This window comes from Anser anser, assembly GCF_964211835.1.
Source record: "Anser anser genome assembly, chromosome: Z".
NCBI classification, from domain to species: Eukaryota; Metazoa; Chordata; class Aves; order Anseriformes; family Anatidae; genus Anser; species Anser anser.
The window spans coordinates 6,012,803-6,084,891 of NC_139723.1; the positions used below are offsets into that span (position 1 = coordinate 6,012,803).

General features: G+C 40.1%; 2 protein-coding genes and 2 long non-coding RNA genes across 4 annotated transcripts; 2 read left to right on the forward strand and 2 right to left on the reverse strand.

Annotated features, from left to right (window-relative positions):
• Positions 1-4,054: 4,054 nt before the first annotated feature.
• On the reverse strand, positions 4,055-15,436 carry LOC310889573. Its single transcript, XR_014576627.1, has 3 exons — positions 15,397-15,436; positions 6,279-14,333; positions 4,055-4,904 (listed from the first exon to the last, which is right to left on the reverse strand). It is a non-coding gene; the product is annotated as an uncharacterized lncRNA (long non-coding RNA).
• Positions 15,437-16,483: 1,047 nt separating this feature from the next.
• LOC310889571 (uncharacterized protein) lies at positions 16,484-37,124 on the forward strand. Its single transcript, XM_083817187.1, has 3 exons — positions 16,484-16,830; positions 29,404-29,458; positions 33,471-37,124. Exons 1-3 carry the CDS (start codon positions 16,672-16,674, stop codon positions 33,686-33,688), a joined length of 432 nt encoding a protein of 143 aa, XP_083673313.1. The 5' UTR covers positions 16,484-16,671; the 3' UTR covers positions 33,689-37,124.
• On the reverse strand, positions 16,884-29,393 carry LOC310889572. The gene is made up of 3 exons (XR_014576626.1): positions 28,590-29,393; positions 21,942-22,021; positions 16,884-20,324 (listed from the first exon to the last, which is right to left on the reverse strand). It is a non-coding gene; the product is annotated as an uncharacterized lncRNA (long non-coding RNA).
• Positions 37,125-55,968: 18,844 nt separating the features above from the next.
• Positions 55,969-57,295, forward strand: LOC310888985 (phosphatidylserine decarboxylase proenzyme, mitochondrial-like; the record flags this gene model as incomplete). The annotated part of the gene is given in 2 exon segments (XM_083815938.1): positions 55,969-56,850; positions 56,853-57,295. Coding segments are annotated over 2 exon segments (1,311 nt in total), but the record flags the coding sequence as incomplete, so codon positions are not given.
• Between the last annotated feature and the right edge of the window lie 14,794 nt (positions 57,296-72,089).

Genomic DNA, 72,089 nt, shown 5'->3' on the forward strand with positions numbered 1-72,089 from the left:
TTTTTTTCCTAAGTGATTGTCAGTTTCATAACTTCTAATTTTTGGGAATATATCTTTGCATGCCCTGCACATAGAGTTGGTGTTCCCAAAGTGGATTGGCAGGCTTTTTCTGAGAAAAAAAAAAAAAAAAGGACCCATCTGAACCACTTCAGATTGAAGATTCACAACTGAATACCTTGGATCACCAACAATTTAGAAAATACAAGCCAGAATAAGGAGATCCACTCTGCTGCTTTATTTTTGCATTCCTCTGGTGACTGTAGAGAGCCTAATTCAGTAACAGTTAATGTCATAACATCTAAACTGTAGAGAAAGCACAGTGGAGATTCACCTCCTTGTGAAGGTGAATGGGAGAGTGAGGAGAATTACCTGGGAGAAAATTAGGTCCAAATTTCCCTTTCCTTTCCTTTCATGCTTTCCCTTGCCTTTCCTTGCCTTTCCTTGCCTTCCCCTTCCTCTCCTTTCCTCTCCTTTTCCTCTCCTTTTCTCTCCTTTCCTCTCCTTCCCTTTTCTTCCCTCTCCTTTCCCTTTTTATTTCCATCTGGTGGGTGGACAAAGACCCTTCTGGCAGTTTTATTTCTGTTGCCAATGTGGGCCTTTCTAGCCTTAACTTAGCATCTCTCATCCGGCAGTGCCTTCCACTTTCTCATCCTCACTGAGATAGTTTCAACTGTTTTTCTTTCCCTCTGTAAACTTACCTTGAGTTGTCTTGTATTTCCGTTTTGTCAGTAACTTTTCAAAGGTCACTGATTTCTAAGGGAGACCAAAGGTTTTATTTAGTAATCTTAACTGAAAATTGCTGGGCAGGTTTGTGAAAGGAATGTTTTCAGTTGCTGACATATTGTATTTTTCTTCTCCTATAATTTCATGAAACCTTCAAGAATTTGTATCTGACAGTAATGCCATTTTCAAAAGCAGAATCTCTGGTTGTTTTCTCTCCTGCATGTCCTGATTTAGAGGGTGTTCATATGGCTGCTCGAGGGGGATCCACATTTAGTTGGAGAAAGCACCAGTACGGGGTCTCCACCCATCAGAGGGAGCTTTTATACCGAATGTGGAGACCCAAGTTTAGTTTTTAGTGATCTCCTGTAGCTTATTGAGAGCATGCTTTGCTCAAGTTTACTGATGAGATTGTTCTCTCAATACCACCTGCTGGAGCAACATGACTTTTCAAGGATTGTTTAGCATCTGCTGCACCGGAAGGATGGTTTGGGCATTTTACTAGGAGAGAAGAGACCTGAGTTTGTGTTGTAATAAATATAAAACACAAATTGTATACAACTGTACTTAAACTTTGAGGGGGGCAACCACCCCCCTCAAGTCCTCTTGCAGATAATATTAGGTTGATCATCAAGTTAGGGGCTTTTTATAATTAAATGGAAACTGAACCACTAAAAGCTGTTGGACATGTCCACTACCTTAGGCATGGCTCCCACCTTGCTACTACAAGGGAGGCACCCAGATCAACTCAGACAAATGGGAGATCTGAGCCCCATCCTTGTGCTTGATAGCATACTGCTGCTTTGCTCGGACTTCTGGGTTTTGCACATCCCATTCTTACAGTTGCCTCCACTGCAATATCTGGAAAATTAACTTGAATGAAATTCTCAAAAAAATGAACTAGTTAAAGTTTTACTAGTTACTTTTTTTTTTTTTTTTTCTCTGACATACTTAGAACTAAGAGTAACTAGAATTTACATTGGTTTATGTAAGTTCATTTTATAGGTAAATTTAAATTAAACTGATGTAGGGCTGCTCTAAGGTGAAAGCAATGTCAAAGCAGGAATTAAATAAAGTTGAAGTAATTCTGAAGTTGCACCTTCAGTTTGTTAATTACCCTACAGATAATCTTCAAAGGGCCCTTTTGCATTACATGCTGGGCAGAGGTGCTTAGAGTGGGAGTGACAGTGATGACAAGCTAAATGATGTTGTATCTAAATGCTTTTACAAAACACCTCTCCCTTTGTCCTGCCACTTCAGAGGGAGAAAAGGAAGAGATTACATAGGGGTCACCAGCCTTTTTACCCCATCCTCGCCAAAAAAAAACCCTGGCACCCCCCCGCTTTGGAAAGCTCGCACTGAAATACTGCCAGCCGGGCTCTGGAGAGGCATTCAGAGCTCCTGACGGCAGGCTGAGATAATAGTGAGTTAATAGCATAACTGCTGCTGGCTGGCTGGAAACAGTTTTCTGCAGTATTGGATTCAGAGGACAGCACCGCGTCTGGAAAAACAAACAGGGAAAAAAAAAAAAAGGGATGGCCGTGGTGTGAGGGAGCAGGTGCACTGCCCGCACAGTGCTGGAGCGTGGGGACGAGCATGTCTCCGGGAAAAGTTTCCAATTAGCTGTCCCTAAATCTGAAGCAGCAGTGTTTGAGGCTGTCAGAAAATAGCTCCGACAGACAACGACTTAAAGAGATGGATCTTCTTTAGCGAGACAGATCTTTAGCTTTCACTTTCAATTATCTGGATGGCTCGTGAACACATGCAAAAAGAATTGCTCATTCATATTAATGAACTGCATATATATGTTTGCTTATTTTCTTCTCCTATCCTGCCGCTGCTTCAGGCAAGATATAATAGTTTTGGTTAGCTGCAAAGCCCAATTTAGGCAAATATCAGTGCTGAATTATGCAGCAGGCTAGCGGCTACTGGCTTTTCCTTCCCAAAGGATGAAATCTTTCCTTTTGTAGTTACAAAAGTATATTTAGTCCAGAATTATGGAGCACTTTTTCAGCTAAGCTTAGTCTAAAGAACCCTTGAGCAATTCTGATTGCAGTCAAAATTGTGGAAAAAAGAAACAAAACCTCAAATCACACTCTTCCCCCCCTCTCCTCCGCTTCCACCACCGATCACAATTTTTACAAGTTTTTCTTTTTTTTTTCATTGGCAATGTACATGCAAGGTACATTTCCACATTTTGTTGCTGGCTCTTAGAGGTTTAATTAGGTTCTCAGCAACGCTATTTATACACCGACATTTTTCAAAGAGCTGCATGCTCTACATAGCTAATGAAAAAGGTGGTACAACCACGGAAAAAAAATTAATATTATTCATGGGATGTTGCAAGAGAAAATGGAGCAGTGGATCACATTAATTCCAGCAAATACTATTATTTTAAACTCATTTAAATGCAAGTCAAACTTACTGAACATATCATCCTAGACAGCGACTAACATTTATCTTCTTGCTATAATCAGAGCAAACAGTCTTGGGTTAGGAAATTGGTCATAGGCTGACATTCACAGTTTGCAGGAACAGGCCATTAGCACAGCTGGCTCTGATAAAACCTACGGATACCACAGAGGAGGGGCAATTCTACCTTTATGTTTTATTTAATTGGAACAATGATTAATTGCATGCATTCCCATCTGCAGAGAGAATCCTACGCTCACTGTCACTTCAGAAATACATTCCAGATCTGCTGTAAACTAGTAAATGCTACCCTGAAGTCTGTGTTTCCAAAACCATATGCCCACTAAACCTGCAGTCTTCACATTTTTCTACCTATGTCTTTTAGTGGTAATTGGAGGCATAATTACAATGTCTATAAAAATAAATTGTGTTATCATGTTCCTTTGATATCCACTGCAATTTCAATGTAGAGAATTAAGCTGTTTTGCCCCACTCTAAATATTTTGACACATGAAAATCATGATCACATGTAGTACTTATGGCTATTTAACATGTCCCGATGAGGTGGGAACAGGCAGGAATATCTCTATAGCACTGGACAGGCTGCATTATATCCCAGCTCTTTTATGACTCGGTGAATTATTTGACCCTTCTATAACTGTATTTTTTTTTCATGAAATTGAAAAAAAAATCATTGCCTTTAGATGGTAGCAACAAAATTAATTTTCTCTTTCTTTCTTTCTTTCTTTCTTTTTCTTTCTTTCTTTCTTTCTCTCTCTCTCTCTCTCTTGCTGTCTTGCTCTTTCTCTCTCTCTCTCTTGCTCTTTCTCTCTTTCTCTCTTGCTCTTTCACTCTTTCCCCTTCCCTTCCCTTCCCTTCCCTTCCCTTCCCTTCCCTTCCCTTCCCTTCCCTTCCCTTCCCTTCCCTTCCCTTCCCTTCCCTTCCCTTCCCTTCCTCTTTCTCTCTTTCTCTCTCTCTCTCTCTCTCTTTCTTTCTCTCTTTCTCTCTCTTTTCTTCTTAGTTGTAGTTATTTTTTTAAATAATATCCAATGATATCACTACATTGAGACTCTGGAAGCCAGCCAAGACAATGAAATACATTGTATACATGACCTTTATCTTTGAAGAACAAAAATAATTTTCATGTGTTGGCCAGTACAATACTGTCCGAGCGCTCATCCACTGCTTATGTTCAACAAGAACGGCTGCTAATTTGGTTGTCATGACAACCACATCTCTACTTCCATATTTTCTTCCTCAAGCGCAATCTCTTTATGTACCTCAAAATTGTTTCAGTTTCCTACGTTAACCTCAGTAACCTAAATAAACTTTTTGTGACCAGAGGAGTGGAAAAAAAAAAAAGGAAAAATAAAAAGGAAGAAAAAAAAAGGAAAAAAAAAAAAGAAAGGAAAGGAAAGGAATAGCAACTTAAATTAGAAAAGATTTTGATTTTTTACTTAACTATCTAATTGGTAGTTAAAAGATCACTGCTTTGTAATTCATGCTCCAATTATTATATAGGGTAATGTATCACTTCAAATGGCTGTCAGTATCTTAAAAGTTCAAATTGTAAATTTTAGAGCAAGAAAAAGTAGCCTTAGCCTAGATTTCTCTTGTACTTATATGCAGATCTACTATGTAAGGGTTGTGCACAATGGTTCAAGTGTGTAGGTCATCAAATCCAGTATCCTATCTCCAACGTAAGCTAATACCAGGTTCTTTCAGGCATAGATGAACACAACTTGGAATTACTGTTCTTTATCTAATCTAATCTGTTCACAGATTCACAGATTTCTCTAGGTTGGAAGAGACCTCAAGATCATCGAGTCCAACCTCCGACCTAACACTAAGTACTCCACTAAACCATATCCCTAAGCTCTACATCTAAACGTCTTTTAAAGACCTCCAGGGATGGTGACTCCACCACCTCCCTGGGCAGCCCGTTCCAATGCTTAATAACCCTTTCGGTAAAGAAGTTCTTCCTAACATCCAACCTAAAACTCCCCTGTCGCAACTTTAGCCCATTCCCCCTCGTCCTGTCACTAGGCACGTGGGAGAATAGACCAACCCCCACCTCTCTACAGCCTCCTTTCAGGTAACTGTAGAGAGCGATGAGGTCGCCCCTGAGCCTCCTCTTCTCCAGGCTGAACAAGCCCAGCTCCCTCAGCCGCTCCTCGTAAGACTTGTTCTCCAGACCCCTCACCAGCTTGGTCGCCCTTCTCTGGACTCGCTCGAGCACGTCCATGTCCTTCCTGTAGCGAGGGGCCCAAAACTGAACACAGTACTCGAGGTGCGGCCTCACCAGAGCCGAGTACAGGGGCACAATCACTTCCCTCGACCTGCTGGCCACACTGCTTCTTATACAGGCCAGGATGCTGTTGGCCTTCTTGGCCACCTGAGCACACTGCTGGCTCATATTCAGCCGACTATCCACCAATACTCCCAGGTCCTTCTCGGCCAGGCAGCTTTCCAGCCACTCATCTCCCAGCCTGTAGCTCTGCTTGGGGTTGTTGCGCCCCAGGTGCAGGACCCGGCACTTGGCCTTGTTGAACTTCATGCAGTTGACCTCAGCCCATCGCTCCAGCCTATCCAGATCCTCCTGCAGAGCCTTCCTGCCCTCGAGCAGATCGACACACGCACTTAGCTTGGTGTCGTCTGCAAACTTACTGAGGGTGCACTGGACGCCCTCATCCAGATCATCAATAAAGATATTAAAGAGGACTGGCCCCAGTACCGAGCCCTGGGGGACTCCACTAGTGACCGGCCTCCAACCAGATTTGACTCCATTCACCACAACTCTCTGGGCCCGGCCATCCAGCCAGTTTCTAACCCAGCGAAGCGTACGCCAGTCCAAGCCCCGAGCAGCCAGTTTCTCGAGGAGAATGTTGTGAGGAACGGTGTCAAAAGCCTTACTGAGGTCAAGGTAGACCACGTCCACAGCCTTTCCCTCATCCACCAAGCGCGTCACTTGGTCATAGAAGGAGATCAGGTTCGTCAAGCAGGACCTGCCTTTCATAAACCCATGCTGACTGGGCCTGATCGCCTGCTTGCCCTGCAAGTGCCGCGTGATGACCCTCAAGATAATCTGCTCCATGAGCTTCCCCGGCACTGAGGTCAAACTGACAGGCCTAGACAGGCTGTCAGGCCTGTTCTTTATCTAATGCCCATTCTTCTCTGAAAATTGGATCTGAAAAAGATATGTTGTGAGGTTAATTGCTGAATAGGAAATCCAGGAAGATTTGAACTGGAAAACCAATATATATATATATATTTTTTTACCATATAAAAATATTTACCCTGTTTTATATAACTGAACACAAGTCCTTCATTCCTCCCTCCCATTCAATACTAAATTTCCTTACCGTACGTAAGTGTATTGCTTACTGATGTAGCAGTAAGTTGATGCTCTATCTGCTCTGCCCTCCAAATAAACAAACAAAATCTTTTTGTCCCTTACCCTCCATGGAAATCACGCCTTGGAGCTGTGAGCTGTGAATTCTCCTTATTGGAAATAGTAATATTTTTAAGATGTGGATGAGTTAGAGAAGATATCATTTTCCTAACATCTTTTGCTAAACTAAAGAGCTCTAATAGTTTTATCCTCCTTCAGCTTGGAACCTTTCCATGTCTGAAACTATTAGATTTTTTTTTTCCCCGTCAAACAATATCTGGGTAGAATAAGAACATTCCACATGGTGTTCAAGAAATGGCACGCCGCTTACACATACAATATCACTGGGATACCTGCAATTATGTTTATCATCCCTTTCTTTGTAAGAGCTTTACACCGTCCTTGCCTTTTTGATTACCACTGTACACAACAGATGTTTTCATGCTTGAGTAATCATGACTCTTTCACAATACATCACCACCACAAGGACTTTAAATTACTTCATTATCACTGTCCAGTTGTCAAAACTGAATTTCATCTGCTATCATATTAAGAATCGGCTACCTCTATACACCTCTGAGATAGATAATATAAACTCATCAGGCAAATATATTTGGGAGATTGCTTCACTATCCTGTAGCTGTTTTCACTATTTTCTACCTCTAAACATTTCTGACCTCTGAAACACTTCCTCTCCCCATCTAAATGCTTGATTTGGCAGCTGCAGAGCACTTGTTATAAAGACTTTATGAAAATTCAGCTATGTTTATGGGAATGAGAAAAAGTAATGTTCCAGAGTACGCCAGAAAGACCTTCAAGCTGGAAAGACTCCAAGTATTAAAATATGAAGACATCTAAATTGTATCTTCTTGCATTTAAGTTCAAGCAGTTTTTAAGACTACTGGTAACTAACATCATTAAAATGCCGAAGTGTGAACATCTCTGGAAACAAAAGTGAAATTCCTGAGTTTGAGCCAAAATAGACTTTGTGAAATGGAAAATTATGACAAGAAAATTGAAAAAAAAATAATCAGAGAATGCAAAGGATTTTTTTTTCACATCTAGCAAGCCAAAAATGTTACCATTCACACAGATGTCCTTTAACCACAGTCTAGTTTCCTCTGTACAATTTTAATGACAGAAAAGCACTATTTACATACTACTTTTTGCCTGCAACATCAAGCCTGTTTTATTTTCCCACCTCATTTCTTTCATTTGTTTTATATTCTAACAAGTCAAGTTTTTAAAAATAAGTATTTCATTATGTGTATACTCAAGCTATTGTATAACTGAGCATGATGGAACACTATTTTTGGGTTATTATTATTATTATTATTGTTATTAACAGCATTGCTTCCTGATCCCAGCACAGAGAGCTTTTCCATTGGTTATCACTTGGTCTGCCCTAGCATTTTGCTGTGATGGAGGGGCTTTCTACCCCGTGAAGCTAGGAATGAAAGGACATAGTGGAAAGATGCAACGGAGTGGTTAGTAGTACAAATATTTCAAAGACCTACTTGATTTTCATAGAATGGGTGGATAAGATTTAGGCCAGAATCACTTTAGGAGTAGCAGTTAAAAAAAAAAAAAGAAGGTTCAAGGAGGAGCGTGTTCTACGGACTGAATATGCTCCTAAAATCAAGCTAGAATATAAACAAAGATATTCATATAACAGCAGAAAATAAAGAATCAAATGAAAACAAACAAACCAAAACCAAATACAATCTGGAATTTTGTCTCTGTGAAATTAGAGTCAGGTGTCTAATATTAAGGATAGGAACCATAGGAGCCTTGTATCTCTGTATGACAACCAGTATTTTCCAGCCAAGCAACCAAATGAAGTGTTTTATACTTTGCTTTACTGAACAGTGACGAGACTGTACATAATCTGGTAGTAAAAAATGTGTTGTGGTAAAAGGCAGAATGCTTCAGTTTGTATAAATATTTGGGTCAAAACAGATCTGTTAATGTTTCTATTACAGAAGCAAAAGGTCTGAAAACCTAAGGGAACCAGTTGCCAAGTCAGAGAGAGAACTTACAGACTTGATAATTGATGGGACTTGGAAATTACTGCAAAATGCCCGAGCAAGTCATATAGAGAAATAGATCAAATCTAGGGGGACTAATTATGGCTTTTAAGGCATGTAAAAATAAATGGAGTTTACAATGAATGGAGAATATGGCGGCTCATTTTGAAACTTACAACGAGCAGATTTCTATTAAAAATACAAATTAAAAACTGGAGAACTGCACGGATCAAAATCAGCAAGTATACTTAACATTCAAGAAAGCTTGAGAAAATTAACTGAGCAGATTAAAAAGACTACAGTTTTACTAAACTTTCTGCTTAAATGAAAGATCAGTTAATAACGGGACAACATGAACATGGGTTTATCAAGCAATAGTTTATCAAGTGATTTAGTCAGCTTATTCAAAGCAGGAATGATGTGGCTTAGTTTTTGTATCATTCTTACCAGCACACCATGAGTAGTAAAAGTATGCGAAAGTGGACAACAACCATCAACACAGTGGAAGCTCATATCATTCCCCCAGGGAATGCCTTACACAAATTATATATAAAAATGGCAGGATATGTAAGGTTATGGCTACTGTGCTTCATATTGGTAATTTTTGCAAGTTGGTAACAGGGTTGGAAAAAGGGTCCTAGTTTGAAAATTCATTAACTAGCACCTCTTAGACCTTTTTGTTCATAAATGACTATGATCCATCAATGTAACACTACTATGAAAAAAAAAAAAAGATTAGAGCTTTAGAATACATTACAGAAGAAGACTAAAAATATTATCTAAAATTATAATAAAAATAATCCACCCAGATCAAATAAATATTTAAAGAGAAAAAGTATAGGGTAAATTAAAAAACATCAATCAGGACTTCAGAGCTCTGGGCATAGTGATCAAGGGTCTGGGAGCTCAGGTCATTTTTTTCTCAATATTTCCAGTGAGGGGGAAGGATGGGAGGAAGAGGAGCTGGATATTCCAAGCTAATGACTGGATGTACTGCTGTTGGTGTCAACAGTTTTGGTTTCTATGACCAGAGAACCCTGTCTGAAGATCAAGAATTGATGAATAGAGATGGGGTCCACCTCACTAGGAGGGGCATGCATGTCTTTGCTAACAGGATGGCCAACCTGGTAAGGAGGGCTTTAGACTGGGAAAGATGAAGGAAGGGGAAAGTTACATGGATGGGGTAGATAGTAAAAAACGCCTCAAGTCAGGATGCCTCCAGTGGGTGCATACAGCCAGGGAAGTGAGTGCAGGACATGAATACAAAGGATCCTCTTCCACCCCTCCCAGGAAACCTGTAGGGTTGATCACCTCCCTGAAATGCTTGTATAGCAATGCTCGTAGCATGGGGAATAAACAGGATGAACTGGAGACCTGTGTGAGGTCACAAGGCTACGATCTCATCTCAATTACGGAAACATGGTGGGATAGCTCACATGACTGGAATGCTGTCATGGAGGGCTACATGCTTTTTAGGAAAGACTGGCCAGGAAGGCGAGGTGGTGGAGTTGCACTTTATGTGAGAAGGCAACTGGAGTGCATCAAGCTCTGCACAGGGGTGGATGAAGAGTGACTTGAGAGCTTATGGGTAAGGATTAAAGGGCAGGCTACCATGGCTGACACTGTTATGGGAGTTTGCTACAGGCCACCTGATCCGGAGGAGGAGATAGATGGAGCCTTCTACAGACAGCTGGAAGTAGCTTCTCAGTCACAGGCCCTGGTTCTCATGGGGGATTTAAACCACCCTCATGTCTGCAGGGAAGCCCACAAAGCTAGGCACAAAGACTCCACGAGGTTCCTGCAGAACACTGATGATAACTTCTTGACACAGGTGGTGGAGGAGCCAACAAGGAGAGGTGTGCTGCTGGACCTTACACTTACAATGAAGGGCTGGTTGGAGATGTGAAGGCTGGGGGCAGCCTTGGCTGCAGTGACCATGAGATGGTGGAGTTCAGGATCTCACGAGGAGGAAGCAGGACAAAAAGTAGGATCATAACACTGGACTTCAGGAGAGCAAACTGTGGGCTCTTCAGGGACCTACTTGGAAGAATCCCATGGATTGGGGCCCTAGAAGGAAGAGGGGTCCAAGACAGCTGGTCAGTATTCAAGTTTCACTTCCTCCCAGCTCAAGATCAGTATACTCTTGTAAGAAAGAAGGCAAGGAAGGGGGGCAGGAGACCTGCATGGATGAGCAAGGTGCTCCTGGCAAAACTAAAACAGAAGAAGGAATTATACAGCATGTGGAAAAAAGGACAGGCCACTTGGGAGGAATATCAGGACACTGTCAGAGTATGCAGGGATGTGACCAGGAAGGCCAAGGCCCATTGCAAGGGAGAGTGATTGCAAGGACAACAAGAAGGGCTTCTTCAAATACATTAGTAGAAAACGGAAGACAAGGGCCCACTGCTAAATCCGTTCAGGTGCCCTGGTGATGAAAGATACAGAGAAGGCAGAGTTGCTGAGTCCCTTCTTTGCTTCAGTCTTCACTGCTAAGACCAGCCCTCCGGAGTCTCAGACCCTATAGACAAGAGAGGAAGTCTGGAGAAGGGGGGACTTTCCCTTGGCTGAGGAGGACCAGGCTAGATATCATTTAGGCAATCCTTACACCCACAAATCCATGGGCCCCACCAGGATGCAACCATGCATGCTGAGGGAGCTGGCCAATGTTATTGCTAGGCCACTCTCCATCATCTCTGAAAGGTCACGGAGAACAGGAGAGGTGCCTGAGGACCGGAAGAAAGCCAGTGTTGCCCCAGCCTTCAAAAAGGGCAAGAAGAAGGACCCAGGAAACTACAGGCTAGTCAGCCTCACCTCTGTCCCTGGAAAGGTGATGGAACAGCTCATCCTGAAGGTCATCTCCAAGCATGTGGAGGATAAAAAGGTGATCAGTAGTAGTCAGCATGGATTCACCAAGGGGAAATCATGCTTAATCAATCTGATAGCCTTCTGTGATGGGATGACTGGTTGGGTAGATGAGCGGAGAGTGGTGGATGTGGTCTACCTTGACTGCAGCAAGGCTGCGGTGACACTGTCTCTCATAACATCCTCATAGGCAAGCTCAGGAAGCGCAACCTAGTGAGTGGACGGTGGATTGAGAACTGTCTGGATGGCAGAGCTCAGAGGGTTGTGGTCAGTGGTGCAGGGTCTAGATGGAAGCCTGTAGCTAGCAGTGTCACCCACAGGTCAGCATCAGGTCCAGTCCTGTTCAACTCATTCATCAACAACCTGGACGATGGAATCAAGTGCACCCTCAGCAATTTTGCAGATGACACAAAGCTGTGAGGAGTGGCTGATAACCCAGAGGGCTATGCTGCCATTCAGAGGTACCTGGACAGGCTGGGGAGTTGGGCAGAGGAACCTCATGAAGTTCAACAAGGGCAAGTTCAGGTTCCAGCACCTAGGAAGGAATAACCCCAAGGACCAGTACAGGCTGGGGGCTGACCTGCTGGAGCGCAGCTCTGCAGAGCAGGACCTGGGAGTCCGGGAGGACAGCAGGCTGACCATGAGCCCTCATGGCCAAGCAGGCCATTGGTATTCTGGGGTGCGTGAGGAAGAGAGTTGCCAGCAGGTCAAGGGAGGTGATCCTTCCCCTCTACTCAGCCCTGGTGAGGCCTCACCTGGAGTGTTGTGTCCAGGCCTGGGCTCCCCAGTACAAGATTACAAGAAAGGGTTAGACCAGATCATCTCCAGAGGTGCCTTCCAGCCTCAGCCATTCTATGATTCTTTGGTTGAGGAGGTGAAGAAGGGAGACCTTGTTTTAAGCAGATTAAAGGCACTGGTTTGCCCAGCCCACAAAACGAACTTTCCCAGAAGACGCTGGATCTCTTCAAATGCATCAAGGACTTGGGAGTTGAGGGGAAAATTAAGACAAAAAGCTATTTAACTTAAGAATAGATTCAATGATAGGTGTGAATAGATTTCTCTTGCAGATACAAAGTGTGTGATTCTGCAGCAGGCTTCTATTATTAACTTGCCTTGCACAGACAAAAACAGGTTCATCATGGAAATCATCCAGCTACAAGTACATTCAACTTCCTCATCTGCAATAGGAAGCAAGTTACTTTGTCATTTAGGAGCTCCCTTTTGATTTTTGCATAAAAAGGCTATTTTTGTAGCACCTAAGTTCTTGTAAGAAGTCCTGACATTCGACCAACACATGGTCAACTTTTCAAGATTCCTGGTGTCACATCATTCTGTTACCAATGCAAATAAATACACTGGTTGCTCTTTTGAGATGCAGGGGCATACTCAGCAAGAAATAAGCTATACCATATACCATTACACCTCACTATACCTCAGCTGTGGCCATACAGCATTCTTACCGAATCCTATATAGCTGCTTGGGATCTTTCCTCTGAGACTTTTCTTCAGTCCCTTCTTTGCAGCCTTTGCTATTTTTTTCCAATCAAAATCACCATGCTTCATAAAGCTTCCTTTTAGGTATACTGATAAATTTGGCAACAGATAGTATCATTTTCTTTTGTTCCCAGCTCAATCACTTCAAATATTAGGTGGTGTTTAATTGCTGTTATATACACTTCTACTGGTAGTATCTGATAACACACTATTATTAGTACAGATTTGAACTGTATCATCAGAACCTGAACTATTAAAATGCAATCATCCAGTCGAATGGCTGACATGTTGCAAGCTATATTGAATACACTACTGGAACAGATGGGACTTGTTTCAGGGGAAAAAGTAAACCAGAAAGCATCACTTAATGAAAGCAACTCAGAATAGTTACCATTTAACATTATTATAAATAATTAATATTATCAGGAGTTGGACTCAATGATCCTTATGGGTCTCTTCCAACTTGGGATATTCAATGATTACAGTCACAGTAACAATTACTGGGTTACATTAGTGCTTTTCAGTTACTATTTAGCCAATGAGGTAGCCATAAGGAAAGTGGAGATTAAAACAACTTTCTACCCATGCTGTCAACAGGACTCTTAATTTAAACATATACTCCACTTGGAAGAGGTATCCTGACAGCATTCTTCAATATTTTGATTGATCTCCACTACACAGGCCCAATGTTAGGCATGACTTTGCATGTAGAGACTACAGCTTCAACTGTAAAGCTATCAATTCTTTCCAAACAGCTACTAATTTGAAGTAATATCAACATCTTGGTAAGATATTGACTAGAAAATGTTGGCAGCAAAGATTCAATGTTGTAGTTACTGTTGCCGTACTTGTTTTCAAGGCTACTGCATCATCTTAGTGTGAAGGCTAATGAGATCTGAAGGGCACACAGCAACAGTAATGCAGCACAGGAAGGAGCTACAGTAAACACAAGCTCTTCAGAATGACTTTGTAAAAGCAAAGTCAAATAAAATGTTCTCAACTAATCAGCCCAAAATACAGAAAACACATGCGGCATGGATTATGGTGACAGTATACCCATATTGTCAGGTATATAGGCTATAATCTATCCCAAACAGTTATTCTCCGATTAGTCCAAAGACTATCGGAGAAGACCACATAGCTTAGTAAAACTACTTAAACATTCAGCCAGCTACTTTAAGCCCAACTTCAATTTTGAGACTGGATGTTTCCATGTCCCTAGAATACTAGAGTTTAACTTAATGTCAATAGACTGCAATTTGAAAGGCTTTGCACTGTAAACCAGTTGTAAAAAGCACTGCAAGAATTTCACAAAATACACAGCCCGGGACCTTCAGATTTGACATTTATTTAGACACCTCCAGCATGGTACACAATTGCAGATATCCTTTTTTCCATTTAAAGTTGCCGTATAGAAGACTTCGACTCTGCAAGAAAATGTAGAAGAATTAACAAGTTTAAGGACTCTTAAACCTCTGCATCTAGAACAAGCTATAGGAATAATTTAATCTTGATGATATATTTTAATTTTAACATGCTTTAATTTATCCACCACAAGTTTCTGCAGTAAAGGCCTTTACGTATATGAACATGTACATTCCTAAATACTTCAATACTGCACAGGTCCCCTCTTTATTTAAGTTTAAAGAGACAAAACCATCAGGTTGGCAAAAGCATTATACAGGTGACTTTACAATTTGTGCCAATTCTGACATTCCAGCAATCACTGTATTTCCTTCCAAAAACTAACATAGTCATCCCTGCTCTTCAAAAATACTGTTTCTCAGATTAGAGAATTAACAACATCAGGTATTTCCAAAGTGGTATCAGTTTAAGATAAACAGAAGTGGACTTCCGAATGAAAGTAGCATACTTCCAGAGGCTGGAACAATGGCTGAGGCTTGTTCTGTCTTCAAAAATATCATCAGCATCAGTTAACAGCATCTGCTGTTAATGATCTTATGTTAAGTGCAGTTTACAAATAAATAGGAATGTTTTATGTTGGTGTTGTGGTTGTTTTGACATTGTCGAACTGGAACTAAAGAGATTTTGTTTTGAGTTTTAACTGGCATATCAGAAAGCGTTTACAGTATCACAGATTCTCATACTGTTTTGTTTACATCACATATGCCAGATATCCATACACATTTTATGAGGTATAGGTTTGTTTTCTCAAAAGTATTTCTTTTATAGTTATTATCCAATTTAGTACCACTCCACTGCCAGTTAAACCAGTTTAAGACTATCAAGAAGCTGCACTCAGAGAGGTGTGGCTTTGGGGCAGGCAAAGTTCACAAATCAATGAGTTCCGCAGCCCAGCAGAGCAAACTTAAGCCTGCTCATCATTTAAGTTTAGAGGGAACTCCAAGCCACAAACTGTAAGCAACTGGTCTGGGAGGTATTAAAAGTTACAAAGCTTGTAAATGAAGTTTAGGTTCTCTCAAGCTCAGTTTTGATCACTCTGCTAGAATAACAAACAAAATCAGTTACCCAGTTAGTGCGATTACAGTCTGTCCCCTTCATTTCTTAAGAAGCTGGTGTCTGACTATAAAGAAAGGGGCAGCAAACCCACTTCCAAAGAATGCACACATTACTGCAAGTAATCGCCATTTGTTGTCCACAGAGAATGGAAGGTTCTAGAAAAGAAAAAATGAATTTTAGTTCTGCAATCAATATAGTACATTTTAATTACTTCCTCATTTGCTTGACAGCAGTGAGAGGCCCAGAGTGCTAACAGGTAGATTACAACTGACTGCAAATATTCATTCTCAGAACATTTTCCCTTCCTTTCAGGCCAACTGACCCTGTCCTTGCAATAGTTTGGAAGTGACCTCTGGAAGTCATTTTGTCCAATACCCCTCCCATCACCAATTCACATTAAGGAATAAAGAAACCAGTTTGGTCAAGGGCTTGTCCAGTCAACTGTAAATGTCTTGATGCCCCTGAGGGCACAGACCCCACAGCCTCCAGGCAACTCTTTCCACTGCTTAATTATTTTTATTACAAAGAACGTTTTCATCATGTAAAGTATATGAAATTAAGCTTTAGATGTAGATTTTAAAAGCACACTAAGCACAAAGGTACATCAGAAAGCGTTTACAGTATCACTGTTTCTCCTCATACTGCAAAAGCTCATCATCTGTACCACAGAACCAAAAGGCTGCAGGGAAGGACACCAAAGTCATCTGCATCACCTTGCTTGCTGCGGCCGTAACAGCACTATCTCCAGACTCTAAATCCCGTTGGTTACCAGCTGCAGAAGTGGCAGCAGAGCACTCATTCTGCTCCTCACAAGGGCATCCAGCTCCCCGGAACCTTAAAACCTGATTAAATGCCAACACCTTCCCGGAGATGACTGAGGGACGAGCTCACCTTGAGCAAACCCAAGGCAGCGCAGGCCCCCCTTCGGCTCTCGGGGTCAGTCCCAGGCTTGCCTCCAGCCACAACCCTCACAACCCTCCCTCAGCCGAGCACCCCCATCCCCATCCACGGGCCGAGGCCTGCCCCACGACCTTCGTGCCGCGCCGCAGCGGGCCGGGGCCTCCTCCATTGCCCTCACGGTACCTTCCCGGGCCCGTCCTCGTAGTGGCTCCTGCGGAGGGCGGAGGTGGCGAACCTGCGGACGCCGGCAGCCAGCATGATAGCGACACAGAGCGCTAACCGCCTCCCCCCTGCTCGACCTTCCCGCAGCGCGGCCCGGCGCCCTCTGGGAAATGGCGGCACTGCAGGGAGGAGGGGAAGGAAACAGGAGCAGCGCTAGGCGCGATGGGAGTTGTAGTCCTGGCGGTGATCACGTGGTCAGAACGACGGTGTGTGATTGGTCGCGAGGGGTCACCGGGCGGTTCGCCGGTGATGGAGGCCGGCCGCCATTTTGTGGCTGCTGTGCCGCGCCCCGTGCGGGAAGGGGAGTGGCGGCGGCCCCAGGTGAGGGGCGGGAAATGGAGGCGGGCTGTGAGGGACGGGCACCGAGGGACGGGCACCACGGTACGCCACTCCGCTCACAGGAGTAGGCGTGACAGACACATAGAACCTCAGTGTTACCTCAGGATAATCCTGCAAGTAGTCGGGGGACAGATTTTAAAGTAGATCCCGAGTCCTTTCAGTCGCTTGTAGAGCGGTAGAAACGGCAGAGACGCCTCAAAATCCGTGCTTGGTCTCTGCAGGGCCACTTTCACAGGTCGCTGGGCATCGGTTTAACCGGTGGCCATGGGTTTGGAAACGATAAAAGGCAAGGGAATGTAGGCGAGGTAAATAATAACAAGTATTTTTTGTATTGCCAACTTTCAAGAATATATTCAGGCATATTCTTTGAAGGTTACACTTAAAGTTGGACAATACAAGAGAAAATCAACACCATTCATGTTTGGAAAAGGAATAACAAACCCTGCAAAATAATTTCTAAAACGATTGTATCCGTCTTTTCTTCTTTGTATGTGTTGTTCCAAAGGCATGCTTTTTTTTTTTTTTTTTTTTCTCTCCCCCTCTCTCTCTCCCCAGTACAGTTTGATGCTCCAATTTCTTTACTTGTTGCAGGGACGCAACCTTTTTTTTTTTTTTTTTTCCGAAAGTTTTTCTACATAATTACATAGTATCTAAGGAAAAATCCTAAAACCAGGATTTTTTTTTTTGCTTGTTAACATGACACGTTTGTATAGGTGGGTTAACTGAACTGCAAATTTGAGCAGTGAGACGTAGTTATGTTAGTTTCTATTTAGAAAATCTGTTTTGGAAGATAGGGTAATTAAGGAACAATAAGGAGCTGTTATTACAGGTTGTACTGAGAGGCAAAATCTATTCAAGCAGAAGACACAGAAAAGCAACATAAAAAGTTTTTTGAATACTTAAAGTGTGTCAGGATGTGTCTGTGACTTTTTTGGAATGTAGCTCTTGAATTATCTGTAATATAATTTAGCTGTGTAGTTATAATTGAGTGTTTTGCAAAAATAGGAATTATCACCAACTTTTTTTTTTAACCAGAAATTTTTTGCTTTGTTGTTCTGTTGACTGTATAGGGACTCTGTGGAAATCCATTTGGAAATTGGAATTTTGAGCCCAGTCATCCTCATCTATATGCTTATTGGTGTTGTCATAGAGCTTCAAGAGATCTGCAATGCAGGGCTTCTCATTATGGAAGTGATATCGCTAGTCACCTCCTCCTACTGTGGCCATGATCTTATTTATTCAGACACCTGCTTGCTCTAGAATTGTTATGTATCTACTAAAATGTACTGTACAGCTTAGAGCCTCACAATCATGTAGTTCTTCTTGGAAACTTTTGGAATAAATGTGTATTGTAGTTGCCACTCAAGGAACTTTTTAATGGGGAGCTTAACGTAATCATTAGTCATTCAGCTGGTTTTCATAATTTCTCTTAGGGGTTGTGTGAGCATGTAATTTGGTCTTGGTTATCTGTTAGTGCTTATTTTGCCCACAGATCTACCATAGGCTTTTCATGCAGATGCTGTGCTGCGTCTTTCACAAAAGCAGACTGTAAAGTGTCCAGATTTCAACTGGGATAGAGTTAATTTTCCTCCTAGTAGCTGGTATGGTGCTGTGTTTGGGATTTAGGATGAGAACAATGTTGATAACACACTGATATTTTAGTTGTTGCAGAGCAGTGCTTACACAGAGCCAAGGACTTCCAGCTTCTCACACTGCCCCACCAGCAAGGAGGTTGTGGGCACTCCAGGAGCTGGGGGGCACCCAACCAGGACAGGAGACCCAAACTGGCCAAAAGGATGCCCCATACCATAAGGTGTCATGCTCAGCAATAAATCTGCGTGTGTGCGCGCATGCACGTGTGCACTTTCTGCTCAGGATATGGCTGGGCATCGATCAGCGTGTGCTGAGCAATTGCATTGTGCATCACTTGCTTTGTTTATTATTTGATCATTACTATTATTTACCCTTCATTTTCTGTCCTATTAAATTGTCTTTATCTCAACACATAAGTTTTTACCCTGTGTTTCAGCTTTTCTCCCCCACTTCACAGTGAGGGTGGGGGGGATGCGAATGGCTGGGTGGTGCTTAGCTGCCTGCCAGATCAAACCACAACATACAACCTAAACATTTTTTTCTTTTCTGCAGTGAGTAATAGTACAAAGGATACAGTTAAGCTTATTTTTAGTGGACTTGTCTTTTGTGAGTGCTTCTTTATTCCTTGACCATTAATAGGCAATACAGAACTCTAACACACCATTTTCCAGTTGGTAGATGTAGTTGTGGTTTAGCTAGTTGTGTTTCAGCTGTTTTCCTCTCTCTTGTTCTGTTTTTAATTTTATGTGTCAGAGTTTACAATTCTTTTTCTTCATTTTTCAAAAATGCTTTCCTGTTTCTGCTAGCTTCCCTTGCTGATTAGCCCAGCCAGGCCTCTTTCTACCCATTCTCAAGCCATTCCTAATTGAAATTAATACTGCGATGGTGCTCTGCTTCTTACATGGTAGTCTGCTTACCTTCTGTGGTCACCATGACACCTACAAGGATATAATTCCTGGATTTTTTCCCCTTTTACCTTTTTTTTTTTTCTCTCTTCCTGTAGTGGATTCTATGTTGTTTGTTGCTGCTGAAAAGATGCTGAGTATAGGTGTAGATCAGTGTTGCTCAGTGGCACCTCACTGGTGAAATTTTTCAACCAGACCAAGATCCTTCCAATTGCTTAGGACCAGGTAAACAGTTCCTTATTTTAGTTTGTTCTCCAAGGCAGCAAATGCACAAAGCAATCATTGACATGGTTTAAAATTTATTCTGTGCTTAACATGACTGTGTAGTTTTTGCTCAAGGGTATTTCATTCACTGAGTTCGATTGCAGTTCTTGTTCTAATGCTATTGTTATTATTATTTTTACTATTTGGCATACTGCAGCTGGTGTAGCCATCCTGGTGGGAAGAGTGGTGACACGATACTATATTGCTGTTACTGGACTTTGACCTTTCATACATACAGATTTTGTTTTACTCATAAAGGCCATTAGTTAGGAAGAAACATGCTAAGCAGCCTGTAGTAGAAAATATTACTCCATCACTGTCAGAGTTTAGTCACCCTCCCTCCTATGCATATTGAATCCTGATACTACAGTGTTTTGCTGATCGGCTTAATTCTGAGAAGTCTGTGATAGGTTGAGGTGTCATCATTTTCTTTTAGGGTTATGTTGCATATATCCACACAGATTAATGTTAGAAGGGACAAAAGCAGTAGATTTGGTATCCTGACTTCCAGATAATCCAGAAATCTTCTGGATGACTCCTACAGTGATACGGTTACAGGCTTTTATTAGAAATAGTAGTTTACTCCAATAGCTGATGGTTTGCAGATCTTTTCTATGTAGATGTAAACAGAGATGCATTTTCAGGTGTAGCTGTTTCACTACTGGTGAAGAAATTCATATGACGACTCACATCTGTTTGCTTTCAAAATATGAACTAGGAAATGAAGTACATCAGCCTATTAGCAGGCTACAGTAATGCCATCCAGTCCGGGGTTTGAGAAAATCATGCAGGTAGAGTTTAGAGAAATAGACTCATTTGCCTTTTTGGCAAAGAAAACGAAAGATACTACCTTTCAAATTATTAGAAATGTGATTTATAAATTATTATAAATGTGATATATATACTATAATGAGGGATATATATACTACATATTTGTGAGTGATATATATACTACATATAGGTGAGTGATATATATACTATAGAGGGTAATCAGCTGTCAGAATGGATTGTTGTAGGAGATAGTAATTTTTCCAATGGGTGCCCTTGTAAAAATACTGTCTAACACACAGACCAGTTGTGGGGTTTGCAAATGGACTTACTGGGTAAAATTCTCTGGCCTGTGCTATGTAGAGGGCCAGAACAGATTATTACAATGGAACGTTCTGGCATTTAAACTTAGAGATATTTGAATCTAGCCTTTTAATTTATATCCAGCTTTTTATATGTACAATTCTTTTTTCTTTAAAAAAATAAATTATTAGTTTAGATTTCTCAGGTTATCTTTTTTATCTTCAATTATATATTATGTTTTTCTGCTTGTGAATATGACTTTCTTATAAATTCAGGTACTGCTTCTCATTGGTGCTCACTTTTCACTACAAAAAAAAAAAGCTTTTCTTGAACTATAAGGAAAAATACTAGTGAGGAAGAAGAACAGGTAACTAAAGTAGATAATTTTGGATGTCTAACTTTTGTGATCTTGATGAAAGAAGCATAGAAAGCTTAGGGACATCTTAGCAGGGCCATCTGTTTCTAAGCTCCTTGTGCCAGTCACAGATAAAATGGTACCAAGATACAGGTCATATTGATCTTTCGGTCCTGTTTTATGAGTGAAGTAAATGGGTATTTTTCAATACTGAAATTGTATGTGGTTAAGTTCGGCTGTGTGCATTTCATGAAAATATTTTAGTAGCATATATTCCCAACATTTTTAGTAGTATCATGGACAGTGGCCTTAGGACACAAAACAACTATTATGTAAGACATATAGGAAAATGTGTTTTCTTTAGAAATTATCCCACATATTTGTTGGCAAGATAAACTATTTTGTGTAACAGTTAAAATTAGAAGTTCCCTCCCTCTGGTTGTAAGGTCAGGGTGAATCACCTGTAACTGACTTATTAACCATAAGCTCAAGCAATTATTAAATTTCAAATAATGAAAGGGAAAGGTTGAAAGTAAGCTATAAGAGGTGGTATATAATTGATATTAGTTACATATTCGTCGCAAAGGTGTAGGCTAACAGAAATATCCGTGATGGAAATAGGATAATTTACCAGTGTCTCACTCTAATTTCACAACTGTAGAAGAGTTTCTTTCATAACAGTAATTTAGCTTACGTTATATATGACAGGTCTATTTTTTAGCAAAGTGAATATTCTGAACTTTAAAAATATATTAAGAACATGAAGAAAGAATAGTATTAAAATGATATGGGGATCATCAACTGAAAAAAGAAGTGATAGCTTGTGAAGCATCTGTATTTAACACAATGAAAGGCTGAAAAACTGGAAATGAAAAGAAAGACTGATAGTTTAATATAATTCTTACTTTAAGAAGTTACTTTCTTTGCTTCCAAAGATCCCCTGTAAGTCACTGGAAAGTAAAATCAACTAGTAAGAGGAGTTGTCCTGTGGAAACAGTTACAATACAGTTGTAGACATTGTTAGTATAAGGATGCTTGTGACAGAATGTCACTGCAAGGGGTGAGATCTTTTAATATTTTATTTTGGTTATAGCTGTTAAAAACTGCTAAGCTTTCAGATGTGCAAGCCTTTTGTCAGGTCTGAAACTGATGCAGTAACTTCTGAAGATATATACAGACTGAAAGTAACTTATGTAAGTCCTAGTTCAAAGGATGATGGTTGTTTTGCCAGGTCTTTTTTTTTTTTTTTTTGGAGTGGACCATTTCACAGATCCAGTTCACTATGTAGCTGTACAAAATCTTATGCTGGTCCACAGAAAGGTGTAGAATAGTTGTAGCAATTTAAAGCTGGAAATGGGAGGGGATAGAATTTGTGCTTTTCTTGGTAGCTGCATCACTTTATTTAGGCAAAAAGTTTGTACAACTGTACTTTCAGTAATGAATACATGTAGTCACCTAAGGAGAATTGAGAGATTATTTGGGATTAAGACATGAGAATATTATTACATGCACAAATTAATTATCTACTGAGTTGCAGATTCTTAATGTTCAGTGCAATTATAAATTTTATTTCCCAGGATCATCCTTGATGATATTCAAGCTAAGATACTACTCTGATAGATGTTACAGTATGTTGTGATTCTATATGCAGGTTTCAATTTATCCTGACATGTTACAATCAAGAGGATAAAATCATTGGGATATCTTTTTGTACTGGAATATCTTTACATGCAAAAGTCTACCTCACACTTCTGTGTGAGCCATCTGCCTTTTTGTTTTGTTTTTATCAATTGCTGCTCCACATATACAGCTCAAGATTTGTTTAGAATTGTGTAATTAACATTAATGACATTTTACAATTATTGTATCAGACATAAACGTTAAAGAACATTAAACAGAAATAAGCAGTTAGATTTTCTATTTTCAACCTGAATTGAAATGCTATGGTTTCTCTGTTTGAAACCTGAAAGAGGGTCTGTGTGTTCAAATTTGGTCTGTTTGCTCTAGTTTGTTTACTATTTGTACCAGTTTGTTTACTGTTAGGATTGCAATTAGAAGTAACATAGTACCAGTGTAATTCATATTCTTAAATCACAACTATGAAAGTCATAGGAACTTCTTTGTGGCATTCCTGAATATTAGGCAGACAAGTCACTTGTAAAGACTGTAGCATCAAATCTTTCTGAAGAATACAGGTATTATAAGAAGTTGGGCATACATTTATGGATTAAATGTTGCTTATGAAAGCAGGTTGAACGTAGATCTAGCTGGTAGTGCTTAGTGACATTATTTCAATGTACCTAGATAAATTATCTTAACACAATGGGGGATTTTTCAAAAATTGCTTCTTCATATAAATGATTCCTTATGGATGTGAAGTCTCATTTGTATATGCAAAAACATGGTTCACAGGCAAAAATGAGCGTCTGACAATAATGTTTTACCCTAACAGACTTTTTCATTAACCTCAAAGCCCTTTCACCCCTTAAATTGACAGCCTCTTACAGCCCTTTAATTGTATCTCACAGAAGTTCACATAAAATAGGTATTGGAATGTTTGTTATATGGAATCTATTTTAGAGGCTTTGCAAGAATCTGTCATGTAAAGGGTAAGTCAGAGCTCCTTTACAGTATTCATCCAGTTTTGAGGTCTTCCTGTAAAATGATGTATGTAAAGCTCCCTTTTTGTTGTCAGAGACACCAAGACAGAAATGGTTTATAATTACAGTGAGAACCATTGTAATTGCTTGCATTTTGAACTATCTCATTGTAACAGTCTTGGCTTGGTTGCTAAAACTTTTTCTGGCTATTGGAAAATCTGTGAGCCCTGCAATCATCATGTTTATCCTAAATATATTTGCAGGTGCAATGCTCAATTTACGTAGCTAATAATAACCCCAAATGCCCTTAATTTTTCTGCCTCATTTGTACTCTCCCTCTCTCTCTCTTTTTTTTGTGTATAGAATTTAACAAAGGATTTATGGATAATTTTTTTTTTTGTTCTCTCTTTTTTTTTTTTTTTTTTTCCCTGTCAGAGGGATTAGAAGTTGTCTTACTGTTTCTTCCAGTATTGTGTCAAGGCAGTATATATTATAGTAGGCTAAAGTCTGTGATAGTCTGGGGTTCTGGGTTAACTGAAAAGCCTGGTGTAATGCATAAATGCTGTTGAGTTTTGAAGCAGGTCTTGACCTACCTAGGAAGACCTTTTTTTTTTTTTAATTATTATTTTTATTTTTTTTCCTGTGCATAGTTAAGAGACCAAATTATACTCAAAATTCCAAATCAAGAGGTTGATGTACAGTGAATTGAAAAGGGCTTATTAGTGTACCAAACCTGACCTACTTTATACGTGGTAAAGTGGTATCACATACATAGCGTGAATACAAATGCTATTGGTAGGAAGAGGTGCTTTACATCAATACAGGCATTCCTGTCAAGCATACTGAATTATGTCAACTGTCAGTTTCACTCGCATGTTTAGACACCTATGTGCAGATTACAGCTTGTTCCAGTATATGTACTTTAATTAAAAAAACAACAACAACAAAAACTTCCACCACACTTTAAAGCAGATTAGTGATACCTATTTATTTACTATGCCTAAAGTAAGTATTGATAAATCTGAGTAAAAGATCATAAGGGAATATATCTTAAACTCCAGACATTTGGAGATCTTAGCTTAAAAGTAACACTTTAGTACTCGATGGTGAAGTATGGTACGAAGAGGGAGCTGGGCTTAAGGATAACCTTCAAAATTTTACCTAGCTTCCTGAGTTTTTCATGTTATGTATTTTTTTTGTCATGTTTACAGCCTAAGTGAAGCTAATGTTATTATGCTATGTGTGAATATTTATATGCCTCCTTGGATAAAATCTGAACCCTCTGGTCACTTTCAAATATATTTGACAAAGGATACTACAAAGTTCCTGTAATCACCATGAAAAAGAAATTACAATGTATGGGAAAGAAAGATTGAGAAACATTTGAAAACTGTGATTAATGGTTGTTTTTTTCCTTCCTTCCTTTTTTTTTTTTTTTTAATCATGGTAGCTCTGTGTTCTGTGTGATTACCTCTGGATTTAATTGGGCAAATTAGGCTGCCCTTGAACATTAGGTTGAGCGTAACAAGGGGAATGAAGTTTGCCCAGGCTAAAGAGACTGCAAAAGTAATAGTTAAAATGTGTGGAGTAGTTTGCAGTGAGAATTTGTGTTGGTGGAAGTATGATTATCATTAGCGTGGACTGTTTGTCCTTTGCTCTTCATTTATTTATTTTTGTGTATTTTAAGTAGTCTAATAAAAAATGAAAAAAAAAAAGAATCTAAACTGTTAAAAGCTTTGAAAATATGTGTGTGGCATTCTGACTGTTACTCAGAATAAAATCTTGATGGCTGCTGAGCTTACTCCACAGTATGGGATGTGAATAATCACCTGCCAAAGTTTTTTATGTGTACCTGGTGAAAAGTGGTTCTGGCAATAAAAGGGTATGTTTGTTCACCTGAAGTGAAACTAACTGGATTTAAAACAGTGTGAAGAAATGCAGAGGCTCATGGTTGAGGTTGACAGGGATGTAGCATCTTTCCTCATTATGAAGACCGATACAGTGTGAGGATGATGTAAGCCTTGTGGAAGGAGCACGGCCTGCTGAGAAGCGATCAAGTCCTTTAGATGTTATGCGTGCTCCAGCCGATGACAGCACATCCTTGCACCAAGAATGTGTCAGGACTGCTTAAGGGTAGAGGAGGCAGATGGTCAGAGCTGGAAGCTGTTAGACAGGAGGCTGAGGGGGCTGCCTGTAAGCTTGCCTGCTACAGAGGACACACACTTAATCTGTTTTGCTTGTGTTTGTAGGGGGAGCTGAGCGGTCATGCACCGTGCAGGTGCCAATGACTCAAGGAAGACGAGTGCCTGGGAGACTAAACTTGTGCCACGAGGCAGGAGTCCCACTGACCAGTGTCTTCACGATGGTGTCTGAAATAGTGCTTCTGCTGTGACCAGCCTGGCAGGCAGTAGAGCTCTGGCAGTGTTACGCAAAGATCAGATAACAGAGTGCAGAGGAGGCGTGAAAGCAAGTGGTTATTGTACAGGGACTGCAGCATAGACGTAACCTGCAAGTGGGATATCTAGGGAATGATGTGGCAGCTGAAGTGCCATTTGCTTAAACTTCTGTTCACCTCTGAATTTAGACCAATGTTATTGTGTTATTGCATAATGTTTTGGGGAATAAGGGAAAAGAGAGCTGCAATTAATTTGAGTGGGACTTATGAAAACCTGAGCTGATTGCAGGCTCATTGTCCCGTGATATTTAAACTGATTAGCTGGTTAGTATTTCTGTGAGAACACTCAGTTTCAAAGAAAACAAAACAACAACAACAAAACCACAAACACCTGGTTTCAAAAAAAAAAAAAACAACAACAAAAAAGAAATGAAACCAACAAAAAATTGCAGTTAAAATAAATGGAAATGAAGGTGGAAAAAGGAAGATTTTTATATTCTTTATGAAAAAAAATGCCAAACTGAATCTGCCTGCAATTTATTAGACCAATGCAGTTACATCTCTAGTTACTGTTGTTTTAAATACATTCAGCATGCACTTTCTGGTTCGACGTGTTCAGAAACTTGTAGTTAGTCATAAGCAATAGCTCTCTGTATTATTAAATTTCTCTCCTTAATAGCAGTAGATTGTTCATCGGTTAAGCAAGTATTACTCTCATTTTTCTTGTTTCTGTGTTGTCAGACTATAAATTCACTTGTGACAGTCCATACACAACAGCTTTTAACTGTGTGTTTTACAAGGATGCTGCCAATGGAATTACTTCAGAATTACATTGATAAAAGAGTAGTAGCTGGTGTTTCTAAAAAGTATTTTTGAGATACCCTAAGCAGACATGTCAGTGTTGACAGGAGGTGAAATTATGTGATTTCAGTTTTGACATTGCTGAGGATTTAAAAAGAATTTAATATCTTAGTTCTCAGGGCTCAGAGCTGGATCTTCCATCAAAGCCTACTTCTAAAATACATTCTCTTGATCTGCAGCGTTTTTTTTGAGGAAGATGGTTTGTCCATCTACTGACAGTCGTAAGGAGAAATAGTGAGCTGCTCTGCTTTCCCTTGGGGCAAGTGGAGCTCCTCTGACAATGTGTTGAAATACTCATTGATTCTGTGGTAGTGATGATACCGATTGGGTGGTTTGCTTATTGTTAACCTCTGTACTGAGGGTTCTTTAGAGGACAAGGCTAACGTGGCTCTATTGCTTCACAGTGATCTTATTGTTACATATATAGCTATAAACCTATATATACGTGTGTGTGTGTGTATCTGCAATGTATATATATATACTAATATATATATTAAAGAAAAGAGAAGCAGCATTTACAGTTATACTGCACCATTTAATATGAAGTCCCAGGAGTCTCCTTTTTGTTTTCCAGAAGCAGTATTTCTCCCTCCTGTAAATATGGCACCTTAAACTATGTGTATTTCTTATCTTACTTTGATTCAGTTACTAACATCTCAGTTCAGTCAAGATATTTTGTTTACTGGAGAGCAATTCGCTCTCTCCACTGACCTGTCTGCTTTTGATCTCTGCTCTAAACTTTGGTTTTTAAGAATGTTTTTGTAATATGTTGGCTAAATTGAATGTATCATCTATACATAATCATTATCTTGAAATATCAACTGTTCAAAATGTTGAATGCAAAATAGACCGATGGTCTCTACTTTATGCTGTGTGTCAACATCACTAGGTCACTTTACACCTTTGCTTATGAGGTCAACAAAGAGCTATTGTCTGCCAAAACACAGATTTTTTTTTTTATATTTGTTTACGAACTGGCTGTATTCAGTCAGCAGTCAGGCATGTTGAAGAGATAGTGAGTTGAATTTTGGACTTATTTGTGAATTTGCTGTGTAATTCAGGCAGTAATGATTCATTAAAAATCAGGTAAAAAAAAAAAAAGGTAAAAAAAATCAGGCAGTAATGATTTGCCCAGAGAAGCTGTGGCTGCCCCATCCCTGGCAGCGCCCAAGGCCAGGCTGGATGGGGCTGGGGGCAGCCTGGGTTGGTGGGAAGTGTCCCTGCCCGTGGCAGGGGTTGGCTCTGGGTGGACTTTAAGGTCCCTTCCAGCCCAAACCATTCTGTGATTAAATATGAAGTTCAAATGGAGTGATAAAGAAGATGCTTTGCATCACTACAAGCACTAACAGGATAATTTATTTAGTACAAACGTATTTTCAAAATGTTTTCAGCTATCGCCTAACCATAGTTTCCTGGATTTCCACAACAAAGGCTGTGCATTGCTGCAAACACAGCCCAAGAACCCTGCTGGAGTCAGCTGGAATTGGGCTCTGAACTCTCACAATGCTGCAGCCCTCCATTCCTGAAAACTTGCCATATAAACTCAACATAGGATACAGTTGTTCCTTTGTACCTTAGTGTGAACAAAGTAAACATTGCCTTCTTCTAGAAAGATATCTCCATATTTTTGTGGGGGAGAAAAAACATGCACAGTGCATTCCAGAGTAGAGTTCACACAGAAACAAAATCCAGTTTACCTTCCAGGAAGTCACCTGAATACGTCACAAGAACAGATTGCTGCCACAGGCTGTGGCAAATGATGTGCTTAACATTCCCATTAGGAAAAAAAAAATCAGTTACTTGGCTCTTGAGCTGTGTTTGCAGCTTTGCACAAACTTTGTTGTGGAAACTGTTCTGTTGTTGGTCTGTTGTAGAAGGCTAAGCACTCAGGAGGGTCATTCTTTAAGGCTTCTGACGAATAGGCTCTTGGACACCAGTCTGTGCTAGAACCTGGTTTGTCCATGTCTGGATGTCAGTACATCTTTTACCTAACGCTGCAGGAGTCCAAAGGGATTGATCTTCAGAGAGCCTTAGAGCTCAGACCCTTCTGCTTGAACTATTTGCTGTGTAAGGAAGTTGTGTATTGCTAAAAGACCGTGGCAGTCTCTCTGCTTAAATTTAATGCAGATCCCTATTAAGGATGGCACTACCTTGGGTCCTGAAACAGGCACCTGGTGTTATGAAAATGCAGATTTGCCTTTCTTATCTAAGAATGCTTAAACTAAACTCTCTGTACGCTCATTTGACACTGATCAATCGTCTGACAGAATGCCTAGAAATGCTCTCTAGAAGTGAAAAGACTTTTTGTACTCCTCAGGGTATGGGTTTAATAATAGAATGCTAAATCTGGGAGAGACAGGACAGCTTGATAATGAGACAGACTGCAAGCCCAGCAGGAAGAGAAATGAGGCTAGAACATGTGTGTTGGTTTCCTTTGACGTGGCCTGACTGTGAGAAGGAGTGGTGTTACGGCTCTAGCCATACAGTCTTTCTCCCCCTTTCTTTTCACAGTCTGGAAGCCAGTGGGTTCTCCCAGTCAAGCTTGTGAACCAGCACGCAGACGAAGGTGAGTTTGGATGCAAGTGGAGATTGACGCCTGAGCATTCATGACAGTATGGAGATACTAACGTTTGAGTATTAGGCCCTGAGGATGCATCCAGTACCTTGCATGAAGGCTGTGTAGAACCTGAAACTCCAAAATCTCTATTCAGAGCTTTACTTAAACATTTACTTTTTTTTTTCTTTAATCAACCCAATATTTACTCACAAAATTAAAAAAAAAAATCCTCTTAAATTTCTGAAGAAATACACCCTGGAATTGATTTTCAGTGAATTTACTGACATTTTTCATCCTATATGGCTCTAAATTATCAAATGTTCGGTGTATTTATTTATCAAGCACCGTGAAAAATTTCTGTTGCTTGAAAGGTACTTTTTTTTTTTTTTTTTTTTTTTTATGTGTCATCTTCATCTTACTCTGTGTCTTGAAGAAATCTGTGCAAAGCTTCTCTGAAGAATTTGATAGTTTCAGCAGCTTGTTGCTAGGGTCCAGCTCTCTCCTTTGAAACAATTAATTTTGTGAATGAGAATTCAATACATTTTATATAAGGGAATTATTACAGGCTAGACATGGGGATAGCATTATTATTATTATTATTATTATTATTTTTCTACTGCACATACTCAATTGCTTCACGGAATTTCATTTCACAGCTGGAAACTTGACTCCTGACTGGAGTTGTATGATACTTGCAGTTTTTGCTTTGACTACTCAAGTGTAAAAATGGCTAACTTTGCAAGAATACAGTGTATTTAATCCAGCTCAAGAATGTCATATTACTGTTGAGCAAGTAGTTCTTGTCTGCAAAAATAACCGGACTTGAAATCGAGGAAATCTGAAGCAGAAAAATCTCATTTTCCTTATCTATAGGCAGTCAGATTGAATCAAAGGTTATTTATGCCCTGTCTTGATCAGAATACAAGATGAATAAAGTTTTATTCTTATTTAAAACTACACAAACCCAAGCAGATTGTTAGTCTGTTATACTCACCTGATTCCTACTATTCCGGCAGCACTTAAACGTAGTTAATTCTGGCTAAACTGGTTGCCTCAGAATGGGGAGCAGGGCCTGGAGACCCTTGCTACCAGAAGCGCTTCCTATTAAGTTATGTCTGAAGTGTGAGATGAAGGAACTTTTTGTCTCTTGAGACTGAGGATGTATACCAAAAACTATTTCTGCCAGTCACATGACCAGAATTAAAATATATTCTGTGTTTTATCTTTTTCCCAAATCCAAAGTCTGTTTCAAGTCCTAGTCACTTGGGCCCATTTCATCTTTTGGTGTTTTCGATGTCCATAAGCAGTTGTCCAGTATCAGTGAACACGTAACCTTCTGGCTGTTGTAGGACCCGTCTCAACATACTCATATGAAGAAACAAGGCCAAGGCTTGACATTATCCCAGCTGTAGTCCAGCGGGGAGTCTTTCATTGGGTTTCTAGCTTCCCATTAATGGAACTGTGCTTACAGTCTGAGTGTTGTTGAAAGGAAAGACTTGGCAATTCTGCTGTAGCAGACGTTTATATTCTGTATCAGTCTGCAGGATAGCTCCATATTGTCCTTTTGTGGGTGATGAGACCTTCTTCTCTTTGTGAAGGTGTCTCAGTCTATATAACTCTTTTTTACACGCCAAAGAGGAGCCATTTGCTAGTTTATTTTCCAGTAAATATGCTTCTTTACCCGTGCTTGTACAGATATATTTATGTGTATATACATACATATCTACAGCATAACTGAGATTATTTTCTCTTTAAATAAGCAAAGAACACTAAATCGCTGTCCCTTCCTTAAAACCATTCCCTTCAAAAAATCAGTGTGATTGGTAAATGCTGTATGCCAGTTTGAATGTAAAAAGGTCTGTTTACTTGTGCGGATAGACTATAAACACCAAACAAAATATGAAATGTAGGAAGTAAAGTCTCCTGTTTAGTAATAAGACTTAAGAAGGTTTTGTGCAGAGCGCAGGCCCTGTAAGAGAAGAACTCAAAACCGAAAAAGTTCACAGCAGTGCCTTAAACTACAGTATTCAACTCTAGCTCTGGAGTACTTGATGCTGGCTGGAGGGTCAGGCCCAGAGAGTGGTGGTGAATGGAATTAAATCCAGCTGGTGACCGGTAACCAGTGGTGTTCCCCAGGGGTCGGTGTTGGGATCCATCCTCTTAAATATTTTATTGATGATTTGGATAAGGGAATTGCGTGCACCCTCTGTAAGTTTGCAGATGACACTAAGCTGGGGGGAAACGTCGATCTGCCGGAGGGTAGGAAGGCCCTGCAGAGGGACCTGGAGAGAATGGGTCAGTGGCAGAGGCCAATGGGATGAGGTTCAACATGGCTAAGTGCCGGGTCCTGCACTTTGGCCACAACAACCCCATGCAGCGCTACAGGCTTGGGGCAGAGTGGCTGGAAAGCTGTGCAGAGGAAAACGATCTGGGGGTGTTGACTGATGCTCATCTGAACATGAGCCGGCAGTGTGCCCAGGTGGCCAAGAAGGCCAACAGCATCCTGGCTTGTAGAAGAAGCAGTGTGGCCAGCAGGACCAGGGAGGTGGTCGTCGCCCTGTACTCGGCTCTGGTGAGGCCACACCTCGAGTGCTGTGTTCAGTTTTGGGCCCTTCACTACACGAAGGACATCGAGGTGCTCGAGCGTGTCCAGAGAAGGGCAACAAAACTGGTGAGGTGTCTGGAATGCAGGTCTTGTGAGGAGTGGCTGAGGGCGCTGGGGGTGTTTAGTCTGGAGAAGAGGAGGCTCAGGGGAGACCTCATTGTACTCTACAACTTCCTGAAGGGAGCTTGTGATGAGGAGGGGGGTCTCGTTTTCTCTCAGATAACTAATGATAGGACTTGAGGAAATGGCCACAAGTTGTGACTGGGGAGGTTAAGATTAGATATCAGGAAAAACTTTTTCTCGCAAAGAGTGGTCAGGCACTGGAACGGCCTGCCCAGGGAGATGGTGGAGTCACCATCCCTTGCGGTGTTCAAGAAAAGCCTGGACAAGGCGCTATGAGATATGATGTAGTAGCTTAGTGGGTAGTATTGGTGATAGGAGGACGGTTGGATTAGATGATCTTGTAGGTCCTTTCCAACCTTGTGTTTCTATGATTCTATGAATGTTGATAACACACTGCTGTTTGAATTGTTGCAGAGCAGTGCTTACACTGAGTCAAGGACTTTTCAGCTTCTCACACTGCCCTGCCAGCGAGGAGGCTGGGCGTGCAGGAGGACCTGGGAGGGGACAGAAGCAGGACAGGTGACCCCAATTGGCCAGAGGGATATTCCGTACCGTGTGCTGTGGTGTGTCCTGGTTTTGGCTAGGATAGAGCTAATTTTCCTCCTAGTATCTGGTAGGGTGCTGTGCTTTGGATTTAGGATGAGAATAATGTTGATAACACACTGCTGTTTGACTGGTTGGGTTGCAGAGCAGTGCTTACAGTGAATCAAGGACTTTTCAGCTTCTCGCTCTGTCCTGCCAGACAGAGTGCAGCAGGAGCTGGGAGGGGACAGACCCAGGACAGCTGACCCCAACTGGCCAAAGGGGTATTCCGTACCATCTGGCGTCATGCTGGACAAGTACTGTGGGGTGGCAGGCTGGGGGACGGCAGGGGTACCGGCTGCTCGGGGCAGGCTGGGCATCGGTCGGCGGGTGGTGAGCAATTGCATTGGGCCAAGCCCCAGCACGTTGCAGTGATTTGTGTCTCTCTGGAATTGCCAGGGTGATGACACACCTTTTTCATTCTGCCATTTTGTTAAGATTTTGCACCTGTTCAGAGGTGAGCTTCCAAAGCGCTGGAGGTGTCCACTGCTCTAGATGCCTGCTCATATCCTCCCACACTGCCTGCCACTCGTAACTCTCCTGCTTCAGAACAGATCTCTGGATGGTATCTGGATGGTATTCCTAAGTAGGTGGTTAACTTTGTTAACCAACTACTTAACCATTCCCAGTTAGGCTTAGGCTGGTAGAGGCCTCGGATAGTTCTTGATGCCCTTATGATATCTTCCTCTTCGTCTTCCTGTTCCTCCAAAGGATGTTTGGATGGAAGTGGATCCACCTCGTCCAGAACAGACCTGGGACTCCCGTGGCATGTCTTTGCTCTCTGCTCTCCAAGCGCACAAAGAGCGTCGCAGGAGTGTCCGGCCAGCCCCTTACTCGTCATCACGCAGGCTCCATCCCAAGCATTAGCTTGGAGCCCCCAAACACCATGGACGTGCCGCAGGCTTACCTGCAAGACATCCTGGCAATAAACCACTCTGTTGCCAACTCTCAGGGGTTGTGTGAGTGCTTCTTTCCCATCCCCCAGCCCTTGTGCCGGAGGTGGCATCCCTTCTGTACAGGGCCTCGAGGAACAGCACAAGAGAGGACCCAGCTTCCTTCGGGCTGCTACACTGGGGTGACAGGAGGAGTCCCCGAGGGCCACCATGCACCTCTAACATTTGTGAAAATAGACTGAGGGGTGAAAATAAGAGTGTGTAAGCAATTAGAGGTGGCTAATTTCTTATCCTAGGAGTGAGCTTCTCTAGCTGAGTACTTGGTGAAGACAGACATGGAGACGGCTCAGGTACTCAACAACTTCTTTGCCTCCGTCTGCACTGGTAGGCAGGCTTCCCAAGTCTTTCATTTCCCTGAACCCGTAGATGGAGGCTGGGGGAGCAAAGTCCCACCCACTGTAAGCGAAGAGCAGGTTCGAGACCACCTGATGAATCTAAACAACAGGTACAGGTCTGTGGGACCTGATGACACGAATCCCAGGGTGCGGAGGGAACTGGCTGATGTAGTGGCCAAGCCTCTCTCCATCGTAGTTGAAAAGTCCTGGCAGTCGGGCAATGTCCCTGGTGAGTGGAGAAAGGGAAACATCACGCCGCTTTTTAAAAAGGGATGAGAAAGTCAGGTTGTTTAGAAAGCAGAGGAACTCCTACTCGGTGTGGGGAGGGAGAAGAAGACGAGATAGGCTACTCCAAAGTGGCTGGGCCATCAGAGGAACAGGAAGATGAAGAGAAAAATATCATAAGGGCATCAGGAAATCCCTGAGGCCTATACCAGCCTGAGCCTAACTGGGAATGAGTGGCAAAAGCACCTTATTGGGACTGGCCCGGATGGTCCATGTATCCTTGGCATAGGCTACCTCAGGAGAGGATATTTTGAGGACCCTTTTTCTTCAGGGAGCCAATCTGTGAAGGGGACAGGCAGAGATGGTCTTTCCCCCTTGTTCACTCCCCCCTTCTCCTTCACTCGCCTCTTCTCCTCCAGGCTAGTTACGATAGCTAATGTTTCTATGATTCTATGATACGTGGACAGTGGTTTCATGGAAGTAGGAGTAGTGAAGCAGAGGACTGTGGCTGCAGGTAAATACATCATGGAAGTCTGTTTGGGAAAAAATAGATGAGAAAGAGACTAAGGACATAAATTATATAGTTAGTGGAGTGGTTATTGAATATCCATGGGATCAACAGCTTCAGATTGAGTTTTGTGTTACTATTCAAGCCTGGATTCAGGAAGGCTTTTTGCTGTACGAATGTGTGGTATTCAAGTATTTGCTGAAGTGCTTTTCAAACTGAGAATGGCCTTATAGGTGAACCCATGTTTATGGGTGTATCTGAACTGGTGTCTTGATAAAAGTAAAATAGCAATACATACTTCTGTCAATTAATCTCCAAAGTGCACACAAATATTTTATCTGTTAAAACGCTTGGAATGGGAAGTGACAATATAATGAACGCTTTCAGGTTTTATTTATTGTGCTTTGTGTGGTGTTTATTCTTTCGCCTCCCACTAAGAAAAATATATTCGTTGAGAGTATAAATATTTTTTCACCTCTCTTGCTCTTTTGGTTAAACATTTCATTAGTAAGACAATGTCTGGGTGTTGTATGGAGGCAAACCTTGGTTGGTGCTACATGAGATTATGATAAAATTTATTTATGTTAGTTTGTAGTTTTTAATTTCTTTGACACTGTTGAAAGATTCATCCAACAATTCACTTTTGCACTGTGAATATAAAAAACATATTTTACAGTTAGATACCAACTGCCTCTGGTTGTTTATATTTTTATATTCCCATTACATGAAAAAAATAATTTTATCATATGGTAAGCTTATATATATGCACATATATTCTACTTAAAGTTTTCTCTTTCTCATCTAATTATAGATATGTACTGATATGAAATAAATTTAAAAATCCATAGCCATCCACAATTTGGAGCTATATAGATGCTTTTATCCCAAACAATTATCAGAACAATAACTTTTGAACTGGAAAGGGATTTTAATTTTGATTCCTATTTAAAAAGTCACTGAATATGCACTTTTTCTCCTTCCCTAGGTTTCCAAGAGTAAAGCAAGAATGAAATAACCACTTGCTCTATTTGTCTTATTTTCTTCTGTTAGCATTCTGTGCCTGCTCTTATGAATCCACTTATTATGTTTCTAAGAACCTTTTTGTGCTATTTTTTTTCTCTTCTTGAAATCTTGACCTGCTAACTGTTCTTTTCATAACTATTTTGCCGTTATCTAATTCTACCTTTCTCATCTTTCATGCCTGTAGTTTATGGGCTTTTTCATAGCTTTTTTTCTGACAACTGAGCAAATTTATCAGAAGTTTGAGCTGTGATTATACAACTGTTCTCTCAGAACTAAGCCTTGGATCATAGTGTAAGAATTAAAGTTGTGTTTTTGCAGTGGAAAAATTCCACTAACCTTGTATATTCAAAAGTGATTGAGCAGTTGTAACAGTGGGGGGTACGGTAAGCAGATAAGGGGACAGGGGAAGGTCCCACTGTCACAAAATAAGGAGGATGGCTAAGAAAAACAAGACAAAGAGGTGTGGAATCAGCAAGAACAAGAAGCTACAAAATCACGGGCCCCTCCAGTTCCAAGAAATGGGGAAAACAAAGGCTGGTCAAATAAAACTGTACATACAGGGCACAGTAACAAGTGTCAGGTAGGTTGTGAAGCTGTAGTACTCAGCCAGTGAGGAGACAGGAGGAATCAAGAGTTGGGTAGTAGGGGATATAGGGCAATGCTACACTTCCATTGCATGCTCCTGCTTGCAGGACACCCACCGTCGCAACTGCAAACAAATTAGCTTCACAAGAGAGCCTGTCTTAGAAAATTATTGGGATATTTCTCACAATTTCTCAGCTGATCACCTATGAAGGTTACCTAGCTCTTTACTTCAAAGGAAATTTCAGGTCACTTGCTCAGGTGTCCTGTAGCCTCGAGGCCTCTTTCATTTTGAGGCATCTTCATTCCATATGTAAGGCACAAGTACAGATCAGCTTTCAGTTTATGCTTGAATTTATGGTAAGCAAAAAAAGATGACCTCATTAAACAAAGTCTGGATCTGAATTCCTCCTTAATCTGTGATTTAGATTTGAAAGGGTCAGCAGCAGCTGCTGACTTTATGGATTTATGCTCTTTGATGCACATAAAGAATGAGCTTATTTTATTTCTTCATCTTGTGCCTGATGCTATATGATCTTTGGGGGTAGTCTTGTCAAGTCTCAGACTGAGTGGAGCAGTAATTCAGGTCCTGAGTAGGACTTGGCCATGAGACTGCTTCAGAAAACACAGGTGCGGAGAGTGTTCTGCTGATGTATAGTGCTTTTCTGTGCCGTTCTTTCCATGTATTAATATTTTCCCTGACTCCAGCCTGCCCTCAGCAGTTCATTCTAGTGATTCTTTTTCAAGGCAAATTGTAAGTAACTAACTAAATAAATGACATGATGTTTTTTCTTTTTCCAAACAGTATGTTATTGTTTTTGGCTAGATTTCTGTTTGCCTACAGACATTTTATAACCTCTTTAATTTAACTGAGGAGACTTAAATGACAGTATGTCCAAAGATAATGAACTATTCTTGTTTCTAGTCAATGGATGTCATTCCAGAGGAGCAGAAGAAGTTAATCTTTTGTTTGCATGTAAATGCACAGAGAACCTGTATATGTTATTTGGTATGGCAGAAGGGCTATGTTAAAACACTTCTGAATGATAATGGTACTCTGAAATCAAAGCTATGCCCTTATTTTTAGGGAATGCCAGTACAGTGTCCATACCCTCCCATGATGATCTTCAAAAGTGCATGTACTTCATAAGAAAAGCTATTTGTGGTGATGATCAACATGAGACTCGTAGTTACTATCAGTTCTGCTGTGTAAGAGTAAGGTTATTAATATTGTGATATGCAAAATGAGGTAACATGTTGTAGTGGGTTTATATGGCAAGGTTCTGGTAGCAGAGGGCCACAGGGGTGACTTCTGCAAGAATCATCCAGAAGCTGCCCCATGTTAGATAAGGGCCTGCCACTGGTGAGAGATGGGCCAGTAAGTGATGTTTTTTGTGCCTCTGTGAGAGCAGATTTAAGAAAGGGGAAAAACAAACAGAAAACAACAACAACAACAGAAAAAAACACTGCTGCGGAACAGCAGCTGGGAGAGAGAGGAGTGAGCACCAGCCCTGCAGCCCCCAGGGTGAGTGCAGCAGGAGGGCAGGAGGTGCTCCAGGCAGGCAGCAGCAGTTCCCCTGCGGCCTGTGGAGGAGCCCCTGGTGGAGCAGGCTGTCCCCCTGCAGCCCACGGGTCCCACACGGAGCAGATCTCCACGCTGCAGCCCGTGGAGGAGCCCCCGGTGGAGCAGGTGGATGTGGCCTGGAGGAGGCTGCGGCCCATGGAGAGCCCCCGCAGGAGCAGGCCCCGGGCCGGAGCTGCAGCCCGTGGAGAGGAGCCCACGCAGGAGCAGGGGGTCTGGGGGGAGCTGCAGCCCGTGGAGAGGAGCCCACAGTGCAGTGAAGGAAAATCACGAGGAGGAAGGAGTAGCAGATATAACAAATAAATATATATTTTTTATTAACAGAATATTTTGGTTTTGTTATCTTGTCTCAGAACTTCATTTCTGTAAAATGTGATGAGCATTGGGAGTCTTTCTGCAATTATGTACAGAGCCCATCTAGAGCTAGAGTTTACAGAACTAATCTAAAACTTCAAAATATTCCAAGTCCTCAAAATTCCAAAAGTACAAATTTGCACTGATTGACCCAGATTGTTTTGAAATTTGGCTTGTTTGTCAGTCCAAGACCGTACTTCCATTGCTAGCTAGGTGACAATCTCTGAGACTCTATCAGAGATTCAGTTACAGCCCTGGAACTGACCACCCTTTATTTAGAGATTAATGCTGGAGTAAGGCTGACCAAATGAGGAGTAACATGTAAACTTGTACTTTCATAACTTTTAGTATGTGAGGAAACTTTGCCGGTTGGTGGTCAATGCTTGGTGTACCACTTGGCTGTAACCACAGGTTGAAGTTTGAGTTTGTTCTTGCTGTGAGATTGCTTCAAAGCCTTGGTTGTTGTATAGGTCACAGATTTGTGTCCTCGCTAGAGCGTATATTCTTTGTCTTACCCTGTAGCAAAATTAATTCTTTTTCCTGATACTAGCTTTGAACCTACCTTGGTTGTCTTCAGCCGCAGATTTGTGCTGGTAAGGTGTTTACTCACAGTTGTATGGAATGGTTAGAAAAGTGGGAATGTTGTGAATAAATCCAACACACAGCTCAGGCAGTATGAACAGACAGAAAGAACAGCTTAAATTAACATGTGAGGTAATGATAATTAAGTATGCTAGTGTGTGCATATGTCTGCATATATACAGTATAATTTGATATGGCTATAAATATCATAATCAGAAAAGCAACCATTTTCAGGTGGAATGAATACTCTTCATGAAGAATACTCTTCATAAAGAGTATTCTTTTGTTGAAGCTGGAGCTAGAGAAATTTCCTGGGAAAATGTTTGAAATCCTTGAAACATCTCAGTAATACTATTAAGCTGTAAAGTTTTGGTTTTTTTTTTGTTTGTTTTTGTTTTTCCCAATTGTTTGAAATGAAAATTGTGTATCAGTCTGAGATACTTTTTACCAGAATATCTCTAAATGAGAAGCTAAAATCAAAGGATTATAAAATAGTGGACGTTTTCAAATCTTTAACTACCCCTGTTTTGAGACGGAGGATTCAGAATTATCATGACTTAGAATTATCAGAAAGTTCTCTAGATGAAAAAAAACCACTGCATAGAATCATAGAACGACTTGGTTTGGAAGGGACCTTAAAGATCTTGTAGCTCCCTTCTTAACCTTGTGGAACAAGTTTCTGATGCCTTTGACTTCAGAGTCTGCTGGAGTGAACAGAGAGTACTTTGTTTCTGACAGTTCATGAGGTGAAGAATTTAAATGCTTTGTTTGGACTTTGTGCCCTCTGTGTTTGTTTTAGAGAAGAAACTGAAAATGAACGTTATGTGACAGGAACTTGTTTACTTGGGTTTAGGCTCATTTTAATTCAAAACAACTTATTTTAAAGCCTGTGAAAAAGTAAGCCTCTGCCTTGCTTAAGAAGGCAGAGCCTTCTTACAGCCAAGTCAACCAGTGATGTCAAGCAGAAGAGAAAGAAAAAGACTTCCACCTGAAGCATTATTCCTTACAGAAACCCTCGCCCACCCAGTTATAAACCTCTGAAAGTAAGACAGTGCATTATCCTCCTGTTTCTGTAGATATTAGATAAAAGTGGAAGAAAGATAATATCTAGCAAAGATGTAAATTAAATGTTAGAAAAAAGTCACTCTGGGCCTCAATTCAATAAAAGAATTGTTTGAGGAAAGATAAAAATACAGACTAATCTAATAGTGTAAAATATTGATCTGTGAGAATTCATAGGATACCTCATAGCAAACTCAATAGGTTTTCTAGAGCTTGTAGGATGAAAATCCTGTCTGCTGCCTTGTGTCTTATTCTGATGGTTTTATCCAAGGAAAGCGGATACAAGACCTGCATGACCTGCATTCACCATAGGTAGATATAAATGATGATAAATGAGAGAACCAGTTAAAGTTTATTTGAAAGTTCCTGTATAGATAGATAGATAGATAGATAGATAGAAGAGAAATTTGGAAAAAGAAAAAAAAAATCAGACCCTTCCAATATTTCCATTTTTTGTGCTGATATTTGACTTGAAGTTAGGCTACTCAGAAACAAATACAGAGCATATGGTGTCTCTTAAAAACAAACAAACAAAATAATAATAATAATAATAAAAACAAAACAAAACAAAACAAAACAAAACACACCACTTTTTTTGGGGGGGGGCGGAGGTGGGTGGAGGGGGCAAAAGGGAGGGAATACCTGCAACATAACATCCACAGTATGGTGATTGTTTTCCATCTACAAAGTGCTTGCATCTTACCTTCTTAGCACTGAAGAGACATTCAGAATTTCATTTCATCTGTCTCTGGGGAGCTGAATTTGAAACTCTACCCATACTAATAATGAATGGTTGTTACTTGGATTATCTTTAGTCTTCACTGTTTTCTGTGGCTTTTGCTCCTAAAGCAACCCCACAAACAATCATGTTAAGAGCTACAGTTTAATAGATTATGTTACTGATTATGTTTGCAACACACCAAATTCTGTTATTTTCATCTCTGTCATTGGCTATATATTTACCTGTAAAGCAAACAGAAGAGGTCAAGTCCATATGTGCAGCTCTTTTCTCTAGTTCGCTTTCTTATGGAGAAGGAAAAATACAGCATATGAGGTTGATCTTTATATAGTAATGTCTTTTAAAATATGAATGAACTGATATATGGTCTGTTCTACAGAGAAACCTGCAAGATAATCGCCTGTCGGAATGCCATTATGCTGAATTGCTTAGTGAGGAGCTTATAACAGATACTAAGGTTGATGGGATGTCTAATGTTCAAAGCAGCTCAGGTTTACATATTCTAAATACAAACTGAGCCTGAGAAGCGAATGCATTGACATCGTGCTGAGCCAGAGCTGATGCTGCGGTACAGACAGAAACCCTTTAGTCCTGCAAACATGCGCTAGAGCAGAGAATACAAATGTGTTTTAAGGGAGGCAAAAGAGGGGGAAGGGGAGTGAGTGAGGTGGATGTTCAAAATTTAAATAATAGGTGTCTGCTAACTCAGTTGAACTGGAACAAGTTTGGAGATGCTGACATGAAGGGGCACAAGAGGGTATGGGATCATAATGAGAAAATGGGGGAGGTTATGTCTGCAGCTGCTACAGCAGTAGCTAGCTGAAGGCATACAGCATACTGAAGGACCTCTGAAGGTCACTAATCTATCAAAAACTAACTGGCTTATAAGTGGTACTAACATTTCTATTGTATGTGCAAGTGTTGAAAATGTCAATTACTACAATAAGCAGTGCAATTTTCTTGTGCAAACTGATAAAACGCAACAGGGAATATCCAGTTAATACAATGATTTCATTCAGCCATCTAATGAAAAGAAATTTTTCTGTTGAAGATTAGGAGTTGGATTAGATGCTTTTTTATACAGTGACAAAACAATAATACTAAGTGCTATAAAAAAAGTCTTTCTTAGGCAAAATGTAATTTGAATTGTAGTAGTTGTAGGTTTCCTTTAAATATTTTACTACCTAATAAATATTCCAACAACAATGTAGATGAATTTTAACAGAGTGTCTTGCTGTTACTACTTATGCTAATTTACAAGATTTACCACAATTACCATTCTTGAAAGCTAAAAAATAGTGAGTTATTTCATGAACACATAAAACAAAGCCTTTGAAAAGGTTTAACAGGACTCTAAAATGAAATATTTGGCTCAGATATAATTTGAGTTGGATACAAAATTAAGGTTCACTGTCATTCCTGACATTCATAAAAATAAATTATTGTGTATTGTTTCTTTCTCTTTATTTCAGAATACAGATCAGTTTGAAAGAACCTAGAAACTTTCATTCTTTTATTTCTGAGGGTATTAGGGGGTTGCTCTGCACATGAAGAAGAATACATCCAAATAAGCAATGAACTGTGGAACCTGTCTTACAAGTTTATGTATGGTAAAACAGAAAGATTAGTCTTTTAAATAACTGGAGCTTTGTGAAAAAAATAAAATAAAATCACAAATGAGATTCCCTTTTTAAGGTTATTTCCCTATGTTCATTAGGACATCTCATCTGTAGCCATTTCAGAAAGTAACAATTATAGAGGGATCTTTTTCTTAAGGGATTTTTTAAAGGGGAGGCAGAGAGAAAATGAGAGTTCACAGTATTACTGTTCAGAGGTAAAAAACTTGTTTGTAGAGAAATGACTGACAAAATTACTGATGAATGGAATAGAACGTATTAATCACTGACAGGAGAAGTTCCCTTTGAGAGTTTAAAGGAAAGAATTTGTGTCCTTCTGTCCCAGTGGTGTGTATTCTCTTATTAATTTTTCATGTGCGTCTGTCTATCTGTATATACACAACATACAGTACTTTGTAAATATTACTTTGATTTTTATCTCATTTGGGGATCCAATACTGACCACTCTTAACACTTAAATTCATAAGGATACTTTTTTTTTTTTTTTTTCCATTTCTTTCTTTCTTTGTGATCATCTGGAAGAAAAGTAGTATAAGCATGTATTTTGTAATTTTCTGTGGAGTCACTGATAAATATTCAGTACTAGAATAAATTCTTTTTCTCTCAAAATTATGTGCATGTACATAAAGGCATATATAAATTTAACTGATTAAACTTCAGTGAGGAAATAACTTTCTTGACACAGGTTTTTAAGCTGGCAGTTTACAATTAAATTAAGTGATGTGTGAAGTTAAATTCTCTAATGCTTAAAACCTTTAGTCTTTGCTGAAACAAGGTAGTTGAGAGGAAAAAAAAAAAAGGAAAAGGAAAAGAAAAAAAAGGAATACCAGCAGCACATCATGTAATTTTCTCCCTTCTGCCTCCCTCATCCAAAATCGAAATGTCATTTCATCATTTTTACCTCAGGTACAGAGTTAAAAGTATAAAAACTTGTAAACTAACTCACCCTCATTCCAAGGAAGGAAACAAGTAAAAGACAAAAATGTGGATTAAGCCAACCAGGCATACATGACAAAACATACAATATGTAGCTGGAATAATGCAAGTGTAAGCATAGAAGTTATAAACGTTTCTTTCATCCTCTGACTGTAGCCATGGAAAGAATACACTAATTTGTAGGCTTCAGTCATTTTTTTTCTCCAAGTATTCAAGAAGTATTCTCTGTGCTGTAAAGCAACAACTCCAAAACATGATAGAAAGTAAACTCAATATTTTTTGTTATATGTAATATATTTTTAAAAGAAAGATACTGATAAATGTGTAAAAATTCTCTTTAGAGTCAAATAAAGATACTGAACTTGAGCTGCTCTTCAGTATTAACTAGTACATGTCTGCTGAAATGCAATTGATAGGAACATGGTTGAGATAGGATGCTGCTTCAATTTCACTTGAATATTGGGGTTACTTGTTCTAAGAAAAAATAGAAGCCTGGAGATTATTTCCATTTATATACTTCAGCTGCTCTGTTTGCAAAGAATCATAGAACTGTAGAATCATTAAGGTTAGAAAAGACCTCCAGTATCCAACAGTCCAGCTGTTCCCCTACCACCAATATTACCCACTAATCTGGCATTTACACTGCTTTGAATATTGACTTGTGATCACAGTCTAACATAATCACAAGGAATCCAGAAATTTGTGCAGCATGTGCCACACTCTGGTTCTGAAGAGGCTTTTGTACAATTTTATTGTACTGTTCTTTTTCTTCTCATTCTGATATAAACTTGTGTAAACAAGTGTAACTTGTGTAACACCCCGCTGACAGATGCTTGCTGTCATGGCATTTGGCTCAGGCAGTAGGCAATCAGGATCAGTATTTGACTTTGTATTCGTCCTGTCTGTAAGTACAAATGAATCTCAGTCTTTAGTGTGGTTGTCCAAATAACAAAGACTAAGCTGAAAGTCTGCGTGATGTGGAAGGTGATTCCCTCTCAAAACTCTCAGGTGCTGGGAAGCTGCATATGTACGGCTACTCTCTTTTGTACACACAAAGCAGCATGCCTCAGTCAGGACGAGGTGCATTTTGCCGTCTAGGTGGACATCAGTTATTAGTTACTGCAATCACTCTGAATGTCTGGAGAAGGCAGCACTAGAACTAAGTTTAGTTGAATTTTGTATTTTAGGATAAATGTATTTACTTCATGTGAGAAGTGTACAGAATAATCCAAATAATTTCTTTCCTGAATACTTAGTTATTTTTGATGTTTTGAAGTAAATCTGCTAAATTGTTCGGTCATTAACAGTATTTCTGTAAATGGGTGTTTTAAGATTTTGTCACTTTGTGAAAAATAACCAGGAAGGAGGAAATAAAATTGTGCTTTTAAAGGCAGCTTGAAGTAATGTGAGACTTTGCCCAGTAGAAAAAAAAAATGATATTGGGGTACATAAATTACGTAAATTTAACTGTAAAAGTATTCCAAAGCATTACTATAAAATTATGTATGTGTTGCTTAGAAACCAAAACTGTGTTGTCCCTCATCCCCACCCACTTAAGTCTTTGTATTCTTGTCCTTCTCCAGTTTAATTTAAGGTGAAAATATCACAGATTTATGCTCATCATATTTTTGACCTTGAAGTAACAGGTGCTCTCAGTGTTAGTTGTTCTGAGATTAATCAAGGTTTAAAAACACCTACAAGTTTCTTTCAGACTAAGAGAAAGGTCAGAATGACTAAGGGAAGAATGTACAGAAATAGACTTCTCCAGGAGAAAAAAATAATGTTCATGGTCAGGAATGTTGCCCAACTAGGTAAAAAACTGTGAAAGCTTCTTTGAAAAAAATCACAGAAGCATAGAGTATATTGAGTTGGAAGGGACCCACAGGGATCATCGAGTCCAGCTCCTGGGTTGTCCAGCTCCAGGACCACCCAAAAATCAGACCCTGTGTCTGAGAGCATTGTTCAAATGCTTGTTGAACTTGGGAAATCTTGCTGTCCTGACCACATCCCTAGGCAGCCTGTCCCAGTGCCCGACCACCTCTGGGTGCAGAACCTTTCCCTAACCCCCAGCCAGACCCTCCCCTGTCCCAGCTCCATGCCGTTCCCTCGGGTCCTGTCGCTGTCCCCAGAGAGCAGAGCTCAGCGCCAGCCCCTCCGCTCCCCTCGTGAGGAAGCTGCAGGCTGCCACAAGGCCTCTCCTCAGTCTCCTGCAGGCTGAACAAACGCAGGCACCTCAGCCGCTCCTCATCTGTCCTGCCCTCCAGACCCTTCACCGCTTTGAAGCCCTCCTTTGGACACTCTCTAAGAGCTTTATGTCCTTCTGATAGTGCCGTGCCCAAAAGTGCACGCAGGACTCGAGCTGATGCTGAAAGAGCGCAGAGCAGAGCACAGCAATCCCTGCCCACGACCGGCTAGCGATGCTGTGCTGGAGGCACCCCACGATGCCGTTGCCCCTCCTGCCTGCCAGGGCCCACGGCTGACTCACATTCAATTTGCCGTCGACCAAAAGCCCCAGATCCCTTTCTGCGGGACTGTGCTCCAGCCTCTCATCCCCCAGACTCTCTGGACTGCCATGGTTGCCTGTTGCCAGCTGCGGAATCTGCCTCTTGCTCTTGTTAAACCTCGTATTACTGGGGATTGGCCAGCTGAAGATCTCAAGATCAGCTCAATTTGTCAAGATCTCTCTGCAAGGCCTCCCAACCTTTGATGGAGTCAGCCATTGTTCCCAATATAATGTCATCTGTAAACTTAAACATCTTTTATTCCTACATCCATTTCAGTTGTGAAAACATTGAAGAGAACTGTTTTAACTTCTTTTAATTTCTCCATGGATCTCAGCTTTTGTATGGGAAAGAAAGAGGAAGAGGCAAAGAAGTGTTGTTGTCATGGCGTGACTGGTTCTACAAGTTAGACTCTTACCAGAATGAAGTAAATGTAAAGGGTACCAGAGAAGTTTTTGTGAACAGCTATACTTAAATGCCCAGATCCTTCTTTGTAGCTTGATTTTTTAATGTTTGTTTTGCATTTGCTTTCACAGTTCTCAAAACAATTATGTATGACTGAATTAATATTTCCATTGTGTTTTCCTTAGCTAGAGGAAATTCACTTAACAACTACAACAGAGAATACCAGTATAAAATAATTGCTGCCCTTCAGTTTACCTTTTTTCACGTAAGTTTAGCTTTAACAAAGCCAGATCTCAAAGAAAGATATTGGACATTTAAACAATTTGTAAATAACATCTCCAGCTAATTTGGTGCTAAATAAATTGTGTTTTGCAATTTTATAACTGTAATTGGTCCTTTTTACTAATTTCTTGAAGTGATGCTCCATTTTCATTTTACGCATTTTTAAACTTGTTATTTATGGTTTAAATATTTGCAACATGAATTTAAGTATTTTTATAGACTATCTTTAGTGCCTTGAAACTGAATAACATGCATTACACTAGTCTTTTGCTTGTGGACATGAAGTTTGAAAGAATTCAAAAATAAATGAAAGAATGGAAAGCGAGATCAGGCACAGCATGAAAAAGGAGGAAGCTTTTCTTGAAGAAGGCAAGGTGCATAACAGTAAGGAAATAACAAAAGTAGTGGTTTTTGAACTAAAAAAAATACATCAAAACCATTTGTACACAAGTGTAATTACCCCATGACACAAATATCTGTTTTTAAAGGTGCGAAAAAAGGTTACTGGAATTAACTGGAATTAGGCATTGTACACATATTTCATCATATCCTTTTGGATCTTTGTTTCGTCAAGAGGGTATGTTACTGGTCTTTCTGGACATTCTCATTTGTGGTTGTTGTGGTTTAACTCAGCAGGCAGCTAAGCACCGCACAGCTTACCAGTGGGATAGAGGACAGAGTTAGGACAAAAAAAAAAAAAAAAAAAAATGGAAAACTCATGGGTTGAGATAAAGACAGTTTATTAGAAAAGAAAAATAATGGAAAAGACATTATTATTATTAATAATATATATATATGAACAACGCAAGTGATGCACAATGCAATTGCTCACCACACACTGACCGATGCACAGCCTCTCCCCTAGGAGTGGCAAGCCGCCAGACAACTCTCCCAGTTTTGCAGTTCCACATGACACCTTAGGTTATGGGACATCCCTTTGGCCACTTGGGGTCAGCTGTCCTGCTTCTGTCCCCTCCCAGCTCCCTGTGCAGCCCCAGCCTCCTTTCTGGCAGGTCTGTGTGAGAAGCTGAAATGTTCTTCGCATAATGTAAGCACTGCTCTACAACAACTAAAACATCAGTGTGTTTTCACCATTATTCTCACCCTACGTCCAAAACAGCACCATACCAGCTATTAGGAGGAAAATTAACTCCATCCCAGCCAAAACCAGGACCAGGTGTTAAGTATAAAAGACTTAATATTTTCGTTATCACCTTAAAATGTTTGGGCTTAAACCAGATTAAAGTCATGCAAGACCTATGTTGTCATTAGGGATTTCACTATTTTATTTAGAAAAGTACAGACTGCACCACATCCTTGTCAGTCTGCACGCTGGAAAGCACTGTGACTGCTATTTTGATTCCAGTGGCTTTGGTGTGAGTCCTAAATCCCATAGATTGAGACATTGACGGTTGAGCAGTCTGCTAGCTGAGACTCTTGTTCACAGGCTTTATGCTGTATTTTAAATTCTGTTACAGCAGTTCTTAATATAGCCATCACCATTTTCTCAAGAAATGGCTGCAAAGGAGAAATAGACAGTGTTTGCTGTGGTTAATGATTAAATCCACATTATACATAGTGCAGGACAAAGAAAGGACTAAATACCACCTGTGTCAAGCAGGAATAAAGGAAGATCCCCAAGTTCACAATTCTAGTCCCACTGAAAATTACTTCTGATAACTACAGAAACTAGTTTTTTGGAGCTAGTCTATGTGACACAAACTGTCCTGTTAACACGCTGGGTACCTCTGTGTATTTATCTTTCCTCTTTCTTCCTTGTCTCCATACCTTCTTTTCTGTAGGAAGACAATCTGCATGCATGGGCTGGAGGTGAGATATGGTATACTCTAGTATAGTCGGCAAGCTCTTGAGTCTGAATGAGAGTTTCAGCCTCTTGGAAGATGTCTGCTCCACACCTTTGTCAAAGCTTTTGTGAACTACAGAAAGAAATCCTGTCAAGCTGTCTGCAAAATATTCACAGGTATTTGGGATTCTGTGTTGGTAAGTCATCCAAGATATGTAAGGAAAGATTCTTGGGATTCCTTAGGTAAGGAATCAGAACCTCCCAACAAATTTACTGAGACCAAGGGAATTTTTCCAGATTAAGAGATGAAAAAGTGATTGCAAGTTACTGCCTCGTAAAAGTATTCTTAACAGAAAGTGCACATTGACAAACAGATGGGAAAAAAAGTACAAGTGCTGGACCCTTTTGAATTGATGTTAAGTATGCCTTTGGTGACAGGATTTCACCCCAAACATTCAATTTCTGAGATGATTGTCAGCTCCTGAAAGAGGTGTGCCCCACCTAAATAAACTTCTGTTTGCAGGATAGATTTTTTTTCTTTTTTTTTTTCTTCTTTTCTCTTTTTTTTTCTTTTTTTCTTCTTTTTTCTTCTTTTTTCCTTTTTTTTTTTCCAAGAGATACAATTTGATGGTAGACGTAATGCAGACACAGATCCACTTCTTTTTCTTTCAAAGGCCATTAAAGTCTAGAATTTATGCAACGTGAGGTCTAGAAATATCTCAAGCAGTGTAGAACCTTGTTCTACATATACTTCTTTGAAAATCCAGTTTTAACTGCAGATTTTCTACTGGTATATTATTTTGCATTTATTTCTAACAGTGAGTTCCACTGGGCAAGAATAGTATGATGATATTGGCATATTGCTAGTTGTCGAAGAAATTAAGAATAGTAAACTAACCTTAAAAATTAATTTCACATATTACTTAGAGTAATTCTTTGAGGTGAAATCCTTTTCCCACTGACAGTCAGTAGGCTGACAATCAGCCACTGAGTCAGTAGGATTTTTTACCTCTTTAATTTCTAATCCTTTTACAGATCTGTTTTTGATGCATACTTGTTTGCTTAGAAGACCGAAGAAATGATAGTGAGACTAGGCAGTATCTTGGAAATATGTTTCTGTGGTGTGGCCAGTGTTTTTTGTTTGAGCAGTATTACTTAGGTAAGATTGGCTATGTGAATGACAACTCAGTTATATTTTGTTTCATGATATGAGCAGGATGGCTCTTTGATTTTACTTAGAGTTATTGAGAGGAACACTGCAAGAAATGATTATTTTGTTAGCTACACTTGGGGGAAAGGGAAGAGGAAAAGCAATGGATTCAGAAATTGGTGAAGTGTTATATCCTCCCTACTCCACCCCAGAAGAAAGAAGGAATATATATGTATTTTATGGAGCCTAAATGTGTTTGCTGTTTTCCAGAGAACACATCCAGTGCATAAACATAAGTTAGGCACTGAGTCATAGAGACTTGTCACTACTATGGCAGTATTTCTCTGAGAGGGCTAATACTGCAAGTAGGACAATTGCAGTTACATGGAGAGATTTCCTCTCTCCACTCACTTCTTTGGTTTATTCTCAGAATGTGTTCTGTGTCTCTCTGAAACAGTAATGACTCATTCTTGTCTTAAATGTGATAATCTAGTTTCCACCTTCTTCACCCATATGCACAGAACACCTACATATGAGTAGACTATGGAGATGCATTTCTCTGTAGGTTTTTGTTTTGTTTTTCCTTCCTTTCTCCTGAAGATCTACAACAGAATGACAGCATTGGTAGGCAAGGGAAGAACAGCTAATGCCATCCAACTTGACATATGCAAAGCCTGTGATACAGTCCCACACAACAGCCTTGTTTCTAAACTGGAGAGGCACGGACTGTTTGGTGGAAAAGGAATAGGCAGTATCACTGTATCCAAAGAGTTGCAGTCAATGGCTCAATGTCCATGTGGAGACCAGTGGTGAGTGGTGTACCTCAGGGGTCTGTAATGGGACCAGACTTTTTTGATGTGTTAATTAGTGGCATGGACAGTGGGATTGAGAGCACCCTCAGCAAATTTGCTGATGACACTAAGCTGGGTGTTGCTGTTGATATTCTAGAGGGAAGGGATGCCATCCAGGGGGACCTAGACAGGCTTGAGAGGTGGGCCCATGTGAACCTTACAAAGTTTGACAAGACCAAGTGCAAGCTCCTGCATCTCTGTTGAGGCAACCCCCCAAATCATTAAAGACTGGGTGATGAATGGATGAAAAGCATCACTTCGGAGAAGGACTTGGGGGTTACTAGTGGGTGAAAAACTTGACATAAGCCGGCAGTGTGCACTTACAGTCCAGAAAGCCAACCATACCTTGGGCTTCAAAAGAAACATGGCCAGCAGGATGAAGGAGGCAATTCTCCTCCTCTACTCCTCTCTTGTGAGACCCCACCTGGAGCCCTGTTCAACTGAGGGGCCCCCTGCGCAAGAAGGACAGGGACCTGCTGGAGTGGGTTCAGAGGAGTCCACAAGGATCAGATGGCTGGAGCACCTCTACTGTGAAGACAGGCTGAGGGAATTGGTTCTACTCCGGGCTGTCACATTATTAATGATGAACATGGGAAGCTGTGGATGAAGGAAGCTGAACATAACTAATTTCTGGTTTGCAGTTACGGCATCTTTTTTAATTGTGGTGCAAACAGTGGTGCAAAATCTGTCTGATTTTTGTTTTTAGACTCTCCAAGCTCCACATGTATTTGGTGGAAAGAGATCATTTGATTTGGAGTGTTTAAGCAAGGAACTAAGTTTTTCATTCACTATATAGATTTGGATTCCTAAAACACCCAATTAATTATTAAATGTAAGTCATTGGAAAACCTTTCAGTTCTTTGCAGCACCGGTTGCCATATTTTGACTAATATAGTCCCTAGATATCCCAGCTTTAGACCTTCAAAAGAAAAAAAGGTGAAAAAATCAGAGCTGGGGAATAAAACTAAGAAACTTAAAATTATATTGACTTCATTCACAGAATCACAGAATGGTTGAGGCTGGCAGGGCCTTCTGGAGGCCATCTGGTCCCACCCCTGCTCCAGCAGGGCCACCCAGAGCAGGGTGCCCAGGCCTGTGTCCAGGAGGCTCTTGAAGATCCCCCAGGAGGAGACCCCACAACCTCTGGGCAGCCTGTGCCAGCGCTCAGCCACCCGCACAGCACAGAAGTGCTGCCTGGTGCTCAGAGAGAACATCCTGTGCTCTAGCTTGTGCCCATTGTTTCTTGTCCTGCCACTGGGCACCACTGAAAAGAGCCTGGCTCCGTCCTCTTTGCACCCTCCCTCCAGGTATTTATGGACATTGATGAGATCCCCCTGAGCCTCCCCTTCTCCAGGCCAAGCAGTCCCAGCTCTCTCAGCATCTCCTTATTGGAGAGATGCTTCAGTCTCTTCATCATCTTCATGGTGCTTTGCTGGACACTTTCAAGGATCCCCTTGTCTCTCTTGTACCAGGGAGCCCAGAACTGTGCACGCTATTCCAGTTGCAGTACATTCCTGCCCAGAAGTCTTTTTCGGCAACTTTTCTTTCATAATCCTATATTTTTTTACTGTTTGGGGATTAACAAGATTTCTGAAAAGAGATAATCCAGGGTGTCATCTTGTTGCAGGCTTCCAGTTGTGACAAGTGTAGGAAGCTTTTAAGAACAAGTTAGATATGTTTTGTATGAGACTACATATCATTTTCCCTAGCTGAGCTCTGAAACCCCTTCCATCTGTCTTCCGTGATGCTATGATTCATGGCGTAATGACTCTGTTCCTCCTGACTGGATGGAAAGCTCTTATCCTTTTAAGTTTACTGTGATTACTACTGCAACTATGACCTTACCTCTCCTCTTATTTGTCTGCATTCCCTCAAAAGAAGTGGTTGAACTGACCATTCAGCACTAGGCTTTTGAAACACATAGTATTTATTTGATAGAAAAGGAAATAAAAGGAAAATATAAACAATTTAAACTCAACTAACTTTCTGGAAATTACAGTTGGCTACTTGAAATCTTCAAATTTCCAGCAGTTTGTAGTTCTATAGTGAAGCATTTTCAGCTGTTCTTGAGTCCCAACCAAATTGCTATGGCATTGAACAGAGCTGTGTGAAGTTACTGATTTGGTTGAGTCACACATAATAGCCTGGTGTAGCACTTGTGCAAGTAAGACTTCTTGTTTGGTGTTAGCTTTTGTATTTCTACGTGGTGAAAGATTTATACTGGATTGCATTGTTCAACCCTGGATTTTAAGATACCTTCATATTCTTGGTTTTTAGTCTTATTGTTTCAAAACTACAATATATAAAATTTTGCAGTAGTGCGAAAGTAAAAGTCCAGTTTTATCTATTTGCCATATGATGTATGTCTGTTACCTTGTGATGTTTCCAGGCTCCCAAAGATGATTATGATGATGATTTATTGTGTTTAGGCAACAAATCTCGGTATTTCAATATACAATTAGCAGCAGACATACCTCATATTTAAAGGTTCATGCTTCCAGAGGCTAATATTTGTCCCTGTAATGCAAATGGTTTTCAACCATAAAAGTGGTTTTGAATAGAACAAGAGTTAGTTTGGGTTAGTTGTTAGTAAAAACAATATATATATATGTATATATATATGGAAATAAGACACAGCTGAGAGTTTAATTCAATTTTTAAGAAAAGGAACACCTATCTTTCTTGAGCAGATAAGTATTTTTCTGATTAAAGTAGATCATATGTAAATCTGATAGAATTTTATTTCTTAGTGAGCAATTTTTCTCATGTTTCTTCTGTGTAATAAACCTGCTGCAACACACTAAACTATCTAAAATATATATATAAATATATATATATCATTAGTCACTATGGAACCAAATTACCAGTTTGAAATAATTGCCAATTACTTTTTCTGTAAGGAAACTAAACCTAGATGATTAGGAAGTACTATCTCCATAATTCTGAGAAGTGTTTCTAATTCCAAAACCCTGTGTATAGCACAATCAATCCATTTTCAGAGAAAATGACCTTGTACCACTAGAAAAACAGATTTGCATCTGAAAGATTACATTACAGGAACAGAATTGTAACAGTGTTCATGCAAAAAGAATGTGCCTCTACAGGTTGTATTGATAGCTGTCTTGATAAATTTAAGATTTGTAAATGGACTGTTAACAGCAGACCACTGCAATGATCTTTTATGCCCAAATGAAAGTCTGCTGATGTGTGAGTTGAATGAAAACCAGCTCTGTGAAACTCTCTGCATAGGACACCTCTACTTTGATTGCTGTTTTAATGTACAGTGGATTCAGTTTTTGCCTTGCGTCAGTGATTAGTAAAGCGACGTTTGTATAAAAATATCCACATGTTTATACACATTTATAAATGTGTGCACACAAACCTTATTCTTGTCCTTGACCACAGCTTGCTGAGTTGGATAAGTGTTGAGTTGTTAACACTTGGACAATTGGACCAACTGCAGCTCCTCCAGTCAACACTTGTCTGCCATCTGGACCAAATTTAAATGGTTTAAAAATATCTTCAGTATGTCTGTACCAGATGCAGGCACAACTTCAGCTACTTCAACAACTTCAGCTACAACAACTTCAGCACATGCATCTTTCCTAATACTTGTGTGTGTGTGTAGTTGTTATGACTGTAAGGTGGTAGACAGTCAAACTGTTTGTACTTTTGATAGAGAGCAAGGGCACGTTCTGCCTAAGCTGGTGTGAAAGCCTACATCTGCCTAAGTAGGGCTTTTGTCAATGTTGGAAGTGTTCACTTACGAATTTAAAAGAGCTTATTTAAAAGCTGTTTGTGTTAATTCAAGGTCTAATGTAGATGCTCTCAAATTTGGAGATAATTCTTTCTGCACAACCAGCCGGTGGCTGTGACCCAGCTGCATGCAGCCTGCTTCTGGTGGCTTAATTAATTTGTTGTTCTTTCTGACTATGTCAGAAATGTTAAATAGACCTTGTAATTCTACTGATTTGGGCAGTAGAGTACCTTTAAAAGCAGCAGTCTCTGTTCCTGCTTTTTCGCACTTTCTTATCTATCCCTTCTGCTTTAAGTCATGGTCTCTCAGGTTTCTGAGATGACAGATGTACAGAAGTCACAGGAAAAGGATGCTACTCGTGCTTCAATTCAGCTCCTTGTGTCTTGTAGAGGTGGCTTACTTATAGAGGAACAATTATTTGCAGCCACTTGGAGAATGCAGCAGCTTATGTCCATATTTTGATGTAAGAGATGGGCTCTCAAACCTCCCAGGATCGAGACATTTGCGTGTAAAGTAACAAGAACTTGTATTTCATATTATTTTAACTGATTTGCATGCTGCCTAATCCTTGTACTAGAAAAATCTGTTAGTAACACAGTCCCTTTCATTGTCCCTCTTCTGTGTTCCTTTTGAAACAGAACATGATTCTGGTCTGTGTTGTAATTGCAATATCCCTGCCCATCAGTGGTAGCATCTTCAAATTTAAAGATCCGTTGATATGACTAGATGTAGGATAGACCCTGAAGGTGAAGGGGGCTGAAGAAGCCTACCTACATATACATGTTAAGACAAGTGAAAAATCTGGCATTCCTTGAGTGTCCTGTAGTCCTTATTCATAAAACTCCTGGAAAATGAGTATTTCTGTGAGAAGCACTGGCAGCTTCTTTCTTGCAAATAGGTTTTTATGCAGCATTAAATTCATTAAGAGGTGAATGACCTTCAGGATTGCTAGTAGATATGCTAGGCTGTAGATATCACCAGTGGCTTTTTATATCAGGTAGTGAAAGCCTTTTCTGGGTGGTGTTCATTCCCACCCATCTCATAAAACACATACGAGCAGGGCAGGGAGGGAGATGCTTCAGGCTACACACAGATCTGCGCAGGCTGCAGCTTGGCCAGATGAAGGGGTTGCTGTGTCCAGCCCAACTGCAGCAGCTTATCTTTGCCTTCCAGCTGGAGGTAACTAGTCCCTCCAATACAGTGCCATAACTCTGTAATTAGCATAAGCATTTTGCGCACTAGGAGTTTTCTAATATAGATCAGTGAACAGACTTGCATAGTTGTACTAAGTGATCGGCATGGGTGATGACTTTCATCAGAGGTGCAGGGTAGCTAGACGTAAAGTAGGAGCTCTCAGTAATTTTACAGCAGAATTACATGTCTTGTTGCTGCCTCAGGGATGTTCCAGGACAGGAGCAAGATGGAACTGAGCTCCAACACTGTTGTTTTGCACTGACACAGGCCAAAAATGTGATTCATATTTACCTTTGTATTGTGTTGGGAGGAGTGCCAGACTAGCATCTCTTCTAGTCCCATCCTTCCAGACTTCAGTATCCATTGACTTTTTGCTCAGTGCAGGAGAGAATGAACCCTTGCATTGTATGTCTGAGGATCCAAATTTACGCTGCCAACTTATTTTTTTTCTCTCTCTTGCTACAGGCAAACTTGGGCTAGCTGATCAATTCACAAAGTACTGTCCTTGTTCTATGTGTGTGCCAGGAAGAAGTACCTGATGCAGTAACTAACAGGTTTTTGCATTTCATATAATTTCCCTCCTGAATATAGTCTTGATCTTCTCTTTAAGCCTTCTGTGATTTCACATTTCCTGTTTTCGAGGACACAGAGGTAAGTGTGCATGGTGTTTTACTGTTGTTGTAGTAGTGGTTGTTGTTTGTTTGTTTGTTTCCTGAAAAGAAGGTTGTCAATTCTGTGTGTACTTGAAAAACTACTTCTAATGCTGACTGTCAGGAAGGTGAAGAGAAGGACACCAGAAGGACACACAGAGGACGCGGCAGTGGCACGAGAAGATGGCGGCAGCCTTGGCGTGGTGCGGCCGCGCTGCAGCAGAGCAGTTTGCTGACTAGCTGTAACTTCCTCATACATGAGAACTTGTGCATTAGAACTCGAGTCCTGTGGAAGCAGCCACCTTCTAGGACATTTTTCAGTGACAGGAAGAAGTTTCATACTGCTCCGGCAGGACAAGCCTTCCACCTGCGCCCCTTCCATGTTTTGGTGGCTACAGGTGGGGGATATGCAAGATACAGAAAATACGAGAGTTACAAGTTGGAACAGCTAGAGAAGAAGGGCATAGAGCTGCCTGTGAAGCTTGCAAGTGAGTGGGAGTTTGCTCTGTACAAATCGGTACCAACTCGACTGCTCTCACAAGCATGGGGTCACCTGAACCAGGTGGAGCTGCCTACATGGCTTCGGAAGCCTGTTTACAGCCTGTACATTCGGACATTCAGAGTAAACATGAAGGAGGCAGCTGTTGAAGATCTGCATCACTACAGAAACCTCAGTGAATTCTTTTGCAGGATGCTGAAACCACAAGCACGGCCAGTCTGCTGTTTGCACAGTGTGATTAGTCCCTCTGACGGAAAGATCCTTACTTTTGGACAAATAAAGAACTGTGAAGTGGAGCAAGTAAAAGGGGTTACTTATTCACTGGAATCTTTCTTGGGACCTCACATCAGCACAGAGGACTTGCATTTTAGTGAGGCCTCACCTGGTAACTCCTTTCAGCAACAGCTAGTCACAAAGGAGGGGAATGAGCTCTATCATTGTGTAATCTACCTTGGACCAGGGGACTACCACTGCTTCCACTTGCACCCACTGACTGGAGGGTGTCACACCGACATTATTTTCCAGGCTCTCTGATGTCTGTGAATCCTGGAGTTGCTCGCTGGATCAAGGAACTGTTCTGCCACAATGAACGGGTTGTCCTTGCAGGTGACCGGAAACGTGGCTTTTTCTCTCTAATGGCTGCAGGAGCAACAAACATGGGCTCTATCTGCATCTACTTTGACCAGGACCTGCATACCAACAGTCCCTGTTACTCAAAAGGTTCCTACAATGACTTCAGCTTCGTATCCAACAACAACAAGGAGGGAATACCCGTGAGGAAAGGAGAACATTTAGGGGAATTTAATCTAGGCTCTAATATTGTACTCATCTTTGAGGCACCTAAGGACTTCAAATTCCACCTCAAAGCTGGACAGAAAATGCACTTTGGAGAAGCCCTGGGCTCTCTATAGAAACTCACGCAGCAGGAAGATTTTATATACAAAGGGACTTTTATCACATCACAGAGAGTTTCACTTAACAAGCGTATATCACTCAGCAGGACCTGGGTGAGGAAAATGGAAGATGTCATTGCTATGTTCAACTTTGAGAGTATTTGGCCTATATTTACATATTGCTGCTGAATGCAGAAAGATAATTGAATGAACGTGTATGTATCAGGTACAGCTGCCTTTGAAGATGTTGACTACGGAGGTTTCTGTCCTGCCCTGTGCCTGTAGTCTCTGATGTTCTCCCCCTCACTGTGCCACAGGATATCTTTGTTCACAGAGCTTAAAAATCCCTTTTAAGCCTTCCTAGACCATGCAGGTGCAATGGGGAAGGGTGGAAGTAGAGATTAGGTTTATTTAAAGGAACATTATTAAGTTGAGTCGGACCTTGTACCTTAGAGCTGCTGTATTTCTTTCAGACCTTGAGTAACAAATGTATTCTCATCTTTATTCTAAAACAATTCTCTGAAGTCTTTGTACAAAATACATGGAGAGCCATTAGCTAGTCCAGTTAAATGGACTATTATGGCTTCACAGTCCAAACTAAGCAAAATGCACAGACTGCATTAGTAATGTAAATTATACATCCAATTTATTTCCTAACGTTAGACAACTTTAATTCTTTTACCTAACAATGTCCCTTGAAAAATGGACTTTGCATTGTATTTTAAACCTGCAACCACTGTGTCTACATTCCATACAATGAAACTGGTCATCGTGGAATTTTTTTAATATTAGCAGACAGATCCATATGTCCAATTCCTAATCCATGCTTTTATTTTGCTATTCCAGGCCTTAAAGATCTTGTTTGTATTTAAGAGAGAGTTCACCTCTTGAATTAAGGTTTGGAATACATAGAGGATGTTTCTCATGTGATGCTATATATCTTCAATGTTGCTTTGTCATTAAATTATTGAAGAATAGTTCCTCTATTTACAGGGCAGTTTCAGATACTTCAGGACCAATTTTTATCGCTTGGAGTGCAATGCCATATGTACTGACAGTACATTAAAACAACAGCTCTTGGAAGCAATCCCAGGTTGCCTCCCAGGTGCCAACTTGGCCTTCCTTTAACGCACTGGCACCTATTTTGTCTTATCTAAAATATAAAAAGCCACACCTGCTCTGACTTCTGCCCTCAGACTAATTTTGCTACGAATGTGCTGGGGCCTGAAAGCTTTATGCTGGAGCCTCATTGTAACTTAGCGTCAAGAAGAGTTAACAAAATACCTAGGATCTCTTGAGCATGGCAACAAAAGCCCTGACACACTGGTGCCAAGGTGAAAAAGAAGAACTCTGTTTTAAAGCAATGTATCAATTATTTTTAGAAAATAAACAGTTTAAAAACAAAACAAAACAAAACAAACAAAACAACAGGGTGCTTAAAGAGCTGGCTGACATCATCGCGGGACCTCTCTCAATTATTTTTCAATGATCTTGGGAATCTGGTGAGGTCCCAGTAGACTGGAAGCTGGCAAATGTGCGAATTTTCAAGAAGAGCAAGAAAGAAGACCCTAGCAATTACAGGCCTATCAGTCTCACATCAGTGCCTGGTAAAATTATGGAGAAGATGATCTTTGAAGTTATTGAAGCACACCCAGGGGTCAATGCAGTCACTGGTCCCAGCCAACAAGGATTCATGAGGGGTAGGTCCTGCCTAACAAATTTGATTTCCTTTTATGATAAGATCACCCACCTAGTCGATCAAGGGAAACCAGCTGATGTGATTTTTTTGGACTTCAGCAGGGCTTTTGACACAGTTTCCCATAGGATCCTACTGGACAAAATGTCCAGCATACAACTAAACAAAAACATCATGCGATGGGTGAGCAATTGGCTGTCAGGCAGGGCTCAAAGGGTTGTGGTAAATGGGGCTACATCAGGCTGGCGGTTGGTCACTAGTGGGGTCCCTCAAGGCTCCATTTTAGGGCCAGTCCTCTTCAATGTTTTTATAAACAATTTGGATGTAGGGCTAGAAGGTGTTTTGAGCAAATTTGCCGATCACACTAACCTTGGAGGAATTGTAGACTCGGCTGAGGGTGGAAAGGCCTTGCAGAGAGATCTGGACAGATTGGAGAGTTGGGCGATCACCAACCACATGAAGTTTAACAAAAGCAAGTGCCAGGTCCTGCACCTGGGACAGGACAACCCTGGCTGCACGTACAGACTGGGCGATGAGATGCTGGAGAGCAGCCCCGCAGAGAGGGATCTGGGGGTTGTGGTTGACAGCAAGTTGAATATGAGCCAGCAGTGTGCCCTGGCAGCCAGGAGGGCCAACCGCATCCTGGGGTGCATCAAGCACGGCATCGCTAGTCGGTCGAGGGAAGTGTTTGTCCCGCTCTACTCTGCGCTGGTGCGGCCTCACCTCGAGTACTGTGTGCAGTTCTGGGCACCACAGTACAAAAAGGATGTAAAACTGTTGGAGAGTGTCCAGAGGAGGGCAACGAAGATGGTGAAGGGCCTAGAGGGGAAGACGTACGAGGAACGGCTGAGGTCACTGGGCCTGTTCAGCCTGGAGAAGAGGAGGCTAAGGGGAGACCTCATCGCAGTCTACAACTTCCTCGTGAGCGGGAGTGGAGAGGCAGGCGCTGACCTATTCTTTGTAATCACCAATGATAGGACCTGTGGGAACGGTGTTACGCTGAGGCAGGGGAAGTTTAGGCTGGACATCAGGAAGAGGGTGGTCGCACACCGGCTCCCCAGTGAAGTAGTCACTGCACCAAGCCTGTCTGAATTTAAGAAGCAATTGGACTGTGCACTTAGTCACATGGTCTAAAATTTGGGGTAGAGCTGTGCGGTGCCAGGAGTTGGACTTGATGATCCTTATGGGTCCCTTCCAACTCGGGATATTCTATGATTCTATGATTCTACCTCTTCAGTGTGAGTGATCACTATGGGCTGATTTTCTAGTTGAAATATCCCAATGATATTTCACGTTAAAGGTTTTTCTTTAGGTATGTGATAGTTTCAGTATTCTTTTAAGAGCTGTGCTTTACCTGTGCTTCTTTCTGTCCAGTTTCTAGAAAGCTTACAGGGTCAAAATCCCGCAAAAACATTGCAGGATTGTCGTGTCAATTAAAAAAACTCACTCCCTAGCCTCTGCCAAGTACTTCCCTCTTACCTCCTAAATACATCAAGCCTTGCTCTGAGTACAGTGATATTACCTGTAGTTCACTATGTAGAGGTTTCAAAATTCAGTATCATTGGTCAACCACTGACCACATAAAAAAGTGACATTTCTGATACTCCTTCTGGCTTTTTGTAAATGCATTTTCAGAGAGACTTGGTATGCACACTCCAGTCTCAAAGAATAAAAAATTAGTAACTACAGAGTCTTTGGTGTGATACTGATTTTGAAAGGCAAATCTAAACAAAAGCCAAAGTACAAAGACTGAATAAAATGGTACTTTTTCATAAAATGGGTTTCTGTGCATCTATTTCCTCATCTCCAGCCAGTGAAGAATTTGTTGGCATTCCCAGTCACAAGTAGGTAGTTGGTGTGAGAATATGACGGGATGCAAGACACGGACTCCTAATGGCTCTTGAACAGGAGACTTTTATTGCCATTTTACACTACTATATATACTTTTCCTGTAGCCCCACGCGCTGTCCACGTGCCCAAATCTGTCATACAATTGGTTAGAGACCCTCAGACGCGCCTTGAGCCAGGCAGCAATTGGCCACTGCCCAAAGCTCATCTTTAACACTGTAGCCAATTTACTTTATCTCAACCTTGCTCAAGTTTTTGTTTCTACCGCTTGTTTCCTCATTATCTCTAATTCAGGTGTGTGTGAAACAGTGCGAAGCTGCCTGCGAATTCCTTTCCCACAAGAATATGTCACATATTTTTGTGTATTTGTAATATGGAAAGAAACTTGCTAGATAAAGCTATCGATCATAGAGTGAGTGAGACCTTACATGATAATGGAAATCTGTAATGCCAAATGATAAAGGCAGGGCCAAAAATATTTATGAGATGAAGGATGAGAATAGGCTTTCAAGAAAGCATCTAAATCTTTTTTTCTTTTATTTTTTTTCCCCCTACGATTTCAAACCCCATTTAGATATATCTGATAATCCTCTTAGGCTCACATGTGAATCCTTCATGCATCTAAAAGCTTTGAATATCTTGTCTGAAATTAAAATAGAATTGTTAAAAACACAAAAGTTTGGTAATCTTATTTAGCAGTGACAAAATATCTATTACAAAGGCAATTTGCTCTGTGAAGATTTTTTAACGGGTCCTTACCTTCCCTTTCCTGCTAATTTTGGCAAGATTGGCTTTAGGAACAAATGAAGAATACCCTGGCATGATTTTCCAACCTGACAGGCATGGCAAATTCATGACAGCAAGGGAGAGGAAGAAAAATCCACTGAAAGGTAGCTGTGTATTCTGCCCTGTGGCTCACAGGGCAGCTTGTGTGACAGTATTCCTTTGAAGTACCTTAGAGCATGGAGAAAAGTATGCTCCCTGCTAGCCCTGGACTTGCTGTTTGTGTTTTCCGTCCTGCTCTTCACCAAGCTCTTGCTGTGCTGTTGAGGAGGATAGCTCTGATATCTGCCCAGTAGATATTGGGCAATCCCAGCAGCTGGATAGGAAAGGCAGAAGGTAATGATGAAAACTGGCTGTGCCAACTCATATTGAAGAATTGACCAAGTAGTACAGGCAAATGCAGGGCGCAGTTAGATACAACAGCAATAACGCTGTGGCTTCCTGTTACTGGAGTGGGATGCTTGCTTAGTCTCAGAACTTACAGTACCATTCTGCTGCAAAATTAAATTTGCAGCCTCAAGAATGAAGGGAAATAATTTCTGAAGTACAGCAGCTGTGGATTTTCATGAAGGAGGAGGGGAGTGACTGCAGATTGTGACCTAGGCTTGTGTTGGCTCCTTAAATTATATTTCCTTTTGCAGCTGCTGAAGACAAAAGATATTGGTGCCACATCGTCCATTGGTCTGACCTTGTAAGTCATTTGCATGGTCTTATCTCGCCCTGTGCATTGCCAGCTAATGATGGTCAATATTTTCTATGCATTGGGCTTCAGTGAAAAAGAGGAAAGTGAACTACAGGTAATTATTATTTGAAATTTAAACTGGACGGGCTTTATTGATCTAGGTTGAATGTGATGATTCATAACACAATTCACTCTACCCTCTTACAAACTCCCGGTGCAGCTTTAAGCAGCTGAGTTTATTGCTGGTTTCTAAAATGTTAGTAGAGACAAAATAATTCAAAAAAATGCTTTTCTTGTGTTCTTTCTTAATGAAATACAAATTCTGAAGCTTCAGACTTCTGTATCGCTTCAGGGTCGTAAAGTTATTTGGAAAGCTTTTCTGGAAGTGTATTTATTGAGCATTTTTACTGATGGGTATAGTGTGATGGACAGCAAAGACAAAAGAGGCAGGGATATTGTTGTTTCCAATTGTTTTTTGAACTTTCAGTGTAGATTTTTTATTTTATTTTATTTTATTTTATTTTATTTTATTTTATTTTATTTTATTTTATTTTATTTTATTTTATTTTATTTTAATTTTTATTTTATTTTTTGCTTTTTACAAAGCTATTCAATTGTGCAAAAGCCCATGCAAATTTCACAGTCTACATGTATCCAAAATGGACAGAAAGCTTAGTTTGAGGTGTAGAGAGACCCGCTAGTGTAAATCCTGTCTTTTTAGAATTTAAAATAATAATTCCAGATTCACAGGTTAGAAGTGCTTTATTTTCTAAATCTGTTACTTTCATCTGTCATAGAAATCACAAATGGATAGTCAGATGAACCACTAAAGAATGAACATTTTCTTTTTTGCCATCTTGTGTTGATATATTGCCTTTGTTGAGATAGCAACCTAATTAATCTTTTTTCCTTGTCTTACCCATTCTTCACTTATAAGAAATGGTGGGAGTGAGAGAAGACAGCAAAATGCATTCAGTGAGGAGTCAGAACTGTGGAAGAAGTTACTGGAAAGAAGAGACGGAGAAAGGCAAATAGATATACTACACAGCCATGCAATTTTGAAATGTATTAAATACAGATGCAGCTGTGACGAAAACAAAAGAAAAAGTATTTATCTCACATGGGGTTATCTTAACATTAATTAACTACTTGCTTATTGCCTAATATTTCTGACAGATGGAAAAATATGCCTGTAGTGCATTTTAATGAAGTAAGCATATGAAAGAAAGCTGCCAAACAGGTGCCATACTGAAAGAACAGAGGCAAGCTGAACTAAATGGGTTAAGGATTCACAATCTACTTCAATTTTCATTGTTTGCACCAGACTGTAACTGAAATTTAGTACATCTGACTGTAAGTGGAAAAGGTTAAGGAATGGCCACCACTTCCCTCCGTTGGCATTCACACTCAGACTGCCCCAGTAAGCTACACTACAGTTCATTTTTGATCCTACAAATAAAACTTTATCTGCAATTCAGGAATTAGCCAATGTATCTGTGCACTGTTTCCACTAATGTCTGAGTGACTTTTTGGCTTGAGAGTGTGATGCCACATGCATACACAGTTTGGGTTTGGAAGCCAAATTGCTGTGTTCATACCGTGCTGCACAAAAGATGAAAATCAGAACTGGGGAGCTTGTTTTGGGCATTACCTGAGGTTTTTATGTAAGGGTAGCTGCATCCTACAAGACTGGACTATGTGATTGTACTGCTGGGTCTGAGCTGATGTGGCTGAACTTGCCTGAGCTATCATAGCACTGAGCTCCTGAGGTACCTGAGCTTGTAAATAGCTACATTTACAGTTAGCACTACACCAAACATGACTGTATTTCTTCAAGACCCCAGCCACCTTTTAAAGATAAGTAGTTGAATTAAGAAAAATCTGTTTTAGAATGAGAACAGCTGGACAGTTCCAATGTTCCTGGAGCTTTGTCTGCAAACCAGAGGAGGCTTCCAAGGCCAGTGAATATCTAATTACATTTTTCAGTAGGCAGGCACAAGAACTCTCCAAAAAATTGCTGATAGAGGTTATAAGTTGATGTAATGATCTGTAATGTGTTGACTTGAATTCTGCATTCTCCCATATGCAAATTAAAACATACAGGGATGAATATTGTGCTTACTAAATCATGGTGCATTTAAGTGTACTATTTCTATAATGCCTGCACTTCTGAAACAGAATCTGATATAGCTAGAACATATTGGCTTCTGTGCTGAGCAAGATATCTATCTGGATGGGGAGATACTGGGGAATTAGATCTGCATGAGGAGTGTTTTGTTGGATTTTGCATTCTGCTGGGTCTCGAAGATGAGCTGCTGTGCAATTTAATTTTTGCTCTGATGAGTCATCAGAAACTTAGGTACAAGTCCCTTTTTACTGTGACATGCTTCCAGATAATAACTGAAGCTTCTCTATCTCTAAAACTGAAGAGAAGTAAAACAATTGATGAAATGGTGATAATGAACGCAACTTATTCCTATTTAACAGAAAAAAAAAATGAAACTCAGAGAAGTAAAATAATTTGTGCTTTCTGTGGGGAACATTAAAGCTTTTACCTAGTGTTTATTTTTATGCTGCCCTGTGTTGAAAGACTGGTCATATCTTAAATCAAGATTTGATTCTTAAATGATGTATGGGAGAGAAACAAGGACTGAACTGAGTATCCTGACATCAATATCCTGACATTAATATCCTGACTGAATCCTGACTGAATATCCTGACGTCTATTTGGATCCCTTTTCATCCTGGTGTACCTGGAATCTCTCAAATCTCAGCAGGAGATTTTGTTTGCAAAATGTGTGTTTTCACCTTAAGAAATTTTTCTCAGTGTGAATTGTGTTATTGTGTACTGGTTAGGTGAGATCATGAAAGATATGTTGAATTTTTTAAACAAATTAAAGTATACATGTGTATACACATATATTGTTTTAAAGCCATTTTTAAGCCAGTAAAAGTTTAATAAAGTTTTACTTTTAAGAAACATGATCCTTTTATAGCCTTATCAGGTATGAAGTGATTGAAAACCGTGACTGCTTACTCCTGCAGTGCTGTGTTTTCTTTGTGTTGCAGTCTTTCCTCGTAAAAGGAGCATATTTCTCATATCTGCATATGACTGAGAGAAAATGTTAAGTATGTAAAGAAATGTATGTTGTCCTCATAATGTACATGCATAAAAAACAGGTACTAAGTAAGCAAATTACATTACATCAAACTATATATAAATGGTATTTAAATAAAATGTCACATTACAGCACATCTTGCTGTTATGAGAAAGAGGTTCCTTTGCATCAAATAAAGATTTTCTTTGCCAATATTTTATTAGGAAATTATCAGACAAAGTTTCTAAACAGTGTGTGAATCAATGTCTACCTGTCTGAAGAGGGCAGTGGTGTCTAATGTGAAAAAATCTCCTCAGTTTCAACCAAATACCTTTTATTTCTCACTAGATTTCCTTTGACGGATAACCTGAAAGTCTTCTATTACTATTTTAGAAATGCTTTATGCAATTACACTTTAGAAAATGGTACTTCTGTACATTAGCTTGTAGGAAGTATCAGAGTTTGAATCACTGATGCATCAGTGTTCCTCAGATTGACTGCAAAGTCTGCCTCAGGTGAACAGAAATAACTCTTTGAAACCTTGCTGATTTTTTTTTTTTTGCTTGTTCTATGTCAGTTTTAGACTTGCATTTATTTCTTTTAACTTTTCTCTGAATTTCAACCTGCTTTTTTTTTTTGTTGTTGTTGTTGATTGTTAGTCATTTGGGAGTAAGTCAGATCAATTTAAGAGACTTGAGGCACACTATATGGCAGCTGAAGATTTTGTGCCTTTATATTCTTGGATATCCAAACATAATTGTCTTATCAGATCTGAAAGTCTTGCTCCCTTAAACTATACATTTTAAAAATACAGGCATTCAAAATCATGAGGTAACTCTGTAAATCATAAACAAATATAATAGAATATGGGAGGAAAGTTTTGTTTTGATTTTTTTTTTCACCTCCCCTGGAGACTACTTAAAGTAAGCATCTCACCTGGTTGGACTCATGGTTGGACTTTTAATGATCTTGAAGGACTCTCCAACCCATATGATTCTGTGATTCTACCTATTATTAGAAAAAAATAAATAATCTGTTTGAGCAAACAAAAAAATTGCTCCTAGGATTATTCTCTTGCCAACATTTTGCTATTTAGCACCTTCATGTATCAGACTATTTGCTATATTCATTACGTTAATTAAAATGTTGTTCTTTATTTTTTGTGGAACCTTTTCAATACATTCGCCTCTTTTGACCCAAATGATGCATTTTAACTCTAGTACTAATGATGTGATGGCATAATATTCTAATTCAGATTGGAAAAGGTTTTTGTCCTGTGAACCGAGTTGGCAAATTGTTTGAAGTTCCGATAATTAAAGCATATATCTTAGCTGAAATTGTGTTTAGCCAGTTGATTATGTTTTCAAACAGCTAGCCAAACTGGCAAAACAAACGTGAAGAGATCAGGCTAAAACTATTGATGTCTTCACAAAGCATTTCTATTTAGCTGACCTCATAATGAACTGAGGCTGATAAGTATATGGATTTTGACTGAATTACTAGTCTTTGACTATTAATTTTATCTTGCCTTGTTTTACTTTTTTTCTTGGAGTAAGTGAAATAACCTATCCCTAAGCTGGGAGAGTGAAGTAATGCATTTAATTTCAATGTTACGGGCTGTTCTTCTGGTAGCTTTGCCTGAGGATGGCAGGAGAGATCAAACTTAGGTTGTCATTATAGAAGGTGAAAACAGAGATGTTTCCTGTAGCTTGCATATGGTAGTTTTTAATCTGAATCTTTGAAGCATGTGAAATGTAATTTCATGGTCTTTTTGCAGTTTTCTTGGGGTTGGAGTGGCTAAACTCCCTGCCCCCATCCTTGGCTTTTTTTTTTTTTTTTTTTTTTAAATAGGTGTATTTCCATGCAGCAAAAAGAATTGAAAAGGAACTGTTAAAATACATATATTTTTGGTTTTCTTACATATAAAATATGAACCCTAAAATATCATTCCAGACCTTTGAAGTCAAATTATATAAATACCATGGGGTAATATTCACTATTCCTTTAGAATCATCAATTCAGGTGAACGGTTCTGAAACAAGTCAACAAGTCATGATTTGAAAGAATATATATATATTTTTTTTGATAGCATATTTGTTCACAGTAAAAGGAATAATTATTGAAGTGTAGGATCAGCTGGAAAAAAATGGATGTATGCTTACAAACATCACATTCAGATCACCAGTGATAAGTATTGCTTTGAACTGTTTTTTGTTTATTATGTTTGGCTTTTGAAGAAAAAGTGAAAACAACGAATGACTCAAAGATAATGCTTAAAGCAAAGAGTGTATAGCACTTAAGTCAATCCTCCGATAAATATACTCATGATTAAACACCATGCCTTTCAAGAAAGTTTTTTTTTTATGTTACAGAAATAGGATTTCACTTTACTATTTAGTGAGGCAGGCTGCCGTAGTGACAGCAGCTTCATCACAGTGGTGGCAGCTAATAACATGGCATTGAGAAAATGAAAATGTTCACTTTTTTTATTCATACTAAAAAAGTCCTTTCCTTGAGCAATGGAACACAAAATCTTTAGGAAGGAAAGAAGTAGCTCATCTTAATCATCATCAGAAAAGCTTTTCTTTCAGATGTGTTCGTATGTTACTTTTAGCTACCTTCTACTCTTGTTTGCTCTTTCATTCTTGCAACAGGAGAATATTATTTGTATTCTTTCAGAGTCCACCCTGTTCCACTGTGCCTTCTCTGAATGCTGTGAGACTGCCAAATTTTTGCTTAGAGTTTGGCAGCTTCTGTAAGGCTACCTGGGTGCTTAGGGCTTATCTTAGTCCTCTTACTTGCTGGAAACATGTTGGGTCCGTTTCAGCTACTGTAAGATACTGAAACCCAAATTTAACCCAGCAATGCTTTATGGATTGGTACGCAGGGCCCTTAAAATGCTTGGTGAGTGCTTTGTGATTACACTTGATCCTGAGGAGCTCTGAGCCAAGCACAGAGAAGACATGCAAATGGATTTTGCTTGCCCTGTTTCTGACCTGTTTAGCTGCTTTCTTGACTCTGGCAGGTTCAGATTTCTCCAGGTCTGGAATGGGGCAAGGTAGTTTTCTCAGTTTCTGAAGAAACCATATTGGGAGATCAAATGGTGATAGTGTTCACCACCTGAGGGTCTCAGTACCAAAGATTATTTCCACATCTGTATTTTATATATAAAATAGAAACAAAATGTATATATATATATATATATATGCATTTTTTTTTTTTAGGCTGGACACAAGAACAACTTTGAATACAATTAAAAAAAAAAAAAAAGATATACCCACCACAAGCAAATCCATACACGCTTTTAAATTACAAGAAATTTGTAGTGGTACAACTTCTATTTTCAATACATCCAAGCAGTAATATTTTCCTTCACTGAAACACAGACATTATGTATGGTTTTATATATATTTATTATTATAATGTATACGTATATATATATATATATATATACACAGTCATATAAATGTAGTACCTTGTTAATATTTGAATAAATTTAACTTAACCTTCTTGGGGATGAGAGGGAGATATTTTTAATTTAGTATGGGTAATTGCCAGAATCTGCCTCATCTAAATTTTTCCCTGAGTGCTTTCTGTTTCTGAATGTGAGGTTTTTTATTTTTATTTTTATTTTTTATTTTTTTTTGCTAGTGCCCCATAAATGATTTTGGTGTAAAGTAATTGAAGAAAGGCAACAGTGCTTAGTTCATGATTAGCAATATCAGAATTTACCAAAATTAGGTGTCTGCTTGGACGGGAATTCAGTAGCACTCTATTCATTTTATCTAACTCACCTGTCTGTCATTAGCTGATACTGAACTTTATATTTCATTTAAAGTCTCTTTGTTTGTTTGTTTTGTTCTGCTGTATATTTCAGAGGGATATTGCTAAAATATCTTTACTGAATCCTGTTTGAAAATTGTCTTTGGCTTAGATTAGATTCCTGTCATACTAAAGCCAGAAAACTTACAGGAGTGCAGCATCATCTTCTACAATATCTGACCTCTTATGGAGCAAGATCTTACCACTACATAGGGCACTAAAATAAGATACCAAAGAGACAGGCCTTTAATTATTTTTATAATGAATGTTATACTCACTTTTGGCTACTAAGGTTCTTTTTTTTTTTTTTTTTTTTAATCCACAGATCTTTAAATCTTCATCTTTTTTAATGCATATTATTTCTGCATTATGAATTCTTAGAAGATTCTCTGTGGGGCTTTGTAACATTCTGCCTAGTGCCTTTTGCAATTTAGAGGATTTATTAAATTATTCCCTAAGAAATGTTCAAGGTCTATCAATGCTGTAACATACTTTCTGCTGGTTTCCCTTGGCACTGGGTTTGAGCTTTTATTTTTGTATTATATTCCCTAGTATTTAGCTATTGAATCTCTAAAATTTATTTATTTTTTTCCTGTTATTTTTGTTTTACCAGGATCAGTCTAAACATTGACCTTGGTGTTGCATCAAAAGAATCTTAGGCCCAATCAGAAGGAGCATAAATGTAGGCTTTTAAAAATAAGGTTAGAAATAATGAGTATCTTACTGTTCTTTAGCATTATAGAGCTCTTTGCTTTGTAATCATAAATTCATCATCACTTCATTTTGTTTTCCTGGATAATCTGAAGTTCATGCATTTTCTGAGAGGGTGCAGAAAGGATGTGTAAATGTTTTGTCATTTTGTATTTCAGTTACAGTCTTCTTGAAACAGGAGTTAAAAGGAGAGTTTTGAAAGGGGGCTTAAAAAGGAAGATAAATGATGGAAGGTGAGAAATTCAGTGATAGATGAGTGGAGGAGATAGAGGGGAAACTAAGATAAAAATGAGAAATGAGGAAAACTGAAAGGGTAAACTAGAATGAAAGAATGCATGTGTTGTTGAAAGCTTTGCTGTGGTGTCATAACGTATTCATCCGCTGGATGTTATCAATAGGTGGCCCCTGCTGAGTTAGAATAACCTATTTTTGAACCGTTGGCAGTGATGACTAAATCCACAAAGACACCTGGGGTTGGTGTCACACAGCTGCTATGGCAGAATTCATAGTTAGATTTAACTGATTGATGTCTATTAAATGCATATCAAACCTTGATACATAAGCAGTAGATTCTCAGCAGCTGAGGACGATGAAGCAGCAGCGCAAACCACCCACTAGAGAAGAGCATCCTTGGACCACACTCTGAAGGAGTCCTGCTCTCAGCTAAGCATCTCAGGGCTAGAACATGGCATAGGCTGGTGGCTGGGGCTACTAGGAGGTGGGAATGTGCAGTCTTTGCATCTCCTGTAAGTGACTAAGGTATTAAATTAAAATTAAATTGAACTTGAATTGAATTACTATTAAATTGAAAGGGAAAATAGAATAGTTCAGCTGGAAGAAACCTTTAAAGGAACTTCAAACTGGACCTTCTAGCCCAACTGCCTGCCCACTTCAGGGCTGACCAGAAGTCAAAGCCCAGTACTGAGGGCATTGTCCAAATGCCCCTTGGACACCGACAGGCTCGGGGCACCCAGCACCTCGCTAGGAAGCCTGTTGCGGTGTCTGGCCACCCTCAGGGTACAGAAATGCTTCCCGCTGCCCAGCCGGGCCCTCCCCTGGCGCAGCTCTGTGCCGTTCCCGTGTGCCCTGCCAGCAGCTCCCAGGGAGCAGGGGCCGGCACCTGCCTCTGCGCTTCCCTCCTCAGGGAGCTGCCGGGAGCAGTGAGGCCGCCTCTGGGCCTCCTCTTCTCCAGGCTGGGCAGCCCCAGTGTCCTCAGCCTCTCCTCACAGCACGGCCGTCCGGCCCTTGGGCCGGGCTTGCTGCCCTCCTCTGGGTGCTTCAGGGGCCTTAACACCTGCTGTATGTTGGGGAGCCCACAGCTGCACACAGTGCTCCAGGTGAAAATATCTCCTTTTGCTCTTGTGCGCACACAGTAAGTGTTAACTGACTGGGGCCTTCAGATGATGTTTGTGGATGAAGACAGACTTGGGCATCTTGAGAGTCACTAGGATGACTAGGATTGTTGAGATGCCTAGTGCTTAAGGTGCAGAGTTTATAAACATGATCAGAAGCAGAACTTTAAACTTGCTTGGGAATTGTGTTTGTACAATGTGGACACTTTCAGATGATTCCAGAGAGGTGATGCACAGGCAAATGTTTTCAAAGGTGGCATTATGAGACTGAGGTGCCAGCATCAGGAATTTAGTGTGACTTAGGCAATAAATGTGGTAGTGGTTTGAGCTTTACACCCAGCATTGTCCCTGAATTTCTCTTAATGGATCCTAGGATATGCATCAAGAGGCATGATTTCTTCAATTACAAAAACCTTTTCAAAATGCGTGTTAATCGCTTTTAATGTTTGTAACACAGAAGCTCCCATAAGCATTCATTAAGACTCTCTTACCAGTGCTATCTGTTGAGCAGGTACACTATAAAAGATAACTCGTATAACTTGTTATCTATTTTCTGCATTTTAGTTATCTAAAAGCTTATTCAAAGCAATTTTTTTCAGATAGAGTTGTGAGTCTGAAGGTGCTTCTACTGTTAGTATGCTGATAATCATACTGCAGAGATGTGCAGTTTCTCTTAACTTGCTGGTTATACATTAGCGGATGGGGAGGCTAAATGGAAATAATATTTTGACAGTATAGAAGGCTATGTCCTTCTTTCTTTTTTCTTTTTTAATGTAATTAGATTTTTTTTCCCATCTTTAACAACCACAGGCCCAAGCTCTAACTCTCCTGTAT

Bases quoted from the DNA above. Each gene is read 5' to 3' on its own strand.
- LOC310889571 (XM_083817187.1), top strand. From the start codon at position 16,672: ATGGGAGTTGTAGTCCTGGCGGTGATCACGTGGTCAGAACGACGGTGT. The intron at 16,831-29,403 runs GTGAGGGGCGGG...TTCTTTTCACAG, and splicing joins GGGAGTGGCGGCGGCCCCAG to TCTGGAAGCCAGTGGGTTCT. The intron at 29,459-33,470 runs GTGAGTTTGGAT...GTTCCTCCAAAG, and splicing joins GAACCAGCACGCAGACGAAG to GATGTTTGGATGGAAGTGGA.